This window comes from Phaethon aethereus (genome assembly GCF_964289735.1).
Source record: "Phaethon aethereus genome assembly, chromosome: 4".
Lineage (NCBI taxonomy): Eukaryota > Metazoa > Chordata > Aves > Phaethontiformes > Phaethontidae > Phaethon > Phaethon aethereus.
Window position 1 is genome coordinate 75971586 of NC_138578.1, and position 72089 is coordinate 76043674.

At 42.4% G+C, this 72089-nt stretch overlaps 2 protein-coding genes across 2 annotated transcripts in view; one reads left to right on the top strand and one right to left on the bottom strand.

The window, feature by feature from the left end:
- LOC309404969 (NELL2-interacting cell ontogeny regulator 1-like) overlaps positions 1 to 940 on the bottom strand; it is a 7282-nt gene extending 6342 nt beyond the window's left edge. The window contains exon 1 of the mRNA XM_081999626.1: positions 622 to 940. Coding sequence (XP_081855752.1) covers positions 622 to 745 — 124 coding nt within the window. The 5' untranslated portion in view covers positions 746 to 940. The remainder of the gene's footprint in view (positions 1 to 621) is intronic.
- Positions 941 to 32029: 31089 nt separating this feature from the next.
- On the top strand, positions 32030 to 53458 carry NELFA (negative elongation factor complex member A; the record flags this gene model as incomplete). The annotated part of the gene is made up of 11 exons (XM_081999039.1): positions 32030 to 32281; positions 39772 to 39943; positions 41138 to 41299; positions 42238 to 42327; positions 44202 to 44332; positions 44519 to 44588; positions 45437 to 45525; positions 47804 to 47915; positions 50263 to 50519; positions 51604 to 51703; positions 53274 to 53458. The coding sequence occupies 11 exons, from the start codon at positions 32030 to 32032 to the stop codon at positions 53456 to 53458; spliced, it is 1620 nt and encodes a 539-aa protein (XP_081855165.1).
- Positions 53459 to 72089: the final 18631 nt, after the last annotated feature.

The window sequence follows — 72089 nt, forward strand, 5'->3', positions numbered from 1 at the left end:
GCTTAGCATTATTATATATGCACCAGACATAAGGAGAGGACAGCATTTTCCACATCAACAACTTTATGCGAGGACCTGCCATTACATTTATGATGTAAATTAAACACAACACAGAACAGCAAAGGCGAATTAGGTGGTTGAAGGCTGCAAGACTAAGTGTTGACAAAGTGTGCTTTCTTGGCATCTTCACTGTGAATTTTTAAAATAAAAACTACTGACTTTAATATAGTAGACATTAGCAAGAATGAAAGATCTAATGAATAGTCAATGTCAGTTGAAAAAAGCAAGTCTCAAGAATGTCTCTGAAAAGCAGACAGGGTGACTCCTGGCGTAGAAAGGGCTAACACAAGGAAAGGGCTGTAGAAAAGAAAAGGTACAGAACAGTGGCAGATTTCAGGTACAAGCAAGACAACAATAGGAAGGAGATAAGGATAAAAGAGTGGAACACCTTGCACACAGGAAGAAAACAGCACTGGTATGCTATCAAGTTGTGATTTTAAAACATAAGCAAGACATGTCCAAAATAGCTTGAATTACTTGGACAAGCTTCAATGATATGAAGTCCTGCAACATTAAAACTACAGTATGAACTACATGAGAGGACTGTAGGGTAGTACATACTTTCCGCTGGTATGGCTGTTCCCGCATCTTGATCAGATCGAACAGGCTCCGTGAGAAGCAGTGCAACCACAAAAACTAAAGGAACTGTAAGGACCACTCTTCTCAGAAGGCAGGGTGCCAGCATCTTGGGAATGGGTGCTTCCCTGTTTATCAAGAGACACAAACAAGTCAGTGAGGAACATTACAGATACAAGGTTTTGTTACAAAGAACTTAATGTTCCTGACAGCTAAAGCATTGGCAGTCTTCCTTTAAAAGAAAAAAAATATAAATCAGAACATCTAGAGCATGGACAGAAGTTCTCTGTACTATTCCAGCAGCACACATAAAACCCAACTGGAAGAGAATGTCCCTAGACAGGAAGGAGAAGATCAGAACTCCCTAGATAGTTTTTAGTTTCATTTGCAAGCCAGGACACCAGCAAATTTGCCTTCTCTGTGACTCCAATCTTTTTTCTAACTACACAGTCCCAGACTAGCATGTGAATCTGGACAGCTGGTTCACTGTTATGTTAGACTTTGAGATCAAAACTGCAGGGATTATAGAGCAGGCTGAAACAGACCTGAACCTGGAAATGAAGTTTTTACGCACTCGCTTGCTTTACTGATGCACCATATTTTCACAAGTATAACTAAAGCTAACCATTATAATTAACTACGCACACAATGATCATAAAAAACTTACTCCTTCATGAAAGTAGCTGAAGGAAGACTTTTGTTAAACCTCCACAAATTCATAGGTAGAATTTCTAAACAGTAAATGCATCAGAACTCTTTGACCTTCTGCTTCCCCTCCTAATCTGGGCTTCAGACCTGTATTTGCAGCCATCCATTTGTTCCTGAACATCACAGCCAGGTCACACCATGCCCTGAAGACAGGTACAGTCCAGTCCAGCAACACCTCCCTTTCACACAGAGGTAAAACTTTTGATAAGTACACAGGTTTCAAATGAAGTATTTTCTTGATCCAACAGGTAAACTGTTCAGATCAAGAGGAAACATGGGAAACTTGGACTGGCTCAAGCCGCAAGTTCCTATTACAGATTTCTATCCAAGCTTCAAGGATCTTGGCAAACTGCTAGGGTGGTCCTTAGTTCAGCCAACTTTACCTCTGTTCCTGTATGTTCAAATGAAGAAAGAATCAAATAGTTGTAGCAACACAATAAAATCCACATGAAAATTCTCTTTAGCTGAACCCAGGAAAGCATTCTGTCCTTTCCTGATTTTTAAGTCAGTGATACTAAACTAAAGATGTTGCACAAGAACATCAAATCTGCATGTGCTGAATGCAAGAGTGCAGCACTCCCCAAACCAGCTCATATTTCACATTTGGAAGGGCAATAGAAGGAGGCAGGAAAGGGAAGGTTTTTCCCCTTCTTGCCACAAACACAGAATGGAACAAGCTTGCTCTTCGATATATGCACTCTACCATTTCAGACACAGCTAATTTGAAGCTGCAAACTTGGCACAAACACTTGCAGCACATGCAAACCAGCAATACATCCAAGAAAGGAGCAGCATTATACACATCCCCTTCCTGTGCACCTCAACCTAAACAGGAGTAGGAGATGGTTCAGAAGCAAGAGAAACACATATACATGTAGAGTCACAGATATATTTGGGCCCACACCAAAATAGATCTGGTAATGTAATTCCTATAACCCCAGAACTGGGCTTCCTATCCCTCCCACTATTTAGAAGTGATCTGATGTGATCCTTTTTCTTATTTCTACAATCCTTAAAATAAAGGGATTAAAATCATAACAAGTGGCATGGGTTTTCTGTTTTAATTAATGGTGATCTGCAATCAAAGCAAGTACAATCAAAGACACCAGGCTTTGCAACAGTATGCAGCAGTGTCTCCAAGTAACAGTAAATTAGGATAATAGCAGCCTCCTTTGAAAGTATCTAACACAGAAGCCTCCTGGTCAGTACGAGCAGAGGCTATTCTCATAGCTGACTACGAGTGATATAAAGGTTCAACAGAACAAAGCAGATACGCTGTTAAACTTTTTCAGAGTACCTTACACATCACCCACCCCAGGATCAGCTCAGCTTTGTATGGGAGCCCCACTGCAAAATAATTGCTCCCCAAGTGCAGCAGTCACCTCAGGCCACACCTACCTACTGCCTCTTAGTTATTCTGTGGGAATTTGCTATTTGTGAGGAATAATCACAACAGGCTTCATGGATGGTCTCTCTCTGCAGTGCAACTGGGAACCGAGACAGATCTGTGCATGGACTTCTGTGAAAGAGAAAAGTCATCCCCTCTAACAAAGGAAAAAAATATCAGTACCTGATCTCTCGTCTTTGTGATGGTCTCTTTGAAATGGCCGCTGCAAACCGCTAACAGAACAAGTGCAGCATTTCTGAGCATGTGCACTGTCTCTTTTTAACCTTCCCTGAAAGAGGTTATTACTATGGGGAGATTTCTGCCATGGCAACAATGCAGAGCACTGCAGCACACAGCACAGATTTAAAGAGGAACAGGCTGTGTCTCCCAGGTCTGGGGAAGGATGCTCTGCTTTGACATGTGAGTTCCAGCAGTGACTTACCTGCTCCGGGTAAGGTTTTTAAAGCTGGGCCATTTGATTCATCTCTCTTGAAGTCCACTGAATGGTTTTCCTGAAGTCTGCTCAGCTGGATGTGGTGCCTGATTCAAGCAATTTTCTTCCCTAGTGCCTGAAAATAACCATGACAGTTTACACCTGCTTTATGGGAAAACAGGAAAAACCATAGGATTACACTAAGGAACTGCAGGGCACATTGCAGCTGAAACTTTGGTGAAGGCCAGGAATTGTTCAGCCCACAGTCTTCCATTTGAACAGAGTTACAGGGGTCATTACCACCCATGCCTGCTTTCCTGGGTGTTTCGGTAATCCTAGTCTTAGGGTTGCCAGGAAGAGCTGCAAGGGTGCAGACACTTAAAGTCTGAGTGGGAACTTGAGTCCAAATTCAGAGTAAACTTCAGCCCACTTTTCCAGCATGCACCTCTGTTCCCCTTTCAACACCCCACCAGCTATACTCCAGAACACCACCGATGACGCTTGTGCTGAATGCAATACAATAATGGAACGCAGACGACGAAAGTGCTTTTGTCAAAGCAAAGCTAAGTTCAGGGGTCACATCTCCCCACCAAAACACATTTCCCATCACAAATTAGACACTAGCAGTTCTTGTTCCAGAAAGAATGCGCACAGCTGAGGGCAGGCACAGCACTGAGAAGCATGCACAGAACTTCAAAGGGTCCATGCTCCATGTTTGCTTTTAGTCGGTTCAATAGTGACTCAATCTTAAATGCTTTCATGATGAAAGCTGGAGACAGTCAGTGTCCAGGAAGGTCAGGCACACACCTTTTTTTTTTTTTCATGAGCAGAAACTCCTTCTCAGAATTATTACTAAATTGCTGGGTAACATTTTTCTTTTCAACATGCTCTGTAACCTGTCTCTCTTGTACAGACCTCGGTGAATGGTTTGATGCCATTTATTCAACTTTTTAAGTAAGATACTAAAATTTCAGGTTGTTCAGTGTGTAACAATGCTGCCGTATGAAGTTACAGCATCCATGGGCAGAGTTCCTTATATATCACAAAAACAGAAAGAAGGGGAAAATCATTTTTAGAGACCATTCTTTTGGGCTAACAAGATTTAGCTTTTCTTGCAAAGATAACCATACAGGATTTGGTCTGATAATTATCTGCCTATACACAAATCACAAATGCAGAGCTTTATTCATGATCATTCTCACCCATCTAATCTCACACTTTGGCCTCTCTTCCTGGTAAATAACATAGACATTCACATACACACACATCCATCCATCCATCCATCCATCTATCTATCTATCTATCTATCTATCTATCTATCTATCTATCTATCTATCTATCTATCTATTGCCTTTTCTTAACCTGTGCTCTTGATCATTCCCAGTAAATCTTACCCATTTCTCCCAAATCCTGTCCTTTCTCTATCACAACAGTAACACCAAGCAGACAGCCCCACTAGCTTGAGTGTTATCACTGATTCATTCTTCTAGACCCATGCAATGGGCTTCTGACTCCATTAAATACAATTTTTTAAATCTGTTTCTGCCATTCTCAGCTGCCAAATTCTTTGTTCTAAGCACCTCATACTAGCTACTGTGTCTTCCCTTCTTTAGCCTTGTCCTAAATCTACTTGTCCTGCAAGGAACAACTTCCCGTTTAGCATTTTAACCACATTTCCTCTTTATTCACTTCTCCCCACTCTGTACTGTGTTAAGCACGAGCTTTTCTCTTCACTGAAGCTAATATTTTCTGAACTGGAAAATACCAGTTCACCAAGGAGGCGATTTTCCACAGAGGAGGTAAAGACCCCATTTTAGGATAGTTTTATTTGAAAATTGTTTTGAAAAAAATTATTTTTACAATTTTAAAATGGATCATTTCTGGCTTTCTGCTTCAAAATTATTTCCTTTTTAAACCTAAGTTTAACGGAGTAAAAATACACTTCATACTCAGTTCATGGAATTGCAGAGTGGGAACCGCTCTTATCTTAAGGGGATTGGGGCACATTTCCACCAGAAGATTACAACCCCAATATAATCTTTCCTACTCTTTATTTTCCTCATGTATGAAATGTGGCTGGTACAGATGCTAGCCCTAGGGCACCCCAAAACTGGAAGTACAGACCAGAACTGGGACTACACAGCACCTGCACAACAGCCCTCGGTGGCGATATCACTGGTGTGCCCAAAGTTGCGGCAGTGGTCATGCGGTACCTCAGGCTGAGCATGAAAAGTGACATTCAAGTGAAAGCTGGAATGTCCTCGCTCCCCAGCTGCCCAGTGGGATCATTCATGAGGTAAGCAGAGAGAATTTATAGTTTCTTTCTATAATGAAGTCAAACACAATGGACTTTTTTCAAGTTACCCTCCAGCTAAAAAGCATCAAAGCACTGTTTCTGAGATCTCAATTTTTCATCTTGATAGCACATGTTTTGATACCATAAATATTTCTGTGGGATTGGGAGAAAAGCTCAAGCCTTTACCTCTAAGCCTCTTCACTGCTTGGTCTCTCCTTAGCTCTTAAATCTAATACTCTGTCACAGCAGAAAACTTTCTTCCCTCACTAAAGATAACAGATTCTGTCACTTATCCTGCAGACACTTTTATGCTTTCTCACAGCCTGCCCTCTAAATCATGGTAAAAATCTCCCCACAAGGCACCATCTTGTCTTCCATCAAACCTTCTTTTAAGCTTTACTTCTGCCACGAACCCTACAAAGCCCTGCTGCCTGGCAGAGCCTGGGGAGGAAGCTGGCTGTGACTGCTGATGGTATGCAAATGTACTCGTTATACCAAAATCTCACTGCCTCACACCTCTCGCTGATTCCTCCCCTTGCCATCCCACCGTAATCCCACGCTGTGAACGCTCGAGGGCAGGGGCTGTGTTAGCACTTGTTGGCGCAGCACCACAAGGCTGGGGTGTTGATTGAGGCCTTCAGGCAGATGTGATGAATAATAATGTCAAACCACCTAAAGCTGATCGCATTGTCCCACACTCTGATATATGAGCTATTCATAGAGCAAGCCTCTTATTCTTTTTCTTCCAATTTAAAGCTCTTAGGAAGTGTCAGAGTGACCAGATTAAGAAATGAAGCCTTCCTTTGTTCCCTGAACAGGTCTCGCATATCTTGGTAGCAGCAAATAATTGAAATTGTTCCTCCTTCCATTTTCACCACCAGTAATTTTAGGAATAATTTCCTTGTCAGTAACTCTGATTCCTGCAGCCCTATCTGTCAGAGTATGGCTCATCTGAAATCATTCTAGGCTCCAAAAGTCTTGAGTTTCAGTGCAACACTAAGGCTGGGCTCATGTCCAAGTCTGAATTTTCCGCACAGCACTCAGGGAGACCTGCACTGTCAGAACTACTTACTACTTTTTGGATGAGATGCTAAAGTGAGGTCAAATCTTTCAGCACCTCTCTGGGACTTCAGAAGCATTCAAAAATCCTATGGCAATACTCAGAAAGGGTTAGCGTTAGCTGAGCAACCCTTGGCTTGCACTGTCCCTATCCACCCTCCTGCACACACGTCTTTGGGGAAATAAGCTGTGTTCCAAGATGTGCTTGAGTTATTTCTAGATACATATTAGTTGCAACTTTAACTAGTTTGCTAAGTCCACAGGGAATTCTTGAGTACTTTGCAGTCACTATACAAATACGCATGAATGGGCTTTGAACTGGGGAGGAACAAACTGCTATCTTTCCAGGCTTCCCATTCTAGAATGAGACTACAGAGTCCAGCAGCCTCTTCTAACATGGGGGGGCTAGAAAGTTAAAAAGAAGATCTCTTAGCTGAGAAGCAGTGCACCATTAGCCAGTTTCCTTGTAAAGGTTGCCTTGAAAAACAGCAGCTGAGGAAACTAGAGGGAATGAGATTGCTAAAATTGGAAGCTTATCAAAGACCCTTTACCCCCAAAAGATGTTTATTATCCAAAGTCTGCCTGAGGACTCTCCAGCTTCAGAATCAAGAAAACCTACAGTCAGGGGGCTCCAGATGCATTCCCTGCTCTAGGAATCAACTCCTTTGCAGACCGTCACCTGAGATTGATCTAGGATGACTTTATGACATGAATACTTGGATGTCATTAATAACCAATAATTCTGACATTAAGATCTCTGTGATTTAATGGCTTAAAGATGGATGCACCTTCATACACTTATGTTTGAAAACATCCTCTTTAACCTGAGTTCATGTTTACAAGATATTTGCAAGCTGACAGGTATGGCTTCTCCTTTTTACAACTTTTTTATCCTCTCTACAATCACAGTGCTACAAATTGCAAGCTGCTTAGTGCAGTACTATTCTGATGTTGCATTAACTGTGAATGCACAAGTTCCAGCTAAGAGCTGACTCACGTCTGCCTTTCAAAATGTCTTGTGAATTAATTCCTCATTTGTGATCCAGGGATGTTTTTAGACAGTGGCCAGTGACAAATAAGCAATTAATATTCCTTAAGTATCAGTATAGTGGTCACAATCTTGGCTGAGATGCTGGAGAACAGACCAGAACCACCACTGCTAAAAGCACGGCTAGTTACAGCATAAGCAACTGAGTCAAGAATCAATGGTCAGAGCTGGGAGAGACTCCCATCTTCAGGAGGTCTAGAACTAGATCTAGTACTAACACACACAATTGACAGATTACATTCCCCAAGTTCTCAAGATCACCTAGTTATCGTTCTAGAGTGGAGACACAGTGACCACTACGGCAGAATGGGTTATTTGTTCATTGGAGAACTTTCTCTAACTGTTGGCAAAAAAAAGTGTAACTCTACAATTCTCAAACCAACAGACTGGGTTCTTCTTCTGGAGGAAAAAGCATGAAGAATCCTATGTTAGTCTTCTCATTTACTAAGTTACAGTTAGTAGTAGTAACTACTGTCAACCTGTGTTAGCACCCCCAAATGCCAGGTGTGCTGTCCAAATGCACTGTAGGGCACTTCCCACGCTGCAGGCGACTGCCTTCCTATGCTCTGACATCCAGTCTCAGTTTCTAAATAACGCCTTCTTTCATTTCTAGCATCCTGGGAAGTATCTTTGCTTTCTTCCGTACTTGTCCTCCTGGTTATGTGATTGTCTTTCAATATGCACACTGTTGTAAATCACATGAGTGTATGCAGAAAGAGAGCATGTAGACTTTAGCTAATACAAGATCCCCATCCAATTTTAGGCAGACAAATGCATGGCAGCTCTGCTTTAAGACTGTTTATTCGCTGTCCACTTCCAACACCTGTTAGAATATGCAAGGCAGTGAAGTATCTCATGCCCCAGCAATATCAAACTCATCTTACAAAACACAACGGCAGTTCTGCAGCTCTGAGAGTGTGCAGGATGCACTTTAAGAGAGCTGAGAAGAAATCAATCTTCTTGAGGGCATTTGCCTGCACAAGGTAGCTTCAGAAGAAATACGGTGAATCCAGAGTCTGACCAGAATTAGAAAATGCTGCAAAATCTTCTCCTCAGTAAAAGTCTTTCAATAACCAGCAACCTCCTAGGAGGTTGAAATGCTGAAATACTCCACCGAAATGCTTCTTTTTTACTTGAACTCTTTCTAATCTTCACGGCTACTCATTTAAAAAGCAGCAAAAACCCCTACCATGGGCAAAAAAATGTATTCTAAGGGGACAAGGTTGTTGAAGAGAAACAAATATGCCATGATGATAGGCATATTAAAAAACTCTAAAACAGATGGATATTTATTATTTTAAGGTCAGGCTGGATTTGGCTTTGAGCAACCTCATCTAGGGAGAGACATCCCTGCCCATGGCAGTGGGGCTGGACTAGATGATCTTTAAAGGTCCCTTCCAACCCAAACCATCCTATGATTCTGAAAACTGAAAAGCCTGAAAAAGGAGTATTTTCCTCTTATAAACAAAAAATAAGCAGCTGCCCATCCATACAAAGAAAACTCCTTGTACTCCCATCCCTCTCCATGGAAGGGCAAAGATTCATCTATAACTCATTTACTGATATGAGGAGATAATGATAAATTTAATTTTGTCAAGTAGACTCAAGGACAGATTGAGTCAAGTTTGATTGAGATACAAGTCAGATTGAAGTGAGATTTCCTTTTGTGGAGAAAAGAGCAAGCACGGTCATGCAGGATGCGGACAAAAGTGGGGAGCTGAAGTTAACATAGCTGCAAAGCAAAAGTGGTATGAGATAAGAAAGTAGGCTGAGTAGGGGAGAGAAAAAGGAGGGCTAGTTTAGCTGGAAAAGTGGAGGAAATATCCATTTTCTTAAACCTTTGAAGTCCTCAGATGAGATTGGTATAATTGCAGTAGAAAAGAATGCTTTATACTTGGAGGTGAAAAACAAATAATTTTTTTCTAGACTCTCTCAAAAATGTCCGTAGTGATACACTGCACTCTGAGGAAGAAACAGATATCCTGACTTTGAAGGTCTAGAACTGATCCATGAAACACAAAGTGTGACAAAGGGTGACACATCGTAAGGAATGGGATGCCATCACGCAACTTTGTTGTATGGTGTACTCTCTAGATATGTCCTGTTACCATGAATTCTGTGGATTACGGTTTTTAAAAATGTGAACCTCAGGAAATCAAGAAAAACAGGATTTTTACTGTTATTCTGGAACCCGGAACTGTCAGAAAGGTGTAAGCATGCCTGTCTGATAGGTGAATCTGCCTGCCAAAAGAGCTGAACACTTCTTCCAAAACTCAACACTGCCTGAGTGGGAGTTGGACAGTTGCTTATACGATTTTAATAGCTTGAAACAGTGCTTATGTTTAAAAGCAGGAGCAGGTTGTTTACAGTACAGACAAATTTTCAAGGTGAGGAGGAAGAGAAATCACAGAAGGTATTTTACTGGGTGCTTAGAGATGTGCACAGGACAGTATGGCAGTTGAGAGAAAAGGAAAAGGTGTCTGCCAACTAGCTCTTCCCTTTCTTACTTTGCCTCTGCTCCTTTCATATATTCCTCTTGTCTCTTATACAACTTCTACTGTAATTATTCATTCTCTCTATCTCTGTCTTAGATCTTTGTCCCCCATTTGACATCCTTTGTTCTCTCAGCCCCTGATATTCTCCCGCAATCCAATGCTCAGCTACGGAGTGTAAACGTTGACCCGTGGCTTGGGCCCTCAGCTGCCTGAGTGCCCTTTAGTGACCCTCCAAAGGTGGGTCTGCCAAAATGCTGTTGTTCTCTAGAAAGATAGCTGGAGCAAACACATTGGCTTCTCACCCCCTTGTAGTTGACAGTCTGGCATGCTATGCCACAATGGATCATACAACTGCTTTGTAAAGGGCGGTGTGGGGTGTCACTGAATGACTACACGCTTGTCCCACCTGCCAGAATTAGCATCAGCTCAGCTGGCTTTCTGCTCCTAACCCAGCTAGCTCTAAGCAGGGCAGACTGTAAACAAAGAACGTAAACCAAAGAGAGACTCTCGTTTTTAAAAATAGTTTTTAAAAAATGTGAGAACTTCAAGCCTGCATGGAAGTCTCTCAAAATACTGCAGAGATAGTCAGTGACATAGGTTCCGCGAGATCAGTCAATAAATCAGTACGGGTACTGGGACTGTGCTGAATCAGTGTATACCAGCTACCTGGGGACAGTGAGACACAAACATATACTCTTTTAAAAAGGAATGTTATAGGCAGGGGAGGGCTGGGAGAAAAATCTGCCCAATCCATCTCCCAAAAAATAACAGCTGGCTCCAAGTTGAACCCTCAGCCATTAGCAGGAGGCCCTAGGGTGCTGAAAAGGCCCTCACTAGAGGTTCTCCACCTTTTCCACACTAAGGCCCATTTTGCCTTTTCTAGGAGTTTCTACTTATTTTTAGGGATATGGGAAAGGCAAGTCAGTAACCACCTGGTTATTCCTGTTCGTTGCTTCTGGATGAGGAGTCTGCAACAGGGAGGACCACCCTGTCCCCAGGAACGTGGGCAGCGCGCAGCACCATCCTGCATTATTTTAAGTGCTCTGTTTGAATCTGTGATAATGTGCAAACTACTTCTCATTTCCACATCTCAAAGAAGGAAAGAAAAGAGCAAGGCAGAGCTCTCAGTTGCATAAATAATTTTCTCTTGCCAAGGAATCTTCTCTGGGCAAGCATCCTGCGTTTTTATCCTGGAGAGCAGCATCCTCTCCTCAGAAAGCAGGTATCTTTTAACTTAGTCTCCCACTACATTCTGGAAATTGCATCAGGAGGGAGAGAAGAGAAATTATGTGAGGGTTAAAAGATCCTATTTTTCAAAGCATAAATTCCTGCAATGTCTATGCTAAGGGTACACTTCTGATATGCTCATTTTGCTAACATGGGCAGCCACCCCTCAAGAGTTACTGTCTAATCTCACATGACCCTGAGTCACTATGGGGCAATGGGTTCACATCTAGGGTGTGTAGCTGTCATATGGGGAGATTTTTTAATAAGCAATTTGAAGTAAATATTTTTCAAGATTGAAAAAAAAATACATTCTAGTGGATTTATGTCAACTTTACAATATAGTTGAAGCAAAGAAAGGTTTTCAAGTAACAGTAGATGAAGTATACTTTTGACAGAGATACCAGGGCTCTCTACAGTGATTGAAAAAGCATGCACTATACATGGCAGATAAACGTGGCTAGAGTGTACTGGGTTGTTAAAGCTGAATTACAACTTTTATCATGATCCAAACTTAACCTCTCCAGTTGCTAATTTTTTCATACACTGTCCCAGAACAGAAGTTAATTTAGGGAAAGAACTTTAAACAGAATTGATGCGCTCGTGTGAGAACAAAACAAGCTTACCATTCCTCATTGGTTCCAGTGGGGTTTTTGAGCCTGAAACACTCCCACTTGGCTCAGCTGTTTTTGTATTTAAACTTGAAAGGTTTTGAGTCAAAAACAAAGAACAGCTGTTCAGCAATTTTAAAGCTAGAAGTATTTAACATTTTTCCCTTGATGTGCACGATTTGATTCACTGCCCTGGTGTATTGATATTACTGGAGGGGCTTTGCACATGATTTAGAAGACAGATCAGCAATGCAGGACACCCAAGATGGCAAGTGGGCAGCCAGCATGCTGTTGGGCTGGTGCAGGGCCAGGAGCCGCAGCTTCTTTAGAGAGGCATTTGTGAGAGGCGGTAGCCATCAGCTCCTGGTTCAAACAGAGTTCTGAGCCCAGCAAGAGCTGCTGCCTTCCAGAGAGGCAAAGAACCTCCCATTAGCCAACCAGCTGCAGGACCTTGTTTCCTTCAGAGGCAGGATCGCCTGGTTCCAGCCAAGTTTTTGCAGGAATACATAACCTCTTTTTGAGGAGAGAACAATGAAGCACCTCCAGACCAGCAGCGTAGCCCTTTTTATCCTGAACCTCAGGAGCACCTCTCCTCATTATTGTCACTTAGATGTGCAAAGCTGCTTTTCGGCTCCAGGCTTGCCGAAAAAAAATTAAATAAAAGCATACACGTATTCTGAAATTTAAAAACTCTTCAAGACAGGAAAATATTTGCTGTTTTACTATCACTTATTTTATTAGTTGGATATTTTTTACTCTAGTCAACTATTTTATTTATTGGAGAAAGTGTCAAATGTATTTTTTTTATTAAAGCCTGTAATTAAGCACAGTCAGGAGTCATTAGCTTATTCAACATGCCTGCTGCTTCCTATTAACTAATAGCAACTACCAAAACAAGGCTGTGTTTATGGATTGGGCCTAGCTCTAAGTGTAAAAGTATCTTGGAGGGCAAAGGCACACACTGTACTTAGAAATCGCATCTTCATGTTATAGAATGAGCTGGCCATGTGCGCTCACAGCCCAGAAGGCCACCCGTGTCCTGGGCTGCACCCAAAGCCGCGTGGCCAGCAGGGCCAGGGAGGGGATTCTGCCCCTCTGCCCCGCTCTGGGGAGACCCCCCTGCAGTGCTGCGTCCAGCTCTGGAGCCCTCAGCACAGGAGAGACATGGACCTGTTGGAGCGGGGCCAGAGGAGGCCACAGCAACGCTCTGAGGGCTGGAACAGCTCTGCTGGGAGGACAGGCTGAGGGAGTTGGGGTTGTTCAGCCTGGAGGAGAGAAGGCTCCGAGGAGACCTTATTGCAGCCTGCCAGGACTTCAGGAGGGCTTGTAAGAAAGATGGGGACAGACCTTTTAGCAAGGCCTGTTGCAAATCTAAGGAAGAAATATTTCACACTGAGGGTGGTGAAACACTGGCCCAGGTTGCCCAGAGAGGTGGTAGATGCCCCATCCCTGGGAACATTCCAGGTCAGGTTGGACGGGGCTCTGAGAAACCTGATCTAGTTGAAGATATACTTGCTCATTGCAGGGGGGTTGGACTAAATGACCTGTAAAGGCCCCTTCCAACCCAAACCATTCCATAATTCTATGAGTCTATGAATGCTGTACTTGGCAATTAGTTCCTTCCAAGCTGGAGTTGAAAATTGCCCCTTTCCAAACACCAAAATTAACAAAGGATTAAACTGTCACTTTTTGCATAAAAATGGGCTTTGAAGATTGATTATGCCATGAGTCACCTTTTATCTTGAGATCAGCCATTTAAATCTGATGTAGGTTGCACTTTTTTGCTAGCATTTTTTATCTAGGTGGAAAAGAGACCGGATATTGTGGTGTGGGGTGTTTCTGAATCAGTGAATTCTGCCTTTTCTATCTAACCAGTGTTAAACTGCAAGTGCCATTGGAGAAAAAGAGGAGGGTATAAAGGCAGCAGAAATGGTAACTCTCCAGAATAAAAAAAATAGTCTTAAGACTGCACCTTCATCTGAGATAGACAAATGTTAAAAAATACCTTTGTTGCACCAGCAAAAAAAAGCCATAAGAAAATGTTTGGGCGCTGTTCATGTCACACCATATTATGTTGGCATTTCCATTTGACACGTAGACTTGTCAGTTTTGAGCGTAGCTGTGAGCTACAGATGCTTTTAAAATAAGGGATAGAGGAAAATAGATTCCCATTCAAAGTAGAACCTGTGCTGAATTCCAGGTCTAAGAAAGTCTGAGATTTACTGGTCATACAGATGATTTTCCAGCTGCAGTAACACTGAGGGAGGGAGAGAACATACTGAGATGTCCTCTGTCCTTTGTATTTCAAGCTGGTTTTGAAATCTCCGAACAGAAATACTTCCTCTGTTTCTAGAGACCAGATGTTCAACAAGAGGTCGGAAATGGAGGAAGCAACAGACAAGCAGCTTTGAAATCTGCTCATACTGGCATTGGCTGAATTGTATTAACTCATCCCTTGGCTGACAGCATGTAAAATATAAGACAATTCACAGAGGATTTTCCCACCTGTGCATTTGTAAGTACTTAGAGAAAATTGGTTATAGTCTCTTTTTGCTGTCTCTCCAATGCTAGACGTTAAACCAAATGTGACTGGCGAGGGGCATCCTTCACTGAGTAACAGGCTTGCAGTGGCTGTGGCTCACCATGTGTGCCACCTTTTGTTGGTTATCATCTCCTTCAGGAGCCAACACTGACATCGCGGAAAGGTGACTGAACTGAGGCCAGACTAAATAGGAATGCAAGGCGCAGGCACTGAGAGGCCAGGCACAGCTGCTCACACAACTGAGAGCAACAGGAATACTGCACAGCAAACCATCCACCCCGTGCTGTCCTGCTGAGGAGCATCTTGAGACAACCATCACATCAAAATCCTCCAGCCTCCCTCTACTCATGACAAACCCAGGCTAGCCTAGAAATCTTCCTCCATATGTGCTTTTACATGGCCTCATTGCTATGTATGTTTTAGTACTTTGCATTCATGTGCTGGGCTAACATCATGTATAATTTTCATATAAGCATTTTTGTTCCTCTTCTACTCTTATGAGGGAGAATGTGATGTTTGGGGAGCTTTTTTAGTTAAGTGTATGATGCTTCTGTGTGAGACACAGCAGGCCAAAAACTTGCTCTTCCATTTGGAGGGATGAATAATAATCTAAGATGATCTTTAATATCTAGAAGAGTTGTGTCTTCAGTCTGAGAGCTATTCTTCAAAAGTGCATCTACACTGGCAGTTATAACTGAGACGAGGGATCTCAACCACGTAAGCAACCTTCCCTGCATCTGCATCTTGCTTGTCAGCACCAGCTTCCACATTGTTCTCCCTAATCCTCCACCCAGCCCTGCCTATGAATTGACTTTCTCCATTAAGTCTTCTCTCTCATTGCGGACAGCAAAGACAGGAGGTATAGCGTCATGTGGGATTGCCGCTCACCGCTACCCATATTTGCAAGCTGCAGCAGCCAGATGAACTAAGTATATCACATAACTTCAGAAAAGCTTCTAGACTCAGACTGGATGAGTGCTGAGGCTTGTACTCAGGGCATTTCTTCATAGGCATCTACTCAGTTGGGGCTTGAAAGTGATCCTAAAGTTTTCTGTAATTATCAGACACATTTTTATCCTTTCTGTACATCTATTCTCCAGCTGGCAAATGGGGATAACTGAAGTTCTCAACTCTCTCAAGTTGAAAGGCTTTATCTACCCTTGTGGTAAAAAGCTTCATAGTGCCTCAGGAACAGTACTGTTACTCCAGCCAACATCCCAGAGCAGCATCATTTACAGTTTCCAGGCCAGGCCATGGAGCAGCTGAGAAATCATGACTGAGACTCTGAGTTTGAGTATGGGAAGCCAGTGTAGAGAGCAGGAATCAGTTTAATATGCATGTGGGTGTTTTGAATTATTAAGGACAGAACACTGCAGTGTCGAGATTCCTGAGCACTTGTGGCATTGTGCCAAGCATACAGTACCCCTGCAGATCTGAGAGCAGGTTATATTTCCGAATGCTTTCCTCCACCTCCAGATCTCTTTACCAGCCAAAATGGAAAATGGGTGTCTCTGGGCATCTTTCCAGACAATTCTGAACTGATGCAGTCATGCAGCAAAACTCAACTGGTACATTGATGTCCTTTCCACCTTGGTATTTGCACTGCATAAAGTATTTGCCCTACCTTTGCCGCTCCTTTGGATGCCCACTGGCCTTTTGTCTAGTTACCAAAGCAGGAAGTAGCTAAGCAGGAACAAAACTGAGTTAAAGTCTGACAGATCAGTAGTATCTGTCAGATACTATTGGCTCAGGCTTCTTAACAATCATTACTGTTAACAAAGGTGTTAAGCTCTATAGGTAAGTGTCCCTTCTGAAGTTACACTGAAATTTAACGCTTCTTTGCATTTCCAAAAGTCAATCAGTCTGTCATTGAAACAATGGAATAACATCACCAGTCCTTGATCTATTCCTGTTTCTATTTAAAGGTGATAACAGTTGATTTCATGTAAGATTCATCAGCATTCCTTAGTCAGCATGATTGTTCTGGACTTCCTGGCATTCCGACAAACTGAGCAAGTAAGGTTATTTTGGAGCTTAGAGATAGGATGGATGGAAAGGGAAAGTAGACAATATGCTGCCACCTTTTGGTCATAGAAATGAGAACAGGTATTATCTGGAAACATCTATCTAGTGGAAATTAAAAGACATCTATGCTTGTTTTCTGTAATAAATCAGTCTGAAAGTCCATATAGTGTGACATGCATACCTTCATGTTCTAAACTGTTACTATAAGGTTTGCTCACATATTTCACATTTGTTTACTCTTGTTTGGACTAACTAAAAATTATCAATCGTTAATTCATAACTTCTCTCATTTAAAACATATAGAGTTGAGTTCATTCACCTAAAACTAAGGTTTTACATTACTAAACTGATTTGAGGAACATAGCTGCAGAAATAGAAGGTACAAGATCTCATGAACTAGTAGCTCGTAAAAGAAAGTTACTGCATGTCATAACTCCCCTTTGGCTATTTATATGGACACACATAGTTAAAGCAGCCTGATGCTTTCATTACTGGGTTCATTATCAGCATGATCAGCATGTCACAACTTTTAACCTTAACTGTTTGAGACAGATTTTCTGTGCTGGCTGACTGCTGAAGACCTGAAGGGTATTTTGTTTGCTTGTTTATTAAAACATTGGTTTAGCATCTATGAGAATAGAAGATGGAAGAATGCCCATCTTAATAAAAGAAATGCAAGATTGTTTTGTTAAAGTTTATGTACCTTCTTGTTTGATTGCAGAGCCTTGAAATTTAACAGAGGAGCTATCTGTATCAGGGATATGCTTCTCACTGCTCCTACGAGTCACTGCACAAATTTGGGCCAAACAATAAGTCTTTGAAAATCTCTGTTCAAATATGTTCTGTAAAGACTTATGGGAGCTTGTGAGTTCAAGTCCATGAATGTTCTGACACTCTCAGCTCCCATGTGCCCAGAGGCTCTTTACATTTACTGTGCATAGAGATTCACTGAGCATGCCCCATCCCAGAGCACAAAAATCCATCAAACACTCGATCTTCTGTTTCTCAACGCTGGCACTGAGTTCTCAGTCTCTTCTGCTGGCATATAGGTAATGTAAAGAGGGATACTGTCTGCCTGTACTGCAGAAGGGACAGGAATTCTCCAAGCACCATAGAAGCAGCATTGGTAGGTCTGTACTGCCCTATACCAGTGACACGTTGGTCCTTGAGACCTGAAGCCCTTGGCAGTCTGCAAGATCTAGCTCTAGGAGTACTTAGCAGTTTGCTGAGGGTCCCTCAGGTGGAACACCAGGACAATATACCCTAAGGATGTCTGGCTGTGAGATCACCTTACAGGATACTGCTCATGCAACCTGTACAGACTGCACTTCGGTGCACTTCCCACCTGGAGTAGCCCCAGTCACTCAACCATGAGCAAAGCTGTGCAGCAGACCTGAACTAGGCCCATATGCCACATCATGCCGTTGTTACATTTTACACATGGGTGCTTATGCAAAATGTCCCTGTCTCAGGAAAGAGTTGCAGACCTTTCATATACTAACAGTGCCACCCTACGCTGTCTGCTGCATCACACTTCAAAAGCTGGGAGTTAGAGAACACCGTTGTACCTTGAGGAGTTTTAGTCTCTCCTGCTATTTGGAATAGTATACAGAGGACCACAGACATGAGAAAACCACTAGGAATTATCTTGTTTATGCACTGATCACTCACTGACAGTCTCAGCAGAGGCACTCAACAGCTTCACAGACACTGTCATACAAAGGTCAAGAAGCTAAAGGAGACCTACAAGAAGACTCTTGGTAGGAATTTTGAGGCAAAACAACCCCCACCTATGTGTTACCACTTCTTCAGGGGGTTAAGCTCCATCATCCATCAGGAAAAGGAAGGGAGGAACTGATTTTATCTTGCTCTTTTTAAGGAGGGAAGTGGTGCATTGATTTGCAGTGCAGTGTCATGCTTAACCTCTCAGGGTTGAGGGTATCCTGTTATCTTTCACAGGTCAGGATCATGCCATTAGCAATCTGGGTCAGTGGTGGGAAACAGCAAGGCACATCCTTCCAGATGTAAATGAGGCCTCCTTTTCCTACCAGTAAATCTCCCTAAGCCTCTTGGCAAACAGAATTCCTTCTCTCCATCCTAGCACTCATCTTCCACGCACCTCATGAACTGTTTTTTACTCATCTTCCAAGGGTAGGATTTTTAACCATTTACCCTACATGCCTAGCACCAGCACAGACACGAAGTTGTCCAAAGCAGTGACTGAAGCCACATCAGGTTAGAGTGGCAGGGAAATACCTGGAATATCAGGCCTGCTAGAAATACTCACAGGGATGGGCTTTTTTGTTTTCTATTCTCTCCCTCCGCACCTTGTCTGTCATTTTTAGGGAAGCATATCTAGCTTGTTGGTATAGAGCTGTATATAGCTATTCGATGCACAGAATGGACTGTGATATGGAGATGAGTCAGGATTGTGTAATGAATCAGATCTTGTCCAAAGGATCCTGGCTCTTCTGTTGCAGAAGGCGAACACAATGACTGCAGGAAGACAAAAAAGTGGTTGCTGGCTAAGGTGCTTGTACGCTGCTCAGAAGGACTGGATTCTATTTCTGTCTTTCACACAGGCTACTAAATTAGCCACTTAAAACCCCATTTTTCATGGGTGGCAATGAACTGGGTGCAGGGTTTTGCTGAAAGCCTAAAGTCTAACCTTATGCTTTTAGGGCTAAAAATGTAGCTGCAATATAATGTAATTAGCTGTAAGACTATCTTTTCCTTACTTTATGAGGATATTATCAAAATACATTGACTTCTATTTGTGAAACTCTCATCTCCCGCACTGTTGCATACCACTGAAAAGTCCGTAACAAAATTACTCTGTCTTCAGAACAGGATTTGAACAGTAAGTAGTAAAGCATAAAGTCCCACATTAAGCATCAAAAAAAGAAAAAAATATTGAATAGTTGCTCATTAAGAGACTACCATCCTTTCTGTCCACTGAATGGGCTCAAGTTATTAATGACTACCTTGCAAACACAAGGGGAGGCAAATTAAAATTCTGCAACGAACACGAATTCTGGCATTCTCTAACTTCAGAATGCTCAATTTTGAAGCCTTAAAAGCTTTCATATGATTTTTGTGAAGAATTTAAAGATACATTATGTAAAACATAAGCATTAAGAACCATAAAAGGAAATCCCTGTAGATAAAAAGTGCATTAAGACTGATATTTCTGAGACTTTAACCTTGATTATTATGGATTAGTTTAAACCTATACATTATCAGAGCAAGCTTTATCATAATATTAGAATTGTAAAAGGGTCCACAGAGTTTTGAACTAGTTGAACTAAGCTACTGTCAAACAGTAATGAGGCAGTGCAACTCTGTGTATAAACAGAATTAAGATATTAATATGAAAGACATTTAAAGAGACAGGGAAAGTGCAAGTACTCTTTGCTATGTAAAAACCTGGCTGGATGGCCAGGCCCAAAGAGCTGTGGTGAGTGGAGTTAAATCCAGTTGGTGCCGTCACAAGTGGTGTTCCCCAGTGCTCAGTATTGGGGCCAGTTCTCTTTAATATATTTATCAATGATCTGGATGAGGGGATTGAGTGCACCCTCAGTAAGTTTGCAGATGACACCAAGTTGGGTGGCAGTGTTGGTCTGCTTGAGGGTAGGAAGGCTCTACAGAGGGATCTGGACAGGATGGATTGATGGGCTGAGGCAAATTGTATGAGGTTCAGCAAGGCCAAGTGCCAGGTCCTGCACTTCGGTCACAACAACCCCATGCAACGCTACAGGCTTGGGGAAGACTGGTTGGAAAACTGCATGGTGGAAAAGGACCTGGGCGTGTTGGTCAACAGCTGGCTTAACATGAGCCAGCAGTGTGCCCAGGTGGCCACGAAGGCCAAGAGCATCCTGGCTTGTATCACAAATAGCGTGGCCAGCAGGAGTAGGGAAGTGATCGTCCCTCTGTACTCAGCCCTGGTGAGGCTGCACCTCGAATATTGTGCTCAGTTTTGGGCCTCTCACTACAAGAAAGACATTGAGGCACTGGAGCATGTCCAAAGAAGAGCAACAAAGCTGGTGAAGAGTCTAGAGCACAAGTCTGATGAGGAGCAGCTGAGGAAACTAGGATTATTTAGTATGGAGAAGAGGAGGCTGAGGGAAGACCTTTTATTGCTCTCTACAACTACTTGAAAGGGGGTCGTACTGAGGTGGGTGTCAATCTCTTCTCCTAAGTAATAAGCAATACAACGAGAGGAAATGGCCTCAAGTTGCATCAGGGGAGGTTTAGACTGGATATTAGGAAAAGTTTCTTCACTGAAAGGATTGTCAAGCATTGGAACAGGCTGCCCAGGGAAGTGATTGAGTCACCATCCCTTCGGGTATTTAAAAGACATATAGATGTGGTGCTTAGGGACATGGTTTAGTGGTGGACTTGGCAGTGCTAGATTAAAGGATGGACATGATTCGAGGATTCTATGAAATTAATATAAAGCGTTTTGCTGTTTTAGCTAATTATTCCATTTGGAACACTACCCTGGTGAAATTACACCCGTAGCTAACACATTTGAGCATGTGTGTCCCATGCTTCAGTGCGTAAAGTTGACACATTTGGTCCTGGGTATGTGGCATTGCAGTGGATTGGTCTTTAAGCTCCTTCTCTGTATTCATCAGGATATGGGTTGTTTGAGCTGTCAGTAACAGATCCTGCCTCTTAAATTCAAGGTGTAGGAGGCAAAACACAATCTCAAAACATCAGCCAAGACGACAAGATCGCACTTGTAAATCAGCTATTAGAACACTAAGGATTTTCATGTTTATGGTTTTACACAGAAGACCTCTCTCTATACTCACCTTCATCTGTCCTTGCACCTCACATAGCTGCCAGAAATATGTTTTCCAAAGACCTTTAACTGAATTTACTCAAAGATGCAACAATCCTCTCATCTCTGCACGTGTGACTGAACTGCCCTCCTCTGAGCTTCCTCCCTGGATTCCTACAAGCTCTTCTGAAAACCTGGTTCTGGAATCAATTTTGTAAAGGTTTGTATGTGAATCATCAGGACCTTCAGCATTTCATCTGTGAACATTTTAACAGTGAAAAGGCAAATGACAGTAAAACAAAAAAACCTTAAATCCACCATTGTTGTTGTGTGCACCACCACCCCATGCTTGGCTGGGATCAGCTTTCCCTTTGCTTGCTCATTCCCTGTTCTGCATTTTCCTGCCATGTTGTCAAATGTGCAAAGAACTGGTTTATCCCTGCCCCACGAGCATCAGCATTTTACCACGTTATTCCTCCAACTATCATGGAAAGGTTCTGTGTAGCCTGCAGGTTAGGACTGTGATATTTCTATTTCAGTTTCAAGGTTTGCATTTTAAGTGCTAGGATTAAACAGAGATCTTTACAAGGTATCTGGCAGCTTTGCATTTGGCAGTTTGCAAAGAAGCTGGGTACCTTGTTCAACGGTGGGGTTACTTTCCTTGTTCTATATTACTTGATATGTAATTAAGATACGATTGCACTACCGGGCTTTCCACATGTCAGTGTACAATCTATTCCATCTAGTCACAGTAAATTACACACTCATCATTATCCTGTGAAACAGCATAGTACCAGTGACTCAATTGTACCTGACAGTCAGACTGCTCCGTGTTCAGTGTCTTTCTGTTATGCCTGATCTTCTTGGCATTAAACTCAATGATGGTCTCCTATTGATTTAAAAAAAGGAGAATTTGAAGAGATTTTAAGAAATAATGTGAAAATTACTATCATTAACTTTTTCCAAAACATTTACAGAAATAACAATTTTTTTTTTTTAATTACTGGGGTTTTTTAATTTCCTCCTTCTTTTCTCTTCTGTCTTTTGTTCTTCTCACTCCTCTCCTCCATCAGTTTGAAAACTTAGGTCCATAATGTCACCTTTGAAAAGGGCTTTGAGAGCTGCAGATCAAAAACTCTTCTATGTAAGTGTCAATACAATCCATTTCAAAACATCTTTCTTCAAGCTAATTTACATCACCCAAGAGTAAAAAAGGGATTAAGAGATTAAGATGGATTTAAACAACCCGCTCATTAATACAACTGAAAATTGGGAAGAGTACAACTTTATTTTTAATTCCAGCTTTCTCTTTCTTGGTTTAGCCCAGTTAAATTTCAGAAGGGGAAAAATGTAGAGTAAAAAAAAAAATCACTCAATTCTCTACCATCTGATTGGTTAAAGACCTGCCTCATCTAGTTTTCTTACCTGGCCCTAAGCGTATAATTTCATCTATCTTAGATCGTAGCTGCCTCTTTATTAAACAGGGCAACATGTGTAAGAATCTCATAAAACTGTGAGAAACCTTTTTATCAGGGATTGAGTCAGTAAAATCCAATAGCAAGTAGAACCATACCAACAGATACAAATAGTACATGTAAACCAAATATATGTCTTCTGAAGCTCCCTGTAAATGTGTCCATCTGGACATCATCTCCGTTACTAGACTACAACAAAAGTCTTGCTAAAGTTATAATAATAATTTTAAAAAGCAAGAAAAATCTCAGCACATCAGAGTGAAACAAATAATATGAATTCAAAATCTATGGAAAAGTCAAATTGTTTAAAAAGTTAATTTACTGGATCTATAATGGACATACAATATCAGTTTGTACCGAGAGTAGCAATGTCTCAATAATTCATAAACAATCACATACTAAATACTCTAAGTTTGCCTGTAAAAACTGTGACCTTGTAAGTTATTATTACAGTTCTGGAGAAAATCCAGCCATGCTGAGAAAATCTGTGTTGATTCATAGGGAAAGGTAATATGTTTTATTAGACGAAATCAGACCAAATATAAGGACTGTAAGTCTGAAAGCTTGTTTAATTTTTCCAATTATATCTGATAAAATATAATGATGTCTTCCTACAAGCCAAACCTTTCTTATAGACTACAAAAGTATTACTTTAAAAGTAAAGCATTTACAAGAAACCCTTTACTATGGTTCATAAATATTAACAAACAAATGGATATATGAAGTGACATAATAAAACATGTCCATTTGGAACCCTTCCTTCACCAATAAAGACTAAGATAACTTATAACTGAAAAAGATTAGAAGACATAATAATTTTCACTGTTCTCTACATAGCTCTAAAACTGTGTAAAGCTAGTAATTTTCCCCTGCTTATCTGGATTTTTCTCATAGCAATGAAAAGAACAGAAACAAAAAAAACCTTTAAAGAGTCATTCTAAAAACATAAAAATGGGTGGAGAAAATTCACTGGCATGAAAAAGCTTGAAAAGCTTTTCGTTCATTTTATCTTTAAGTGACTATAGTTCAAGTTCACAGTATCCCTTCAATTATAAGAAATGTTTTGATTTCAGCCAGACTCTTCAGTTATGCATATCTTGTCATGCTCTTTGGAGGTCTCCGCAATTGTTTCCACTATAATCTCTGTTTTTCAAAAAGACTCCAGATCTCAAAGCAGTATCTGAACTAAAGCTAGAGACTTTCGTTGCCAGGCACTAACCGACATATTCAGACAAGCTGGAAAACGCATAAGCATTTGAAATTTATTGTAGGTGAATATATATACTTCTATGATTAATGACTTGCATCAAATGATATTTTTGGGTCTGTGTGAATCCTCTGGCTTTATATGCACTACTATTAGAACTTCTTTAGAAAAAGTATTACTCAAACAACACCCACTAGCCCAAGCATGTCTTACTGACACACTATCCTGAAGCCATCGTTCTGCAACTGTTAAGTAGTTCCACTGATAAAAAAACATGATTTTGCTGGCTACCCGGATTGTCCTTTCTATCACACTTACCGGTTGCCTCTACAGCCTGAACTACTGGTGTTCCAGCTTCTGACGCATTCCCATTCCAGCAGACCTGTGTCTGTATAGCCAAGTATCAAGCGTCAGTGTGGTCTGGTACTCAGCTCCTGATTTCATTGTCCTCAGAAAAGGAGTACATGCCGTCCCACTGGAATTCTGCCCAACAAGCTGCACAAATACAGAAGCAAGTATCAACAAATGAAGGAAACAACTGAAACATAACCAAATACTGCCATAAGGAATCTCTCTTTTAATTATAAGAGTAAGAAATACATCAGCAGTAACTCTGGAAAGCTCACTGGGTCCGCAGCCACCATTAAAAGCAGGAAATTTTGCCTGTAGGAGTTAGCAGCTTGTAAATTCAAGTACTTATATCCCGTGTCGCTACCAATATTGATACTGACCAGGAATCAGAGCAAGCAGAGACGGACTGTGAAATCCAGGTTCTCCACTGACTCATAAATATGGAGACAGTTTCAGGCCCAAATACCTACATCTCATAAATCATACCTAGAACATCCAGCTGTATCACATACAGGGTCTCTCAAACAGTGGAATAAGGTATGTACAATACAATACAACTTTATGGTAAGTCTTAGGTACCATTACTCCTGTCTGGTTATTTTAGTCTGTCCTTTCTATGCCTCCTGGGCTTTTAAATCTTCTCCAAGTGCTCAGTGTGGGCTCTATGCCAAAAAAAATTAAAAAATTTTCAGTTCTCTTCTACTTTAATTTATACAGTGACAGAAAAAATAGGGGTTTTGAGACAGCATGGGCTAGTCCCCCAGTCTGTCAGATGGTTTGAAAATTGGCTGGACCACCAGGCTCAACTGGTAAAGACATATGGTTGACATGTAGCTAGTGAAGAACAGAGTGTTCAGCATCTTGATCAGAGGCCCAGATGATGACACAGAATGCACCTTGATCAAATTTATGAACACCAAATTAAGGAGTGGCTGACATGAGGACTGGCAGAACTTAATCCAGAGAGATCTTGATAAATTTGAGGATTATGCCAACAGATACCTCAAGCTCAATAGAGCAGAATAACCCCAAGCATCAGGACTGGCTGAGCATCAGCCCACAAAAAGGACCAGGGAATCATGGTGATGTCAGGCTGAGCATGAGCCCATTTAAGCCAACAGTGCACTCTCACTGCAAATAAAGCAAACTGCACGCTGGACTCCATCAAGAGAAGTGTGGCAGGGAAGGTATTATCCCACAGTCATTACAACAGAAAAATTTGGAGCAAAAAATTTCACAGAGGCTGACAAATTCTACTTTAAGTGCTTATCCAGTATGCATAGAGAAAGAGCACCTTTTCATAAAAATGAGCATAATCTAGCAGGGAAATTAGAAGGTAGCAATCCTTGCCAGAGCAGTGGGTTTCTCGAACAGTTTTCTGCCTTCAGTAGCAGGGTAAAACAATCAAGCTAGCTGCAAAATCGAGTTTAATAGTTTATAAAAAGACCGACATAATAATGTTGCATGTGACAGCAAGTGGTGATGTAGGAGGTCTCATCTACTTCTACATTCCTGAATTTTGCATGCAGAGAGAGTGATAAAAAAAGAAAGAAGATAAAGAATAGTTTCTGGAACATAATCAAGAGGGAGAGAAAAGGGGAGAGAAACTCCAGAGTCCCCAGAGGTAATGAAGAGAGAAGCAATCTTCCTTGAAAATCTGGTGACTTTCTTGTCAGAGACCACAACATTGTCTCAATGTGGCCTGATGCCACCTGCCTTTAATATCCCTCGTTTTGGAGCTCAATTTCATTGTGATGGCTGCTAGAAGCAGTAATGCAGGAATACCACGTTTTATACAGCATATGCTGTGGGATGTCAAGTAACAGATGATCCTGAATGAGTCCCTTGAATCCCTTATCTACAAAACAAGGCCTTTCTAACATTTGGTCATATCATCATAAGCAGAGACGATCTGAGGCACCATGCATGCACAAATATATGACTTTGAAAGAGCATGTTTATTTGTGTGCAGCACTTTGCATTTTAGGTCCTAGTGGTTTTTTAAAACCCCTAACGGTTTTTAACTGCACGTCGTTATGCCTGATTAATGATATTTGTACAGCTCACAGTGATTGTGTTCTTGTTTATTAAAAAGTAATTGAGAAGGCAATCGAGCTCTGCATTCAGTTTTATTTTTTAAATAACTATTTAAATGCCTCCTTTTGCGACAATAATACATTAAAAACTCACTAAAATCAAGAGCGAAAGAAAAACCTACGAAAATCAAGAGTGAAAGAAAAGCAGCAAAGGCAAGTGAGCTGCCCTGCTACGTCAGTGGAAGCAGCAGCAATGGCTGTAGGCAGAGATGTCCAGAAAAAGCTAAAGGAATACTCTTCAGCCAGGGCCACCAGTCCCAAGAACAAACACCCGTTTGATGACCTCTGAGGTCAAACGTGGGAAGCAAATAAGACACTAGTGAAATCTGGAAGTCCCATTAATCACTCCATACGCCCTGCTAGCTAGGAGGGCCGCACCAAGCAGTGTATACTAATGAAGTCAGGGCAACCCTAACGATGACGCACCACCACACTGGTTAGTTGCTGCTGAGGGACACATGGAGATGGGGGAAAGGTGAGTTTCCAAACTGATGGCTGTTTCCTCAAGGATAGGACCTGTCACATAGGTATGCTGCTCTGCCAAGACTTGAAGGAAACTGTTTCATCACTGCTGATAACCTTCAATTTTCAGGCCCCATTAGCCACTCCTAGATATCAGAGCCCAAGAGTGGCAATGTATCAAATGAAACTGCTCTAGAGCAAGATAGAAGGGAAATGACTGTTTCGAGTTCTACCTCCCACTCTTCATGGGCCTTTATCATCTTAGGTCTGAAGTCACTATACCATTTTGAAGTTTATTTGGGGAAAAAAATAATCACAGAATCATGTGGCAAGTCGTAAGAGGGTGTGATGGCAATGTAAGTATACTCTTGGTCACAGACAGCCAGACAGAGCACCACTGCAATAATTACTGCCCACCATGCTGTGCCAATTCACAAGAGAAGATGTATCCAGGACACTTTTCATAACTTTTGTCTTTCTTTATCTGTATTTCTGCCAGAATAGCATTACATTGGTTTCAAGAGAATTTGCCTGCCAGGGAGGGTAGCTGGCTGTGTCACAGCTGACACAAGAGGTTACCATGAGTAAGCTTCCCATTTGACTTGAGGAAGTCAGATAATCCAGTTTGGTTTGAGTAAATTCTCAGACAGTGCTTCCTTTCAGATCCCATCGCTACAGCAGTTCTAAGATGGGTCAAACTCCCACACAAAATGAAAATGCATAAACTCATAATAAGCACTATTTTATGAACTGAATCAGTATAAAAATGTATTGACAGGTATTACAACTGACCATAAATACCATTTTATAAAAACAACTACTGCTTAATGATAATTTAATTGTATATGTAATGAAATGTATTTTCCTTAAGATTATGTGCCCCTTAGACCTGACAAACCTCTGTTGCCAGTTACATAAAAGATATTAGCCTGTTACTACTACCAGTTACTCCATTAGTGCCCCCAACAGCTCTAAAGGTTTAACTGCACAGACAGCTTATGTGTCAACCCAATATCACAGGATAAAATTTGTCATCTTATTGTGCTTCAAAAACCTAGGGAACTGCACTTTGATACTGAAATATTTAATGTACTAAAAAGTTGCAGTGTTTATAACTCCAGTTACAAACATGAAAGTAAAAATAAAACTGCAGAAAAACTCAGTTATTAAACCTTAATGAAAATGTTGGGGGGGGGGGCGGGAGGGTGTATTATATGCTAATACACAACCTCTGTGTATTAATACTGCTTTAATTAATACAACACTACTTTGTCTACCTCCTTGGGCTGGTCCCTGTCACCATGGCATAAATCACAGCCTAAAGCCTTGTTGGCTCAGAAACGCCATACTTGCCATTGCAGGATGGGATGCCAGTGGGAAGTTAGTGCCACTGCTAATGCTAATGTTGTGTTTATTGCACATGCCTCAGTGCTTCCTAAAACACAGTAAAAGCAGGTTCTTGTTCACTCAGAGCTCAATGCCAACACCAGTCCGAAACCTCTGTCTATCCGTGTACCGCTCCTTGACTTGGGTGCCCAGTGAGATACCTTGCTGCTTCCCCTGAACAGGGAAAACTCCAGGCTTTATCCCTGTAACATTCTTCTGAGCATACACAATTATTCTGGAATGAGTCTGATTGATAGGGAACACAGCACTCTGCTCCCACTAGTGCAGCCCTAGATCCCCTTAGCATATATGTATTTTTCAACGAGTAGTGAGACAAACAGCAGGTTTGGAAATTTGTGGAGTGCTGGTTTCGGTATGAGATAAAGTCAATTATAAAAAAATTATAAAGTGGATTCAAAGAGATGAATCCTTGCCTATGACTGTTTTTTATTTGAACACTGTCACAACTGAGCAAGTGAATCTAGGGTGTCTCCCCCCAGTCTATCTTGCAGCATGCTCCAGCTCTTCTCAACAATTTGATATTCAACATCACCAACTTTGAAAAAGGGACTTGCAACTTAGAGAAGACATCTGCAGGCAGTTAGCTGTGTAATGCAACATCATGTGTGATATAAAGCACTTCTGGAGAAATCAAGTAGACCCTTCTAGCTCCGGGAATCCCTGAGGAATGAGCACTTTTATATTTGCCATATTGCTCTGAAAATCATTACTCAAACTAAACAAAATTTAAGTAAAACATAAATAAAGCTTTATTAAGTTAAGGTACTAGTAACTAGACAGGAGAAAAGCATGCTCTTACAGCTAGCTGGCACTTTGCCTTAATCTCCTCAGCGTCTGCATGCCCATTCCGTTAACAGCTGATAGGGATGAATCTGCAGGCGATAGGACTGGAACCAAATTGACTATATACCTTATATTCCAGATACATATCACAGAATAGGGTCCCTTTTCAAGTCACACTTCAGATAAGCACATAGAAGTGATTACAGTAGCTCAGACTAGTCGGCCATGCAGCTCCGTGCCTTAACACCTGACAATGTCCAAAAATAGATGCCTCGAGGAAAGCATAGGCACAAAGTACATAATAATACTCCCTTAGCTTCCATCAGCATGCAGTTTGGCATTGCCTGAGAAAGCCAGTACCTAATACCACACAAAGTTTACCGGAACAAAGTTACCCTTTCAAAAAACAATTAGTCCATGTGAACTGGTAGAGTGAGGCTGTACAACTGCACGCTTTGCACTATGGAGTTATAGAGCATTTATCAGGTCTGATGCTTAAAAACCATCCGTGCTATCTCATGGAAACAGGTTAACCTCCGTGTTAGCTACTGCTTGAAGACAACCCGCTGCGCAAACCATTGCACGTTCTCTGATATACTTCCTCCAACCCCTCTTTAAGAGGAGTTGGCTGAGAACACTGCTAGCTTTCCTTGCTTAACTAGGGTGGGTTTTTTGTAATTACACGATCTCATGGATTAAACATTTTCAAAAGTAGCTGGCAGCAGAAAGCAAGGTCAAGGGTGAGATATTAAGCCATGCCTCACTAACAAGTTTGGGAAATTTTGTCACAGTTGTGCCACTTGGCACTTTTTATTTTCAGAACACTTTCTCACAACAGAGACAGTACCTTTAAGTAAAACCAGACCTAAATTATGAGGGGATATGTAAGGTACAGGAACCCACGCTCTCTACCCCAGCTCACCTGCAATCCAAAACTCACCCTTTTGCCATGAGACAAATAGTTCCAGTAATCTCAATGGGATTTTGCACTACAGTTAAGCATGTACCTAAGTCTTAACCAATATTGGTGTCTACTTTAAACAGCTGGGTATAGTTAATGAGGGTAAAGGTTATTAGTGATAGTGTGATGTTAATTATATGTCTAAACTAATACCATTCCTTTACATCTGTTTTTTAAACCTTTTCCTTTAATTTCCTAGCCTGTTTTCAATTTAATCGTTTATCCCAGTCTCTCACAATTTTTTTCTGTACAAACTAACAGATAAATAGTTACTCATGGATAAATAATTCTCTCACAACTATGTACTGAACTAACATACTGAGAGAGAGGTCAGCTGAAATACTGAACAGAACAATTTATGTGCTAGACAACCTGTCTCAGCTTCGATTTTGCTGTTCTAAAATGTCAGCTGACTGTAAACAAGAGTTTTGTTTTCATCACATTGTTTTGAGTATACATCAATAGTACCAACAAAATGCATGTGTGTGCATTTGCACAGGCATTTTAAATTATTAGCTGTAGGGAAAAAAATCCAAATGCACTAATATATAATTTATTCATATAGAAACTCTTTGCTCTAAAACACTTCCACACTGATAAAAGTCTGTTTCACAGCACCCAAGAGTTGCAGACACTCAACATTTCGGGTATTAGTAAAAGCTGGGAACAAGAATTAAGTATAACACTCCACAATACCATATTGAGGCAATATAAAGCACCTCAGCAACAATTGCTCTGCTCTCCTAGAGAGAAATCCGGGTGTAAACAATCTCCTTTAAAGGAAGAATGTTGTACATAAAACGTTTTCATTCAAAAACTTATAGAGGTGAATTTGCTACGCACTCCTACAACTCCTGTGCTTTAATTTCAGTTATGAAGACACTGAAACGAACCTTTTATGCCACACTTGAAAAACTCTTGAGTCTTCTGGGATTTTGGCAATTGATTTTCGTATTTAAATAACAATGAGCTGAATCACGAGGTAATACGAATGTATGCATACCAACCCCCAACTTCTGAGTACCCACCGCCAGTGTTACAGGCACTGAGGTGACCTCCTACATCTCTGAAGCACCCAACACAAAAATCTCTGCGGAAAACGATGAAAAAGACACTCAACTCTACTTGTGTCAAATCGTAGCACCACCTGAGGGGGAAGGTTCACCATCTAGCATCGCGTCGGCAAGCTGCCCGAGCTGCTTTGAAGAGAGCCAAGGTCTAGCAAGACCTGAGGAAACCACGGAGGTGGGTACCCTTTAGAGTGCTATTAGCTGTAATAAGCTCCCTATGGTGCTGGATGGAGAAAACGGATTGCCTTTTCAACGCAGGCCAACCAGAGCGAGCAAAAGGGGTGCTGGCAGGGGCCTGCCGTGCCCGAGCTGGCGCTGCTGAGGAACCGCGTTACCCGCCCCCTCAGGAACACGGGGGCTGGAGGGAGACGTGGTGTTCTGCTAAGCGCTGTGTCGGGAGGCCGAGCCCAGTTACGGGGAGGCAGGGCGCGCTGGCAGCGGGGCCCTCGGCCCTTCTCCCGCCTTTTCAGTGGCAGCCGCTCGGCGCGCCGAGCCAGTGAGGCGGCTCCCGGGCAGGAAAAGGAAGGCGGGAGCCGCTGGCTGGGGGAGGCCAGCGTCCTGGGAGGGGCGGGCTCCAGCCTGCCTCCGAGCTGTGCCGGCCGGCCCCGCGGTGGCTTGCCACCCCACTGCGGGTTCTCAGCCCTTTTCTGCCCAGCAGAGCCTCGGAGAAGTTAGGGCGGACTGTGAGGAATAATGAGGCGGGACTGATAAAGAAACCTCTCTGTGGTGAGGCGGCGCCATCTTTAAATACGGAAGAAAAACTGTGGCGGCCGCCATTTTGCATTTGAACGAGAAATGAGAGCCTCGCTATTTTTTGCCGTTTGGGCGCCGCCATTTTAGATTACGGAAGAATCTCCGCCTTCCCTAGCGCAAACTCCTTGGGCGCCGCCATTTTGGCTTACGAACAAGACGGCGACCCGCAGGGGTCCTCACCCCCTCCCTTCCTCCCCTTAGGTGTCTTCATAAAATGCCCGTGGAGAATCCCCTCTTTTTTCGCCCCGCTCCCAAGATGGCGTCGATGCGGGAGAGCGACACTGGCCTGTGGCTTCACAACAAACTGGGCTCCACAGACGAGCTGTGGGCGCCACCGAGCATTGCCTCGCTGCTCACGGCTTCGGTGATCGACAACATCCGCCTCTGTTTCCACGGCCTCTCCTCGGCCGTCAAGCTCAAGCTACTCCTGGGGATGCTGCACCTGCCCCGCCGGGCGGTGGATGAGGTGAGAACCGGGTAGGAGCTTGCGCGGGAAGCTTAACCGAAGCGGGGTGCGTCTGTATGAGGGGGAGAGGTCGGTGGGAGACGGCGTGAGGGGAGAAGGGGGGGGGCAGCGCCAGCACCAAACACCCACCCGCCCTTTTCTGCCCACACGGAGTCTCTGGGGAGGGGAGACCGCGGAGCCGCCCCGCGCTGCCCCCCTCCCGGGCGGCGGGTGGCTGGGGCGGGCAACTGCCCGGAGCAGCCCTGCGGGGGGAAGCTGAACGGCGACGGCTCCTCACAGGCAGGAGCCCGCCCGCAGTCGGAGGGGGGACGTATAGTGAGGCTGATCCCCACAGGCATCCCCGCGTCTCCCTTGCAGCCCCTCTTGGCGGGGAGGGCGAGGAAGGAGGTCTCGGCTGGCAGAGCGGTCCGTTGAGGCCCAGCTCGGAGGACTCAGTCCTTGGTGTCAGAAGAAACGCTCAGGTTCCCCGTGATAAGGGAGTGAGTGGAGTGGAAGCTTTGCTGCTGCTCCTCCTCCTGCTATTCGGGGAATCCGTGGTTGGCACTAGTCTTTAGAAAGCAGTTTTGACCTGTGACCTATCTTACGCTTCCACCTGGACTCGTAGTTGTGGGGCTGTGTTTTGATACAGTTTGGGTGCCTTTGGGGAGGAGGGCTTTTCTGAGGCAATGGTTGTTCTAGGATTAGGACAGAGCAGCATGATTATTTAGGAACAGCAGTGTGTGTTAGGCTTGCTTCACTCTCGTTCCTTAATGCTGGCAGCTGTGTAAGTGTCCCAAGTCGAACCCCTCAGGTTTAGGAAGGACAGCAGCAAGTGCTGAAGCATTGTGAATGGAAGATCTGGGGTCTACAATGAACAGTGTTTTTTTTCCCCCTTCTTCTAGTCAGGTCTTGCTTGAGGAAAATTGCCGCTTTTTTTTGTTTTGTTTTGTTTCTTTACCTTTCTGGGAATAGCTGGTGCTTTCCTCTACTGTCCTACCCCAGCTAATAAGCTGGCTGGCTCGAGTCTGAGCTGGCTGTGCAAGCAGTCATCATAGATCCAGAAAAGCTTATTCATTTGGCCCTGGACCATACCTCATGTGCAGCTGGCTTATTCTTACCAGTAGGCAGATACTGATGGTTGGAGAATGATTGGGAAACATTTAGGTTTCTTCAGCCAGGTTCGAGGGATTCCTCTCCTACTTCCACCATGTATGGTATTGGTTCCTGGTAACAATCATGGAGGTGGTGCATAGTTAATCCTCACCTCATCCTCAGCTGTGCTTGCAGCAGTCTCTTCCTTGGCTAGGACACAGCTACTGCTTAGGCTTAATATACATATATACTAGGCAGGGTATGGGGAGACAGTATGTGACTTGGGTTGTTGTATGCTCAGCTTTTGTGTACTTCTAAGCTGAAAATGCACAAGCATCATCTTTAAGCAGTAGTTTAGTGTATGTTGGTGTCTGTCTTGCCACGTGCATCTATATGATTGTTTACTGTGTTACATGTAATTGGTGTCACTTCAGAAAAAATAATTCTTGTTCAGCATGTTTGCTCTAATTTTTATAACATTATGGTCATGCTTAGTGCAGTGCACAAGCTGTCTTCCTGGTGTGTGACAAATGCAGTTTTGTTTTGGACAAACAAAATAACCAAGGCCAGACAGGGGGATGGGGAGCTATGCATAAGCTCACGTGAACCCTGAGTGTACAAAATTCTTCTGAAGTACTGTGAAAATCCAAGCAGCTGAGAAGAAATGAGTATTGCACTATTTAGAAAAAGCTAATAAATTACTGATGTTTTTGATTGAAGAGAGCTGAAAAAAGCTTAGGTACCTTCATAAATAACACATGCCAACTTTTTGAGGGAGCAGCATTCAAGCGAACTGAAATAATTTGTTGAAATGCTGCAAGAGTACTCACTGGGTGGGTAAAAGAACTTTTTAAACTGGTTCTGGGGAAGATGGTTGTAAGCAACTTTACTTGATCGGGGCTTTTGTTAGCCATGGAGATAAAGTGTATGTAAAGAAGAGCAAGTCAGTTGCTGTGCCTTTCAGTGTATTGTTAAACTGATCAGTTGTGTTCCCAATATAAAGCTCTTTTTACTGCTGTAACAAAAAATATTGTGTGATTTTTCAACTTCTTTGATAGAACTTGTGAATTCAACCATAACTTTAATCTTTCATTATAAACAGAGCATGCTTGGTCAAGAGCTAGGGATTTAGCATATTTTCAGTTCTTTGCAAAGTACCTGTAACATTTTAATTATTTCAGGGACATCTGATTTTATTTCTTTTTTTATCTGAGAGGAAGGGCTTAAAAAATGGTTACAAATGGAAAAACTCATGAGGCAGAACCCCTTAACGTTGCTAGTAGGTCTACTATTATTGTTATAGGCTTCCTTCTACAAATGGTAAAAATAGCTGGTGTTAACCAAACTGCTGACAGAAAGTGATATTGTCTTAGCAGATACTCATCATTTGTGGTGAATTTGCTAAAATGGGTTATATTTGTGAAGATTTCTTAACTTACTGTCAAGATTTTGGATACTTTAACTGGCATTACTCAGAACATATATATGTTTGTGTTCAGTATATGTGCATTACTCAGAACATATATATGTTTGTGTTCAGTATATGTGCACTGTGCTGTGTACTTCTCTATAGTATTCTCTGCTCAGTGTATTGTGGAGTGCTGAAAATGGTGTCTCTTTGCTAGCAGAAATACACTAGTATAGGATACCTGTAGCTGCCTGGAAGTAAAATTTGTCATTTGGAAATCACTCCAGTATCTGAAAACAATTAAAGTTAACTGTGAGAGTACATTATGAGTCTCTTTGGAAAGTCGTATGTGTGTTTTCCATGCTATGTGCCAGTCTCTATCGATCATGTGTGAGAAGCACTGAGCTGGCATTTGGAAACTTAATAGTATTGGAAAATATATTGCATCAGCTTTTGTGAAGCTTTGGGAATCTCGATAGTAGATGCAGGATATGTTACTGGCTTGTTAAGTAACATATTAAATGATATTCCCCTCTCTAGATAACAGATTGGACTTAGTTATTTTATTTTCAAAAAACTTTTTTGGCTTGTTTTCTCTATAATAGCATTTTCACTGAGACATAGAATAGCATGGAAACCATTTGGGAGCAGACATCAGAGTAAAGAGTTATGAATCAAGAAAAATGTGGTGGTATTTGGGTTTAATTCGCCGCTGGTCCTTTCGAAGTCTCTGGGAAAGCTTCAGTCTAGACAAGTGAATCTTCAATGAGGTCTCTTGAAAGCTCAGTCCTTTGCTTAAGTATTTTTTTCTCACATGTAATATCCTTCAATTTTCATAATGTTTTCATTCAACACTCCAAATATTGTATAGATATAAGTGACTTAATCTTTATAATACTCCTGTGGGATAGGTAATAAATCTAATTTTTTATCATGCTGTGACCCTCGTTACTGCTTGTTTGTTCCCAGTGACTAATAAGAATAATTGTCTCCCATTTTCATTTTAAGTTAAGTGTGTTTTATAGGCAGTTATCAAATATCCTTTCCTGCTGCAGTTCTCTGGGAAGGACTTGTTAACTCTTCAATGTCCCTACCCGCCCCCCGCAGTGTTTCATCTGCTAAATTTTTTCAAGGTAATAGTGCTTGTTTGAAACAAGTGTTTCAAGCGTAGTGCTGACCAGGGTTTCAGTTGTGAATTTGGCAGAAGAGTTACTTCTGTTTATTTTGCGTATTGTATTCTTGTTAACCTAGTTCACAATGGCAAGTGGAAGTTTTCTTTTTGTGCCAGCATTTCATTTATTTGTTCGGGGTTAGACTGATGTTATAACCAAGTCTAGAATGAGGACTCTGTGCTTCTCTGCTCTCTGAATTATCTTGAGAGGAAGATGCTGCCTATCCTGGCAGTGTCCTGCTTTTTTATTACAGTAGCTGCAAGAGAGCAAGAGTTGAGATTGTTTCTTCTTGCTTGCTTGTGTGAATCGGGAGTCCTCTATTCATGCAGGTGGGAACTGTGGAGTGCGAGTGCAAAGGAATGAGGGTGCCTAACACACTTGCCTTTCCCTCTGTGTTCCAAACAGGCAGGCTGCTATGTATCTTTCTGGCCTGCATTTAGTGTTCTTAATTTTTCTGTGATAGAGTATGGTATATTTTAATCTAATATTACTTTTGGCCACTTCTACACTATTTCATTATTTTAATACAAAATATATACAACAGTGGTATTTGATGCATCCTAGTTTTGTATCACATAAATATTAATACTGTACTTGCCATCCAGTGCTTTTAGCTTAATGAAAATGCTCTGTAGTAATACAGATACCTATTTAATATTGCCTTCTCTGTGGCCCGTGAAAGACTAAAACTTGATTTATTAGCCAGCTGTGGATGTAGCTGTCTAAAGGTATAGTCATGTATACTAATTTCAGCATAATATAAAGCAAATGAATGGGAATTCTTTGCAAGAAGTCATCTTGGAGCTATCACTTTACATGTTTCTAGTAACATTTCCTTTTTTACCCCTTCCCACGGTACTGTTTGTGTATTCTTCCTGCAGAGCCATTATTAATCTCTCTTTGTCTCTGTTCCCAGACTTTTTCCATCCTGCCTGATCCTTTCTTCTTAAACGTTTCTAGTCATGCCCTATTGCTTTTTCTGTGCCAGCAAACTGAGAAAAGTACTTAAGATCCTTAAGTTTTAGATGAGAGAAAGGCCAGAACATGTTGCATCAGATGTTGACATTCATGCTTAACAAGATGCTGTCAGGAGCTGATGGGACTCTTACGGACCTGGTGTTGCAATCTTGTACAATTAAGAGTTTGGGATTATGGCTGTCCTCTGTAAAGTAGCAGGAAAACTGTATGTAGGATTCTCTGTTATTTTGAGTTGCATTTCATGCATTCTCAAACCACAAATAAAATTTTTTTCAGCTGCTACCAGTTCAACAGTGAACTGGGAACATATTTAAATTGCTATTTGAAGACCAACCTGAGTCAAAACTCAATACCAGGCTTGTTAAAAGCAACCCCATATTCAGGCGTGGTCTTTGGTTAGCTCACAGTGTTAGTGTGCTTCGCTTCCCTGTGTGTGACAGTGACTGTTCTTTCACCATGCTGTTTCCGCCATGAGGCCTTGTGCTAATGCTGTTTCCCAGTGCTAGGCAAACAAGTTGTTTCTGGGCTCCTTTCTTGAAGGAACCAAAGTCATGCAAAGCGGTGGGTTGTGGCATAAGTAGGTTGCCTGAACTTTAGCTTCCCTGAGAGCAGTGTGGATGTAGTATGCGCAGACAAGAGCTCTATAGGAATGTACGTAGTATAGGTATTAGCTCTGAATTTTTGGTACAAACAGGAATTCTGTGGAGCAGATATGAAGGGTAAAGTGGGAGGATACAGGAGACATCTTTCTTCCAACTATTGCCCGAGTTTGCTTTGATGAAGGAAATTACATTCTATACACTTACCCTGCATTAGTGGTATCCAGATAAAAGCTTGTAAAAGAGTTATAAATAAACCATGGTTTCATCAGCTTTCATGGCATGTTTTAATTTTTTCCCGTGTTTTGCATAATAAAGTACTGTAATTCCTATAGGATAATAAAGGACTTTGTTTTGATAGTATTCACACTCGTCCTCATCCACTGTAGAAGTGACTTGGATGAGCAGTTTAGGGTTAGAAGAGAGAGATTGATAAGTTTCTGTGGAGACTGGGTGAGATTTTTTTCTTTACTGAGAAAGAAATGAGCAGTAGATGACAACAAAGACGAGAACCTTAGAAATTGATTCTTTCCATTGGCTAAGTGTCAGATAAATTTGACAACATGTTAAACAGTGTGTGGCCATGGTTATGTGGTCAGTTTAATCCAAAGCCAATCAGTTCTGCTGCTGAAGATGGTAACTGACTGTTGTAGTGGCTCCTGCTCCACTCTCTTCATGGTTCTAGTGTTTGTGTGACTGTAATCTGCCACACCAAGGGGCTGATCAAACTTAAAGCTGTAGGGAGATGCTAGTTTTCAGTCAGATGAACTGATCTGGTTCATTTCACAAGCCCATTCATATGAGTGCGAAAACATGCAATGAGTAAAGGACAAATTGCCCCTATATTGCACTTGTAAACTTTTCTGAAGTGAGAGGGCAGTAACATTGTGTGGGTGAAAGGAATTGAGAAATGTCAATATGTTTGTCTGACTGCTGAGGTTTAGAAGTGCTTGGGAGGAAAAAATGGAGGAAAGAAATATAACTTTTATTTCTTATAATTGCATAAGTAGAATAAGCTTATTTTATGAAACTTTTTCATGTAAGAAAAGACTGGCTCTAAATAAAGGGGAAGAAATACAGCACGCAAGCAAATATGAATCTCTTGCTTGTCTACATGTGTTCAGAAACTTGTAGGCTGTAACTAAGCTATATGTGCCACAATTGATTGTGAAAAGTCAAAATTAAAGTATTATATTTGCTTGTAAATACTTCAATGTTAATAGCATACAGATAGAGTATGTCTAAATGTGTTATGTGGTTTTTACTTTGTTACGTGTTGTGGCATCTCAAACATCTTAGTTTTGTGAAGCTAATACTTCTAATGCTTATGTAAAAGCTTACTTACTAGAAAAACAAGCAAACATGCAGTTTTTATTTGGGGGGTTTAAGTTTACCTGTGTATGAGGTAAAACAACTAATTTAAAAGATTTACTGTGTAAAACCATGAATGTAGTCACCTTGCCATTTATGACATTTCATGGTGCCAACAGACATTTTGATCAGTAATTTAAAAACAAAAAAATGACTGTGACAGTGATTTTTTTTTTTTAAATTGTTATGCATTGTATCACCTTTTCCAAGATAGGTGCTTAAAGAAAAATAATTTTTTTCTGACTACAAAAACTTTGGGTAGATGGAAAATCTTGTTGCTTGTGGCATATTAGAGGGCTGGGTGTATTTTTGTAATACATAGTTTTTGTCAAATAATACAGAAACACATTATTTTGGCCTAAGCTTAAGTACAATTTTGAGGACTTAGTTTGTGTTCATATGATGCAGATATGGTCTGTCTGCTATATTATCCTGTAGCCCAGAAAGGGGCGCATCTTAGTTTAGATGCCTGTTCTAAATAACCTACTATATTCTAGTTGTATATTCTTATCACTGAATATAAGGTGTGGGTACACTGGGAGTGTAAGTGTAGAACAGAAGGGGAAAGTAATGTAAGAATCTGGCCTGTTACTTTTAGTAAAAATGTTCAGTGCTAAACAAAGCTTCAGGCTGCCAGAAGCACAAAACAAATGTGGGTTAGATTGACCGAAAGCAATATAAAAAAAAAAATTCTCCTGGTTCATTCTTTACTTAGTTCTAGAGTTAATGTGTAACTGTGCTGAAGCAGTCTCCCTCTTCCCTTCCCCGGTAGTAAAACATTGTGCATGTTTATGCTAGTGTATTTTTTATATAATAAAAAAAAAAAAATCCAAGTATAATCTGTTTAAAACTGTTTCAAATTGGCTGATTTTCTTTTTCTTTTTTTGTTAGATGAAAGGGGCACTGACTGAAATTATCCAGCTCGCTACCTTGGATTCAGACCCCTGGGTCTTAATGGTAGCTGATATTTTAAAATCCTTTCCAGATACTGGCTCCCTTAACCTTGATCTTGAAGAACAGAATCCCAATGTTCAAGATATTTTAGGAGAGCTTAGAGAAAAAGGTAAGCCTTTTCTGTCAGTGAAAATTTCTGAAAAAAGGCATCACATTTCTGTAATAACCTGTTGTTTCACTTGCAGTCTTGCTATCTTAACAGTATTGGTATCAGGACAAGCAGTATGTCTTTGTCTCTTAACTGCCACAGTTCATGACCTGGCATGTTACTGTGCTGGGAACTGTGATATTTGAGGAATGGTAACTTCTTAAATTATCTTTTCACACATCGTTGGAAGTTGCATGTCAGGTATTATCCTGAGTGTTTGTGAAGGGCAACATGCAAGTTAATGTGGATTCATTAGTATTGTAGACAGGCTTTATGCACACTGATGTGTAGTAACTGACTTACTGCAGCTTAGTAAGTTGAGCTTTTTCATATATTTACTCTGTCTTGTATGTTGTAGTACCAAAGACGACAGTAATGCTCAACTTCTGCAGTGCTAGTGCGGACAGCCTTATGTGTGTGGAAGCACCACTGTTGTATTGGGCAGGTGGGGTGCATCTCTGCTGGAAGTCTTCCTCTAGCCAACAAATGGCAGGTGCTGTGGGGAGACTGATCACAGGAAGGGTTATGCTGCTGATGTCCAACTAGCTACAGATTGCCCAGCAGCTGAAAATATTGGCTCAGGCACTTGCACAGTTACTGCTTCAGACAGTGTAGTAAATGGTGATGCAAAGCTACACCTATTTCAGTGGGTTTGATTTAGCACATTGCCTAGAAAAAGCCCTCAGGCATCGACGGACAGACATGGTCTTGTAGTTAGGATTGCAGAAGACCAATAATGAAATGACTTGGAGGTGGAAGCTTTTGTTCTCTCACTATGAACAAATTATCATTTGTCTGTTCACACTTTTGGTTTGGTCTTTTTAGTAGTTTCCTCTTTATGTGTAATTTTTAAGGAATATGATAATTCAATCATTTTTGCTTTCTTTTGCTCTCTGAAAATAGTAGCATATTTAAGATTCCTGTAACTTGGCTAGGTGTGATTAACATGGAAGCTTTTACGAAGCTAATGTAAAAAACCAAACATCCTAATAACTGGTTATATACTGTGTAATAATTAGAAGTAAATTACTCTTGGTGTTTAAACAAGTAATCTAAAATCTAAAGACACCTGTACAGTCTAGTTGTAAAATGTTTTGTAATTAGCTATCAAAGAGGTGCTAATACCCTTGTGTACTATGTTAACTCTTTATGCAGTAAGTGAATGTGAAACTTCAGCTATGTTGCCGTTGGAATGCCAATACTTAAACAAAAATGCCTTGACAACACTAGCTGGGCCACTTACTCCCCCAGTGAAACACTTCCAGCTGAAAAGGAAACCTAAAAGTGCCACTCTCAGAGCTGAACTCTTGCAGAAGTGTAAGTAGTGTTATGGCTAGTTGACAAGATTGAGTAACAAATTAAATGGTGAAAGAAAAAAATTTATATTCAGTCTTATTGTCCAGTATGGGGATATACGTTACAATTTTCTGTTATAAGAGCTTTGCTGGCTGATATTTTTCTTTGATAGGCTGATATGTGTGGAAGAGCAGGTGCAAGTCATTCTGGCCATGATTACATTAAAATGCTAATCTTGATTTAAATGCTGTTCAGATTTTAAGGCATACAAAAAGCTGTAGCTTTTTAAAGCACAGATAATCTCTCATGGGTATATTTAACAGTTGTGAAGACTTGTGAGGGACAGCTTTGGTTAAAGCTCCCGAAACAAAACTGAAATGAGAAGCTAGTTTTATTTTGCCACATGTTTTTGCAACAGGGAGCAAGGGTTGCTAATTAATGCTTGCTTTTGCTCAGTATGGCTATATAGGGTGTGAAAGCCAAGAGGATTTTTGCTAACAAAAGGCAACACATGTATACGTACATCTAGCTGCTTGAACTAAGTGATCTTAAAATAGTTTACTGTACTTGCTGTTCTGTTGCAGCAAGTTGCTTCTTTCTTGCATGTGACTTGAGCAGGTGGTCTGGTTAAGTACAAAGTTTGTAACTTTTAATGATGTTGTATAGAATTTTCTTTAATTATTCCAATCGCGAGTACATTCTCTACTCTGATAATTTCTTCTAGCTTAGACCATCTTGTCAGTTGCATAGTCATATTGATTATGCATTTTCTACAAATACTGTGCTTACAAGCACAGTATTTAATTTAGTATAAATGGTCTGGTTTTAATTGCAGTATAATTCTTTCTTTGTTGCTGTTCCTATCTTTTTTATCAGTTAATAACACTTTATATAACAAGCAATGTATTGTATTTTTTTATCAGAGATTCTGTAGTAACTAAAGCCCTTTTTCTTTTTAGCAACAGAAACTGCACAACAGCTCAAGAAGACTGCAGGAGTGCCTTTCCATGCTAAAGGCAGGGGACTGGTCAAAAAGATAGATACAACAAGTATGGCTCACTTTCATCACTTCCCACAAAGACAATCTGATAAAATAGCCTTCATGAAAAATAAAATTACAGTCTAATTTTTACAAAAAACTTAATTCTTTTTAAAGCGAAGGATTTTTCCCTTTCTGCCTCCCTTTCTCCTGCTATTTAAATGTTTGTCATGTCTTGTCAGAAAGAACAAGTGTGTGGGGTTTTTCTTAAATGGCAAGTATGTCCGCCATGCTTCTAAAATGTACACAGCTAGATCATGCCTGTAGACTTCAGTAAGAATTTAATTTGCATCACTCCAGGAATAACTTTAAGCCGTGTTGCTCCAAAAGGGAGCAGAGTAAGTGGATCACAGTAATTTGCTGTGCTCTTTGAAATGCAGTGAAGTAGACTGAAAAGTAAACTGAAACTATCTTATATTTGTATAATTCTGTGTGGAAAAAGATGATGGGACAGCGTGCTCTCTGCAGCTGAGGCTGTGCAATGGCTTCTATTTAATGGACATGACAAAGATGTATAATCACTCCTCAACTTTGCATTAATGGATTTCAGCTCTTTGCTGAAGTTCCTGAACTGCTTGAATTTTTCAAATAAGTTTTTGATTAGGAGCAAGAAGAGGGCTCAAAATGAGTTACATACTTTAAATCACTGCACAGCTATAACTTTTCTGACCACCAATATGATGCTGAGGTGTAAAGGTTGAGTGATTTCTTGGTGTGGTGGCTAGAAGCTATGAAGTACTTGGGTCAATGGTATTTAAGATGTGGTTTTGAGCACCTAAGTTTAGCTGCATGTTAATGCAGGAAATGCAAAAAGTTGTAATTTGAACTAAAAATTGTCCCAGTATATAAATTGACCATTAGTTCTTCTTGGCATTCTTTTTAGTCATTGAACTAATAAAGCTAATTTTTAGACTTGGCATTTAGAGCCAAATGGCCTCTAGAAGTATGAATTATGGAACTTGCTGGGGTTTACTCTGCTGAAACTTTACTCGCATTGGTCAGAGAGGATTGTCCTGTGCTGAAAACGTTTTCAGTACAACGTAAAGAGGAATACAGAATATCCAACCTCAAACTGAAATTCTGTGTTTATCTTCAAATTGTAGGGTATGATGAGATTGTCAGGGGGCTCAAAGTCCTGATAGATATGTATGTGTCCCTACTTTTTTAGCAGTTGATGAAAGAATGCTGTCTTCAGCACTTAACGTTAAGTGTGAGGTATAGAAGGGTAACAGTGTAAAGTTGGAGGAAAACAGCTTCTTATAGGTGTAACAGTTTCTACTGAGTATTCAGACAGCAGGTTTTCTGTTTATGATATAGACCCAAGTTGGATCCTCCTCCTTGTGTAAACAGCAGCTCCAGAATTTCAGACCCCTGTGTGAAGCAGTAATTTACCTTTCCAGTAGCTTACGAGCCCTTAGCGCTGCAGAAGCTTAGTTAAGAATCTTTGATTAAATACAGTTTTACCAAGTTACTAGCTCTTAAAGTTCAAAGAGCAACTTTGGCAATAATTGGATTCAGAACATTCATGCTTAATACCTTTTTATGTGTTCAAAGTTCTTATGTTATACATAAGGAAAGCATCAATGTGTGTAGGAAGAGTGTGTTTTGATAGCAGTGGACCTGTTTGGTTACTTCACATAGAATGGGGTTGCAAGCATTAGCCTAGAGATTGGCTCTTACTACTTGTTTGAAGGGTAAAACCTAACCTGACCTTTGAGGAACATTTAGTGTATTATAGACAGTTCCACACTATAAACCTTTGAAGTTAAAGGGGATAGGGATGTATGTGTTAAGAATGGGAAAAGCTGAAGGACTCCTCATTATTATTTTTCATAACTAATTAAACATACATTACAATTGTTGCCTTTTTTGATCTTCCCTAAGCACCGCTCAAAGGAATACCAAAACAAGCTCCGTTCAGGAGTACTTCAGCACCTAGTGTTTTTAGTCCTTCTGGAAACAGAACTCCTATTCCTCCTTCACGAACACCTTTGCGCAAAGAAAGAGGAGTAAAGGTAGGTGCGCTTTTTCTTCATCTCTTGCTTTCCTGCTCAGTCCTCCTCCCTGACCTAAAGTAAATTTCTGATGCTGTTTTGAATCAAGTATCAATATAATAAAGGAAAAAAATAAGGTCAATATTTAAATATCAACCACATAAATTTAACAGTCACTATTGAGTACTCTACGGTCTTTCCTTTTAGCTTCTAGATATCTCTGAGCTGGATATGGTAGGTGCTGGCCGTGAAGCAAAGAGAAGAAGGAAGACATTAGGTTGGTATAGCATGCTGCCTACAAAGGCTATTAATATACCTGCAAATAGGATCTAGATTTGTGGTGCCATTTTGTTCTTTTGTTAAAACTCATCTTCAGCTGAACTTTAAAAAAAGGAGAAGGGGGGTGGGAGGTGGATAAAGAAAGAAAACCCCAAAACAAAAGTGCCTTAAGGGAGGATTTTAACTTTTTTTCCAGTGCTCCTAATCATATTGCCATGTGCCTAGATAATAACTTGAATCATTTGAATGGAAGGAGTGAACTAGTCAGTTGTGCTTTGGGCAGCCCATAGGTGTGTGAGTGGATTCAGTGCTGAAATTGTTCTGAGATATTTTGGTACACTTATTTCTACTGAAAAAATTGATACTACTCTCCAAAGTTTTGTCTGAGAGATCTTAACAAGTGAATAGTATCTGATATACTGCTCTTAACTGAAGTGATAGTGCAGTGCTCTACTTAACCATATCAGGAAGATACACTAGGCAGCATATTTGCCCCAAAACAGCCTTTCGGTATTTGTCATCAAAAAAAGATACCATCTTGGAAGAAAATTATAATTGCAATTAAATTTTTGCTTGGGTTTTGATGCTTTCTAACATCACAAAATTAGCCAGTTCTGCACAGTTACTCAGTTACTGTATCTTGATGGTTATACTTTGTGGTTCATTTCACAATTGGGTTGATTATAAAATTATGTGAAGACTATAGTATCTACCAGCCTTTCAGTATATACCTTTAAGTGTGTTTTAGCAGACTGAGAAATAAATTTTTATCTTTGTTTAAAAAAAGTATATCTAATTCAATATTTCAGAAGATTTCCTTGAACTGACTTCTGTTTTCTGCAATAGATACAGAAGTTGTGGAAAAGCAAGCCAAAGAAGAAACAGTAGTAGAAAATGCTACCCCAGATTATGCTGCTGGCCTTGTCTCTACACAGGTAAGATCAAACAAAACAAACAAAGATGAGGAGATGATGATGCATGTTACTCTAAAACACTTAAACACTGTAATGGTATTTCACTAACTTGTTGAAACATGCCTTTTATGTAAAGATTTTTACATTAATTATTTCAAAATTCCCTTACATTTTCACCAAACTAGATAAAAAAAATTCAAAGCAGGATGAAGGTAATTTTTTTTTTGTTTGTTTCCTTGTTGCTACTTTGAGTTTGTGGTGGGGTATGGCATTTCTGTAACTCAGGATTGTAGCCTTCTGTCAGAGGTGAAAGGGATTGGAGGCCTTTCTGATGCGGGAGAGGTGGAGTCATTGTCAGGAGTTCCTGCAGGCTTCACTCTGTGCCTGTGCATCCTTTGTGACCCTGGTGGAATAGTATCCACAGAAGTCTCGATGAGGAGCACTTTGTCATTTGCCTATGCCCAGAAGAGATAGCTGAATATAAGCAGCCAAGTAAGAAAGAAGTCTTTACAACTCATCTGTGTCCTGGCTTGAGAAAAGAACATACATGCTAGTACCTGTCTGTGGTTCTTTTCTCCATTTTTAGCTTGTAACCTTGGAGAATTGATGCTTAATCCAGAAGGCAGCTTTTTCTGAGGTCTCCAAAGCTGTCTGTAACTAGGCTTACCCAGTCCCATTACTACTGAAAGGGGAGGAGAAATACAGTGGAATTCATCTCTGTTGAAATTACCCGTGGCTTACAAATTTGTTCTTCTTAAAACCCATAAAGTTCAGAGGTGTCCACTCTTTTTCTTAACAGTCTCTTTTTTTTAATGCGAAAGTTGTTTAGCATCTACTGAAAAAGCTAACCTGTTGCTAGAGGTAGTTCAGTTGGGGGGTGGGAGGAGGAGCTGTGTATAGGGTATGTGTGGTTGGTGTTTTTTTTCCTATCCTTTCAGATACGATGCATTGGAAAAACTGTCATGCAGTTTTATGTTTTCTCACTCAGGACATAACTTTTAAAAAAATGTTAGGTCCTCCCACCACTTCAGAGTTAAGAAACTGTCTGTTTTATTCCAGCAAGCCTTGGCCTGGAATTAATTTGGACAACTGCATTCTTCAGATAATAATAGATAATTTGAGACTGCTGCACCCAGTGTTTGCAAGCCTCTCAGGATGATAGAAATCCATCTCAAATCTTAAGTGTCTTCTCTTGTTCCAAATTTAAAGTGGTTACGATTACCTCTGCCTCTTAAAGTCCACATGTTGACATGCAGTATATGCATTTGGAGAGCACTCTATTTAGAAGACCTGTGGCTTTGTTGGTGAGCTGGGCGTTTTTTCCTCTAGAGCTTAATAGTAAGCACGTGCAACATTGGTTCCATGGTTATGGGGGTAGCTATCTATGGAACACATGCCAAAAGTAACATATAGGCAGATATTGGTAGGCCTGTGTCAAGAGTGGAGGTCATAGCATTCTGCAGAAAGGTGAAGAGGTGTGGTGTGGTTTGTTGGTTTGTTTTTTTTTTTTTTTTTGCAAGCTTCATATTTTACAGAATATCCATCTTTTGTCTAGTAAAGGTACCTTAAATGATTTGGCTGATAGACTTACTCCTCCAAAACTTCCTTCCTCTGTTAACCCCTTATGTTTATAAAGCTGGATGGGACTAAAGTGAAGATCTTCATAGACATACCATGCTGTGTGTGCAATATCATGTATATCATGGTGGTGTTGACTGCCTGTTTCAGTGGAAACGGGGTTTTACTTGTGCTTTTACTGCTGGCTTCTGCTTGCTTGTGTCTCAGAGCTCTTTGCATGCTCCTGGGTGATATTTTAGTAGGCCTTTTGCCGATGGATGAACATAGGTTTCTGCTTACTAATAATGAAAAGCATGTTTGCTCAGGCAGAAGATCGCTTATTTCTATAATGTAATTCTTCAGAGAGTACCATCTGCACAAATTTCATCATCTGGTTTTCACACTACCAGCCGAGTAATAGGACAAAGGAACAGCAGCTTGACTGTCTTTGCAGAAGTACGTCCTCCATAGTAGTATTTTTTCCCCTGGCTCAGATTGTGCCTTCAGAAGCAACTTTGATCAGAATTGGAGGAAATAAGTTGCTTTTTCTCTCTTAAGGTAATTTTAATGTCTGAAGTTTGCATAGGGAATTCGGGCTGAAAGGGCAAACTTGCCCTAACAGTCTCGTCCATAAATAAGTTCCCAAAAGGAGTATCGTAGCAGAACTAATGTTGAAACTGTATTTAAAACACAGAAACAGTGCATGAATATATGCAGTATGACTTACTTTTGTGTTTTACAGAAACTTGGCTCATTGAACAATGAGCCTGCACTACCTTCTACAAGTTACTTACCTGCTACCCCCAGTGTGGTGCCATCTTCCTCATATATCCCAAGCTCTGAAACACAGCCAGGTAAAAGATCTGTTTTTTGCTTTTGGGACCTAATACTTCCAACACTATACAGTTTTACTATCAAGCTCTTATTTTATTTACAAACCTGCTATCTCTCAACTCCAGTGAAACTTAACCTTAGCAGTCTAAAAATCATTGCAGGAACCCAGCCTTTGGGTTTTGGGTAGCCAGATGTGTCGTTCAACCTAAATAAGGAAAATGCTTGTTATTTTTAAGTCTTAAAATGACTGCTAGTTAAGTCAAGCAAGGAAAGCAATTTACTGTTTGGTTTATTTTTCTTACTCTGTAATAGAAAATCCAGCATTTTTTTAATCCCTAAAGGGACACCAGTAATACACATAGGTCTAGAGTATATACTCCATACACACATCCATATGCATGCATTTACAAAACAGTTGCTTTCAAGAGTCGGGTCAGTTTCTAGAGGCAAGTACATACTAGCTTTCGTGCAGGCTGGGATCAAGCCATCCATTTTCCTTTTACTTTTTTGGAACAGTCTGATAGACAGTAGCTGAGCTCCTGCATAGTTTGAAAAGTGCTACATTATTTTAAAATCTAGAAAATTACCTATAGTAAAAATTAGCATTCGTACAAATCCTTTATTTCTACACCTGTTGTTTTAACGCATTTGGTTTTACCTTTCCTTCCCTGCTGCATGTAAAGTCTTAAAGGAATGTATCACTCTGCACTAACAGATGTGCATGACTAGGATTCATTACCAGACCTTGCAGTTAGGAGAACCAACATTTCAGTTTAATGCATTATTTTTACTCTTCCTTGTTGCAATTTGGTACTGTAAAGTTTGTCTTCATATATGTGAGCTGTGGCACGTTGGTCATTAGAGAAAAATGTATATGCAAAACCTGATCGCTTTGCTTGGCCCTGAAACACTTCAGAATCTCTTCTGAAGGTCCATGCAAATCTTTCTCTGGCAGAAACTTGGCATCTCCAGAAGGAACGCAGCCAAGAGCATATCAATGTTGTCAGCAGCTAGTATTATTTTCCAGAGCCTTGGCATTGTATTCAACAGCAGGAAAAGCCTAGCTTAAAATTCTCTATTGTCTTTGTTCTCTATTTTTTCTGACTTATTTTTTCCGACTTATTTTTTCCTTCTGGAATATTGGGTATCGAGCTTTCCTTATGGACAAGAAATATAAAACTGTTTCCTTGGTAGAAGGGTGCACACAGAAGATCCACAGATTTGGTGTCATATAATCTGAGGTTGCAAAATTAAGACATGTTACTTTATGCAAGTCAGTTACTCTGACATGAGAGGAAGCCAATAATAAAACCTAAGAGATTTGTACAAAATTAAAGGGTAACTAATTGTTACAAGTGTTTGTCCTCTCAAGTGTTCACTGTCCTCTTCCACATATTACTGGATAATAGCCATATTGTTAAAACTAATGCTGTATCTGTGCCTCGATGGAGAGTGGTAGACCTCTCATTCTCTAAAATCTAGTCTGAAAGTCATCAGTATAGCTCAGGTCTGTATCACCTGCCTTTTAGTCTCCTGTGAACACAGTGTGAATAGGTCAGCTTAAACCTCATGAGATTCGTTAAAGGCACTTAAGCAGCTGTGTCTAAGAGTTGCAAAAGAATGCAACTGGCTAGAGTGTGCACTGGGTAGTTGCTGTTTGCTGGACAGATGCTAACTTATGAAATCACAGTAACTTGGTCATATACGTAACCTCCACCTGCAGCCAGGTTTGGAATAATAACTCCTTTAAGTGCAGGTGAATGGATCAACTTTGACAAGTCCTAATTCAGTTATTTCTCAATACTATGGTGTTTTAACCCTCTTAGCAGTTAGTGTTTACATAATGAGTGACTTGTGAAGACTACATTTAATTCTGTCATCTGTTTAAGTATTTGTATATTTGTCAGTATTTGTTACTGGCAGAGATTTAATTACCATTTCCTTTGGAAGCTGCTGCTACATTAGGTAAAAACTGATGAAATATTTGTATGGTTTTTGCTTCTACATAACAGTACAGCAATAATCCTAGTAGGGTCAGAGTACAGTTGTTACAGCAATATAAGCTAAAAAATAAAGCCGTTTCAGTTTAATAAATCTGATATCCATTAAACGTAAAATTTGATGCTAAATATAGTGAGTGCAATCCATATTGGAGAGCTAGTCACTCAGTTGTCTAATTATTGCTAAAGGTAATTGAGTGGAAAGAGCATTAGCTCTTCAATTTTTCATATGGATATGAGATGGCATATTGAATCAAGGTACTAAAATGGAATAATCAGAATTTTTAGTTTTCTTAAATGCCATTGGTGATGCTAATCCCTCTTTGTGGTTTATAATGTTTTTAATTATCCTGATTGTTTTTTGCAGCTGGCTCTGCACGAGAGGCCTTGCAGACTAATAGACAGACTGAAGAGCCTGCAGCTCCAAACGCTACCACAACTCTTCCTGCACAATTCAAACAAAGAACACCCATGTACAATAGTAACTCTAATCCACCTGCAGCTACACCTACCTCACCCCTAACACCTACCACACCTCCTGCCATTTCCCCTGCGGCACAAGCACCACAAGTGGCCCCCCAAACTCAGCAACAGCCACCACCGAAAAAAAGCCTCTCTCTCACAGTAAGTAAAACCAGGTTCTTTGACTGCTGCTTTTGATGTAGATTGGAAAACGTAAAATTTTTATTACATATCTCATTTAGTATGTTGGCAGTTCCTGGTCTTTGGATCATGGAGTGGTTGAGGCTGCTTTTTGATAACCAAAGATAATGAAAGTGTTTTGTGGCTTTGTTAGCACTGCCATCTTAATGTTAATCACAACACTTTTAACTGTGCAGTATATTATAGTAAGATGTCTTTATTTACTGCTATTCAGTGTGCAAAATAATGTTGTGTTACTCTTTATAAAAAGAAATTTGGGAGAAGGTTGAATTTCCAGCAGAGCTGTTGTCCAGCCAATTGCATATAATCTAAGCTGCTAAAAAGAATCCTGTCCTTGTGGTGGTAGGAGAAAAGACATCAATAGATCATTCTAAGGCAAAAGCCTTTATTTCTTGATCGCATCACACCCTGCCCCCATTATACATCTTTTAAAGCCTGAGAGTGGGGAGGAGACTAAACTCAATAGCAATTACTTATGTCCTGAAGCTTCTTATTGCTGTTACATTGGTATATATTATGTACATGCTTGAAGTTAAGCAGATAACTAATTCAAGATGCAGCTGATTTGGAGACTTTGCTAAGTACATCTGGAAGCCTGACTTGCAAGACCTGAATTTTAAGAAGCTGGGTGACTTTTTCTTTTCAGTACTTCTACTTCATTTATTAAAGGGAAAAAAAAAAAATCCCTCTGAAATTATTGCAAGCCTGGGTTTGTTGGACTGTAGAGGAAGCACTGGGTTTTTTCTCCTTTTTCCCTAATGTCATAAAGAACCCAAATTTATTATGTAAACATTAAGTCTCTTAGCACATGTTTCTGTAACTATTTAAAGATTTTTTTTTTCCAGTTTCAGAAATCAGTTGTCACTGCACTTAAGTGTTAGATGTAAGCATTAAAGAGGGAAAGCCTTGAGCTTAAGCCTTTTTTTGTTTGCTTTTTGTAGGTCTACAGACTTCCACCATACTCTTACGCTTGTCTGTAGGTATTAACGCAGTACCTGTTGTCAGTGTTTTATGCACTGGAACTCATTTGTTGTATCTGTTGCAGAGGGAGCAAATGTATGCTGCACAGGAAATGTTCAAGACTGCGAACAAAGTTACAAGGCCAGAAAAGGCTCTTATACTTGGATTCATGGCAGGATCCAGAGGCATGTATTGAGGCTAATTCAGTTTGCTTTAGAATACCCAAATCTGAAATACATCCTAGCATTTCTAAAAGTGTGTATATGAGTGCAAGACTCTTGTTTTAGCTTTGCTCTGTATGTACTGGACTCTGCTCTACTCTGGACTGTATGTAGTTTTATGAATTGCAATTTTAACTACTTCAGTTGTAACTACCTGGAAATGGGCTTTTAGGGCCATTTCCAATAAGTCAAACAGTCTGTCAGAGCAGCTGCTAAACACAATATATACATAATTGAACACACGTAATATCACAGCTTAGGGGTTGAGAAAACACAAGGCAGCTGATCAGAACAGTGAACAGACTCATTAGGTTGTAGTAGTCTGTCCAGAAGACCAGTGAATGTAAGTTCTTTCGTGGCATTTCGAGGTACAAGTTGGGTAGTACAGAGCCTCTTTGCTAATTCCTTAGTATTAGAAATGTAGCAGCTCTTGTCTTGGGAGACTTTAGGTAACCACAGGTGCTGTGAATAACAGGGAGATAAGCTGTCTCATAGCTAGATCTTGCCATATATTGGCCTTGATAGACCAAGGCTGTTTTACCCAGATTATCAGATGTAAAATGAGGAGGGGCTTAAGAGTCCTTAAGTGAACTCTATCATCTGCACTAACTCTGGTTTCTGATTTGGTATTTGAGGGCACTTATCACTGGAGTGCTGGAACCTAAATGTGGCTCATGCATTTAGATTAATGCAATACATTATTGAAGATGACCAGGGTAGAGTTACTGTGATGATCCCTGGGCTTTAAGAAAGTTTTGTGTATCTTGCATTAATGATGGTGCTGTTAGTACTAGATGCTACTTCAAATTGCAGTAGGAGGGTGTACTTTAATATCTACATGGACAGTTTTTTGTAATGCAAGGTAAAATATTATTTTGGAAGTATGTGTGTTATATATATTCACATATGCATATATAGATGAGTATATAACAATGTGAATTCCTTCAGTAATAATGTCAGAACCTTCTGAACGTTGGGTAAATAACTGTCAGCTATGACATTCTTGAGCTTCCCGAGTGTCAATTCCAGTACCTTGAAATGTAACATTCAATACTTCTACTGGAATGGAGCTGAGCCTTGGACGAGTGATTTCAGTGAAGCTGTTTAGGCTTCCAAAACAGCTGAAAATTCTTGAGGCTTTTAACTACAAAATATATCCCAAATAAAGTAACTGGTAGTTCAAGTTTACCAACACCCATTTAAATATAACCTTCTCTTACGGTTCTTGAGGCAGACAGAATTGCCACTGGCATGCTTTACTCCCCCTTCTGTTGTTCTTCCAGTGACTTTAGACTTGGGGTTCATCTTTCGGGTTTTGTTATGCTCAAAACTCAGTCTGTGATGTATGGAGGGAGGATGATCTTTGTGTGCCTATGTGTATTAGTGACATTACTTGCTCAGTTTTGGGTTTGGGATTTATTTGTTAGGTTTGGAGGGGGTTTTTTCAGCATAAGGTTTAGAATCTCCATCAAGTGCTCTTTACTTTTTCTAATACAGTGCTGAAATGTGTAATTTCCTATTCTTGTTTTCACAGAGAATCCTTGCCAAGAGCAAGGTGACATCATCCAAATTAAACTTAGTGAGCATACAGAAGATTTACCAAAGGCAGATGGCACTGGCAGCACCACTATGTTGGTTGACACGGTCTTTGAAATGAACTATGCTACTGGTGAATGGACCAGATTCAAGAAGTACAAACCTATAACTAATGTTTCCTAAGAGATGCAGCAACAGCAGACTGGACCAAATCAAGCTTAGAGTCAACCAGCTCATAGAGTATGTCAACTGTACAAAATGGCATTCATGTGTACATTTCTTCTTACCCTCCAGAGTAAAAGTTGTGGCTCTTCAATCTTAACCAGGCTCAGTGAACACAGAAGAAGTGTCAAACTTGTGGGGTTTTTTGGTTTGTTGTTTTGGTTTTTTTTTCCTTTCTGATCTTGGGAGAGGGAAAGGTGATCTTAGGTGGGGGGAGGAGAAAGTTGTTGGTGTGTTTTTGTTTTCCTGCAGTTCAAGATGCTGGAAAAAAGATCACAACTGAAAGATTGCAGATGGGAGCAGTTTACTTCTGAGTACCAGAGACTACTGTGCAGTCATTCACCATTTACCATTAAACAAGGGCACAGATCTTTATTGTAAAAAATATTTTCTTTGGTTGTGTGGGTTCTATTGTAAGAATGGACATTTAAAGCACCACAGGTCGGTGCTTGATTATTTTGTAATTCAGCTGCAGTATAACTAAATATTGCAGGTGGTAGATGTCCTGCGTCTAATGGTACCTACTGTATGTTTAGCTTATTTATGCTTGGGTCATAGGATGGGATTGAGTAGCTTTGTTAACTTGCTATGTTGTCCATACCCAGCATGAGTTAATCTATATTTGGCATTATTTGAGACTGAGAGAAACTGACTATTATAACTTCCTGAAGAAAAAAACCCAAAACAACAAACATCAACATTAAGAAAAAAGAAAAGTAGTGCTAGCTTGTCACTGCCTCAAAGTGATAGCTCTTTGCCATGTAAGTCTTAGGGTAGAAGTTGATCTATGGCTCTTGCACAGCGAGCCCTTTGAACAGCATAACTTACCTGGAAGGAAGTAAAACTATTACATCTCAAGACCAATTGCAGCTTAACTTAAAAATGGCCCTAGAAATGGTTGGGTGACATGTATCTGAATATAGATGGTAGAGAAGATTTTTTTTTTTCTTTTTTTTTTTTTTGTCTTGAGGCAATGTTGATTTATGTTCGGTCATAACATGTTTGATTGCCAAGCCCTGATCCAAAAAGTTTTGCGTGACTGTAGCTGTGGTTCTTTCCAGTGTAGTTAGATCAGTATAGTCACTAATGTGGCCACAATTATACTGGCATATAAATGTGCCTTATACTTGTCCCGTTCTAGTAGAAGCACATTTTCATCTTTATAACTGTGTTCACACCACTGGTATAATCTGGCTGTGATAGTACAAATAAAGGTTATGTTTACTGAGAGGGCTTCTGTACATGGTTCAAGTTTCATCAGTTGGAGACTTGGTTTCATCATTTGGAGGAGTCTTGGCTTCAACATCTGGGTTCTGCCAGTACTTGTAAGTGGAGCTGTGCTTGGTTGGGAACGCTGCTTAGAATGAAGAAATACAAATATGGGTAGCACAATGGTTGGTTGGTGCTGAGGAGGTACCTTGGGCTGACTAGAGGTTCATGTTACAGTGGAACTCTTAGGACAAAATGAGGCTTTTTTTCTGGTGTGTTGGTTTTTTTTTTTCCTGAAAAGAAAGCAGACCAAATCCCGTAAGTACACTTATACTAATAAAGTTGTTTAGATGATTGGAGTCTTTTTGTATTGGGGAATTTTTATTGCATTCTATTTCTAGTTTTTCAAACAAATTATCGAACAGGACAGGGCAAGTATAAATACTAAGAAAAATCTATATTCTACAGGGTTTTAAGATGTGACCAAAAGTATAGATTTCTTAACTTTATTTAAGCAATCATACAGAATGTTCTAGCTCCTGTAGTAGGTAAGTTATTTGATGGTATCTGCTACCATTACGGAGTGTTATGCATGTATTAGTGTGAAAGTTACTCGCATATAACTGTCACACTGGGGCTCTCCTCCATGTAATTACCCCATTTCAGAAGCAGTGTAGATTGTGATTCTGATTGCGATTTTTTTTTTTTTTTTTTTTTTTTTTTTTTTTTATTCTTCAAACACTAGAAACCAGCCTGACATGTGAGGATGAGTAGTGGGTTTTAGTTTTTAGGAGATCAGTAGAATGCATTTTCATGGTTATAACTTATTTGATTATAGTATGTTATACAACAAGGGCTAACAACGGAATATGAAAGTATTAATCTTTTAAAAGAAAGGTTTAAAGAAAAGTGACATTCCTTGTCTGTGTTCAGATTTTTAAAATTTCCTTGTGATGACCAGTTTTCTGTAAACATGTATGATAGTTCTGTCTTAACTGTTCCTGCTTGCTAGATAAGCTGCAAGTACCAAATACATTTTTTTCATGAAAGAACTTTTTAGAAAACTGGCTGACTTGAGGAGTGTGTACTGTCATTGTAAATTGTTGATGCAAGACTCTGCAATTCAGTAGCGATCAGGAGCTGCTGTGTGGTGGCTCTTCCAGCTTACTTGAGGTTAATGGGAGTCCCGTGCTAACCTTGTAGTCTGCAGAAGTCTGCATTTGAGATCTGTGCTGTTTGGATGGAGACAGCTGTCCCTCCCCTCTTCAAGAAACCCTTCTAGAATGCAGTGGAGTCATTTGAGTGCAGTAGTGTGTAGGAGGCTTAACTGTGCTGCTACATATTTGTATTTGCTGCATTAATAAAGCTGGTCTCCAGGCCTGTTTGTCTAAAGTCAGTCATATGCAATAAATTGCAAATTTAAATAGAAGCGTAGTATATTTTTAATTCTGTTAAGTCATTAGACTGAGACAAGTTAACACTGAAAAAATAACTTTTAAAAATAAGTTACATTATGACCCTCAATACCAGAGCATTACTTCAACTTGATCTGTGAATCTAGAAAAATGTTTTTTATGCCTAAATAAAGGGAAGCTTTTGCAACATTGTTAGAAATGATACAGTAAGAAGTAAAACTACACAGAGCTCTTCAGTGGCCTGAAAGTAGGGATAATGCCAGACAATTCAAAAAGGGCAACATCAACATTTATATTCCAATATAATGGAATTGTTGCATACAGAACAAATTTGGCCCTGGAACTTAATATTTTTTGTCTTGAATATTCAGTCACTTGGATGTTAGCTGGTTTCTATTCAGTGATGCTCAGTGTGTGCTGTAAGATTAAACAAAAACATTTGTTGGCTCTAGAATGACTTGCAGATGTACTGACAAATTGACCAGAGAAGTAGTTCAGAGTTTTCTTAAAGCTTTGCTTGTGTCCATTCCTCTTGCCCTTTATCCAAGTGTAAAGTTTTAGGGAATAGCATGCCCAAACTTCCAAAGTGTATTACTGCACCTCAGCAAGGCAGGATGTCCCAGCTTCTCTTCCCTTTGCTTGTAAAGAAGCACCTGTCTGTGCAAGCCTAGGCATGAGATGAATAAGCTTGTTTGATTTTTAGAGTATGGAATACTAGAGAAAGAAGGAATGGAAGTGGCTTGTGTTTTCCCTGTCCAAACTTTATATTCTTGGGAGAGAAGGAACACATACATGCATACCCAGGGTTCTTTAACAGCTTGCCCTACAGCAGAGTGCTGGGTTTTTCAGGCTCCATTTCCTTTCATGAGAGAAAGAGTGAAATGAGTGTAATGAAGATGAGCCCAAGGAGGATGCTAAGCGAGAGTTCTGATCATAGAACATTTTTTCCTACTCCAGTGCTCTGTAGTTCTCTCCATACAAAACAGTTTAGGCTTAGGATGGTTAACAGTCTAGTATTGGGCCAGTATTTTGTGGGTTAACGTGATTTTTCACTGGTAGCTTTGCCATTTAATCTTTCTGTTAAATACCATAGGATGCTGGATGCAATGGGGAGGAGGCTTTGGTAGTTGCTTGACATCTCCATGTGAAATTGGTCATTTCTCTCACTAAGTTGTGTCAGGGTGCAGACTACCTGTCTAGGTAAAAGAAGCTTGAGACTTTGACACCGTACAGTTTAAGAGTGAATCACATTTTCATAGTAAGATCTGACCGGAAAAAAAAAAGACTAAAAAATGTTAAGCCAGAGCCCTCTGGGAATCTGGTGCCTTTAACAAGAACTGTCATTTTGTAAAATGTTAACATCTACAGCATAGCCCGTATGTTTTCTATTGTTTTTTTTGTACAGTTGTAAATTCAAAATACTCTGTCTTTGGGTACGTATTTTCAGTGTAATACAGTATGTATAATAAAAATTTAGATTTTCTAAGGAAATGGACCAATACTCTTTTTAATAATAAAGTTGTGTATTGTACTAACAGTTGAATAGGTGATGAGTACCACTAGCCTGAGACCAAAGAGCCAAATTGCATGGTAATGTGTAGCCATTCTAGATTTATGTCACGTTGCTTCTGTAGATGCATTTCAAAGTTGACGTATGCTCGTTTTGCTAGTTAGGATATTTGCGAGTAGGAGGTGTTACCAAAATACCCGCTTTTGCTTTCTAGGTGGGTTTGCTGAAACCTGATTAACCTTGGGCGATGCATCTCTGCAATGTGTGGGTGTGGATATACTGAAGCACTCGAGCCATGGCGTACACCTGATGATGGGAGAAAGGTGTGCCATGCCTGGGTTCTGTGGGTGGCCCACGTGGTATGAAGTGTGGAATAAACCCTGGGGTTTTTTTAATGCCGCTTTTAGCTGAATTACAGCAATGGTTTCCCTCAATTTTAGCATGCTGCAGAAGGTGGATGCTTTTTTGCTGTGAGGATGGTGTTAGGGGGGTGGGTTTTTTTCCAAATTGTTTTATGCTCAGATACCATTTCTAAGGTCTAGTTTATCCTGTGATAAACATGAAGGCTTATATTACAATGTTGAGTTAATGGACGTGCGTGGCCTGCCTCATTCCAATTTTCTGATGTACAGCTCTGTGACATGGCTCTGTTATCTGTGCCTGTGCTGGTGCAGTGCCAAACATAGTCTGAGGTTTTTCTTTTCTGTGTCGGATCGACCTTATCAAATAGCTGGGAAGGGAATTCTGTTCCAGGTCAACTGCTCTGTTAGAATGCCTGGGACAAAGCTTTGAGAATAGGTTGAGGTGCACATTCTGTTTGTTATTTCATATGGCACTTTTGCCCTGTCAAAGAGATTTCCTGGTGCCCAAATGAGTGACTCACCGATCCATTTTATATGAATAGGTACGTGCCAGTTTGCCTGTCAGAATTCTGCGTATGGCCTGTGCAGAATCAGACCCATCTATTTTTAGTGATCTCTGTGTCACTAGACATTTTGGACAGGCTTAGCTGGTACAAGCACATAAGGTTTTTAATGTTTAGTATACTGCTCTAATGCTAACTCTTGTGACTCATGGTTGACCAAATATTGACCTCTTTAAGAACCAGACAAACTAGTGTCAGATGCTTGTCCTGTATTCCTAATGCCTTTAGACAGAACCTAAAACATCTCAGACTTCACTCTTTTTCCCCACCCCTGTGTGTGTGCAGGTACAGGTTCTCCTGAGAGCAGGAAAGGAAAAATATGGCAAGAAGCACGAAAGTGATCTAACTTTTGTTTTTAGAACCTGCCGTATTTCAAGATGCTTGCATAGTACCAGACCTTCTCCTGAGGAACTTGGGGGGGGGATTCCTTCATCTGACTCTCAGAATGTGGTTCATGAGTAGCATTTGGTATTAAAATACACTTACTCCTTTCTGGTAGAAATTTCATGAACAACAGAAAACAATTTGTTTCTCTAGGAGTAGTTGATTCAAGCCCTCAGTAGCATGTAAGTTTGGTTTTAGGGTCTGGTCCATCATTTGGGGTCATTAAAGTCCATAGTCTCTCTTCTTTTTCTCTTCATCTTTCAGTAAAAATTATTTTATTATTGGCTGTTTCTTCATGTAGGAAAGTGGGAGACACAAGCTCTCATGACTGATTTTCCTTGTGCTAAAATTTTGTGGTCACTTGCACTGATACAGAGCTGTTGGCTAGATGGTACCCAAGTTATACCTAAATTGAAGATCAACCTTGTTTCCTTCCCATGAATGCTACAGGCACTGACAGCAGAAGCAGCACTACCTGCACTGGATTTTAAATGTCTTTCTCATCTTCTGGGTAGAACACAGCTCTTTTGGAAAACGCTTCAGTCTTTTGGAAAACATTTTGGTCTCTTCTGCAAAGACCTTGATGATGTCTATTAAAAGCTGTCCTACTGAGCTATAAACAGATTCTGTTTTCTGTGTCTTCTATGATAACAGTGTCTGTGCAATCCTCTCCTTGAAGTATTTTGGTTTACTCTCTTACAGACCACAAGCTACCCTTTCGGTGTCATTAAAGTCTGAGATTAGGGGAAGTAATAGTTGGAGTTGTAGACATGCTAGGTGATCTGTCATACCTGAGCTGCCCAGGTAAGAAGCATTGCCTGAGCTGTTCTCCATGCCTGTTTTTTTGATGTCTGAAAGCTGCCTACAGAATGAATGTGTATATATGAGCAATGCCTTAAAGGAAAATGCAAGGCACCTTACTTTGAGATTCTTTTAGCTATGTATTGACCAGTGCATCTCCCCTTCTACAGTGTCCTTTGTTCTGGATCATGTTTTGAATCCCGTAGAGCTGGAGCACTGCAGGAATGCCCCATCCTTTTATACATGCTGTTTTTCTGCGAAGGAGGCAGGTTGTTGGCATGCCCTGGGAGCTGCTGCTAGAAAATCTGACACCTTCCACAGGTTGGATGTTCAGGGGTTTAAATCCCCACAGGACCTACAAGAATATGGGCAATGTGTTGGAGAATCTCCAGTTGCTGATGAGTGACCTTCCTGACTTGGTAATGCTCTTAGCATCAGCTGTGTCTGATCCTAGAGAGTTGCATTTCGGATAACCACACTTATTCCCTGTTACCTTTATTTCATGAAACCACTCTTCTGTGTATTCTGCTCTAAGGCAGCTGACCAATTCATATAATTTTTCTTTTTTGCTAGAGCACTAGATCGGTTCGACCTGCATCCTTAACACTGATTACACCCAGGACACGCTGGTGTCCATTTTGGAGTTCTTCCCATTTTAAGACCCTCTTTTTAACTGATGGGGACCGATTAAGAATTAAGTATTCCATGCTGCTTCTGAGAACTTCTGGATTCAGTTCACATATTATGCCTTTGATTGGATAAACTATCAGATCTCTGCTGCAGTACCACACCTTTCCTTTGGCTATCTCTACTTTTTTTTTATTATTATTCCTTCTAAATCTAAGTCCAGAAGAAAAAACATGGTTGTTTTTTTTTAATGTTTAAAAACACATTTTTAAAGAGTTTTGAGTTGTTTCAAGGTGACTGTAATAACTCTCTTGATTTGCTTCAATTCTTTCAGCTCCCTTTTCTGGGTTGTATTATTACACCTACACAACACTGATGGAGGTTTCTGCTGGTGCAGTTTGAGAACACCACCACTACTTTCTTGGTTAAGAGGGTTTTAGTCTTGACTGAAGTGTAGTGATGTGTCCTCGGCCTCAAAGCTGTGGTGCCATCATGTGGCCATTTGGTCTGGTACAGGCCTTAATGTCTGTTCAGCACAAAAACCACTTGTGTATATTGCTTCAGGAGTGCTGACAGCGTTGCCTTGCTTTTCTTTCTCATCTGTGTAGAAGAGCCTCCTCTTGAGCACAAAGCTGGTTTCAGTATCGTGTGTGAGCACCACAGTATGGCAGAACTTCTCTCCTTACCTCAAAAGAAGGAAACTCCTGGTGGCCTCCTTGCTGCCCATCGAGTTCAAGATCTACCTAGAACTGTTCATAATTCTGTAGCAAAGGTCGTCCTGACTGGGAGGCCCATCCACTGCATACGCTCGGAACGGTTTTGCAGGTAAGCCGCTGAAGAGCCTCCAGCTGAATTTACATTGCTGACTTGCCCACTGTTGCCTGATGGTTGAACTCTGAACTCCTGTGCCTGTTTCTGAGAGTCAGTTAATATACTAGGGCCTGTAAGAGCCTTGCATCTGAAAGGGGGTTCCGGATTCCCAGTTGCTTCCCAACACAGCCCCTGGGCCAGGCTGTGGTATGACTTGCAAGCTGCATTGCTGGCAGAAGTCATTTTCCAAGAAGGGTGCCTGTCAGAAGCCAGCTAGCAGCGTGTCTCTTGCATCTTCCCAGGCAGCAGATGCAGCCTAGGTGCAGCCCAGCCCCCAGGTGCCCCCTCAGCAATAGGGTGCTGATGGGGAATACGCTGCCGCAGGCCATCGCCTGGTCTGGATGCGATACACCAAGGACCATAATTTCCCCCAGCACAGTGGGAACAAGATAGGTTTGCAGTAGTTTGCTCAGCTTTGAGCATGACAGTCACTTGGCACTGGAACAAGTGTCTGCTAAGCCTAGGACCCCAGCCGTGACAGGAGTGGTGGATAATGATGGGAAGAGCCAACGGATACAAAAATGATCTCTCTGTTCTCAGCTGCTGGCAGCCAAAAGGGACTTTCTGACCTTAGAGGTTCACCCAGTGACAGTTACCATTTTCAGGCTGATGGCTATGTCTGTTCCCTCTCAGTCATGCATTCCTCTCTTTTTTTCATGAACGTCACCGTAGGTGGGGCCTCACCTGGGCATTTTCACCCCCCCCAGCACCTACCATCACATCCCAGTTAATAAAAGCTGGGGTGGTGGCAGCTCACACTTGACATTGCAGACAGGGCTGGTGTTTGAGAGACTCTTCTTGCTTGGGGTTTTTTATTAGGTAGGTAGCTCTCCTTGCAAGCAGACAGGTTGCTTGGATGTTTAACACCCAGGTGATGTGCAGCCACTTGGTACACGGTCCTGGGCTGGCCCTCAGGTTTGTAATGCCTGCTTAGCTCAGAAATCCACGTCTGCCCTCAGCAAGTGAGATCTCTTAAGTGTACTTTCTTTACTTGCCCAGTTTGGGTGGACGTGTGGTTCCAGGTGGCTTTGAACAGCAGCTCTCCTCTCCAGGCTAGGCAACAGGTGAGAGTGGACACAAACTGCTGGTGTGTTTGAGCAGAATGCCATGTTCTTGGGAGAAATACCACCAAGGAGCCAACCAAGTTTTGAGAGCCCCCAGGGTAGAAGGCAGTGTCTGCTTTATTTGGGGACACGAGGTTCACAGCCCATGGAAGAGTAACCAAACTGACAAGGGAAGGGCCCTGTGCCAGCCTAGGAAGTCACTTTTGATAAGCCATGATGCTGCGTTTTATTCTCTGGGAACCAACTAGCAAAAACATTTAATCTCACCAGAGATGAGCCAGGGCAGGTCAGGAGCTTATAAATTAACTTACTTGCACTTCTCTGCCCTGGAGTGGCATCACACTTTTCCTGTCAGAAGAGTATTTTCAACTTGCACAGTTGCTAGGACAAGTGAGAGGAAAGCAGCCTGCCTCATCTCCCAGCTGGGCTCTGGTAGCTCATCCAAAAAGCGGGCTTTGAGGGTGCAGAAAGGGGTGTAAGTTGCAATTTCCCTTTTTCTTCCCACGTGTCAGGCTGAGACTTGCAAGCGAACGTGTTGTCACAGTGGTGAGCATTGGCAGCCAGTTCTTCAGTGCTTTTCCAGTGCGTGTGTGTGTTCGGGTGCGCTGCAGCTCCTCGGGAGACGGGTGACTTGCTCCTGGGCCTCGGGGGTGTGGGGAGGGCGCGTGAACGAGGGGTGCAGTGTGGTATGGAGGGGACTGATCTGCCATTAGCGCCTCTAACGGAATAGATCTCACTGGGTAGTTGCTGGCAGTGTTTTATCGGCACACAGAGCTGCTTCATCCTGCAGTGATGCTTACACAGAAGTTGTCCACCATCGCAGAGCCCCAGCCCACCGCCCGGGCTGCTGAGCGGATGGCCCCATGCGGGTCTGGTTGGGGCCATCCAGGACCAGGTCGTTGTGTTATTTACACAGACTGAGATCAAACATCCTGTGCGGAGGCTTGTAAAACCTCTAGGGCCAAGGTGAGGAACCTCACGTTAAGCGCTTGCCCTCCTGGAGGGGAAGGGCAGACCACCATCACGGCCGTGCCCCAAGCAGCTGGGCAGCATCTCTGCAAGGGGCTGCTCGTGCAGAGCTGCGAAGCTGCAGGGGCTGAGTGCTGGGCCTGGGGCTGTGTCCTTAGGTCTGGTGTTTCGCTTGCTAGCAGTGAGTAATTCCGGTTAAGGTTGTATTTGACAGTGGGCAGCCAGCTGCCCGCCGACCGACCTATACCCCCAAGCTGGTTATAGCAGAGGAGGATGCCCCGTCTCCCGGCAGCTACCATGAGGCACCTAAGCATCAACAGGCTGTTGGTGCTGGAGGCAAGAGAGCGTCCCCAGCAGAGCTGTGGCTACCAGAGAAGGTCCTTGGGCAGGGACTCGCATCTCCCAGTGCAGGGGCTGTGTCTCTCCATGCAGCTCGCGCAGGAAGCGCTGCTGGGCCATGCAGGCAGGGATTGCGTGAGAAACCTTCCCTTGCACAACCTCCCGGCCCGTGTGGCAGCTGTGCAACGTAGGCGAGCAACCAACACGGTGCTGCCCGGGAACTACGTGCAATGCCAAACCGAGCCTACCTGGACCACTGCGAGGAAAGCTTTGGGGGCGTGGGTTAGAGCACCCTAACTGCTGGCTCACCTGTGCCAAGCCCTGTGGAGGATTTTGGAGTGCAAAAGACATGGGCAGTAAGTGACCGTGCCCAATGTGCTCATCGAACATGTGGCTGGGGAGGTTCTGCATGGTGAGCATCCACAATCCTGCACAAGTAGCCAGCTGTTCCCTGACTTTGGGGGAAGGTGTGACGTACGTGAGATGTGGCATTTGGCAAAAGGAAATCTCAATCACAGCAGAGGCTCAGCAATGCTGATTACTAACCGGTGGGGGCAGAGGGAAATGGGGAGGATCTTTCAAAGCAGGGCTGCAAGGTGAAGAAACCATGGGAACATCTGTGTCCTTAGGCAGCATGGGCACAGGCAGGATGACCTGGCCTCAGGGCATGGACCACAAGCAGGATAGCCACTGGATAATACATGGAAAAGGGGATGGGGCCTTGCTCAACTTAATGGTCTCACCTCAAAATCATCATTGTCAGGATTGCTGAGTTTGATCCTGATTGCAACAGCTCGATGCATCAAGTTTGATACCTCGGGGGCAATGAGGGGGGAGTTAAATGAAATTGGGAAAGCTCTACACTCACCAGAGGGTGAATTTTGCTTATGGCATGGTTGGTCTCAGTTAAAATGGGAGCTGCTTTGAACTGTGGGCTCTTCTGGGGTTATTTTTCTTACTGCTTTTCTTGCAGGAAATCCTGGGTGTTTAAAAAATGAAATCCTTTCACTTGACGAGGTCATGGGGGGCTGGCCAGCAGCCAGGCACAGGGCTCCTGCGCAGCTCTGCCCGTTCCTCATTACGAGCCCATCCCTTCCTCCAGGACACTTCTCTTGCGTGTATTTCTGCATGCCACGAGAAGAGGCTTAGATTTGCTCTTCTGCTCCATATTTAATTTGCACTACGCTTTGAGAAGCCTAGTAACGCCTTATGACCCGTTGCAGCCTCCGAATATAAAACCCCGCTTTGATGGGGGGAGGTTGACTTGACTGAGCCACATGATCGCAGTCAGGTGACGATATTTGGCACAAAACCGGAGGAGAAGAAACAGTTGGGTGTAGGACTTAGCTGCTGCTCTTGCCTTTTGACAAGCTGTGTTACTCCTCAGGGAAAAATGAGTGCCTGGCCCTCTCCTCTGCTTTGGAGCTTAACCGCAGCATGTTTAACAGGTAAGTTCTACAGTGGCGTTTCCCCTCGCTGGCTGAGGACGGAGGTGGGTGAAGCCGTAAGGGGCTTGTGAAAGCACCGGGCTTCACCACCTCGGGGTGCTGCAGAAGGGCAGGGCAAGAGAGGAGGAGGGAAGGCAGGAAGTGTTGAAAGAGATGCAGTGTTGGAAGCGGGGCTGAACATCGTAAGCATGAAATCTTGTCAAAAAAAAAAAAAAGGGAGGAAAAATAGAGCATTATTTCTCTGCATATGGAGGAGTTGCAGTGGCCTCTTCATTGCTTAACTGTAAACCTCAAGGAACAGGATGTTTACTTCTCAGGGTGTTTTGGTAACTGGGTCTTTGTAAGAGACCCTATATAAAAATGCCTGAATATTTTTGTAATCATGCCTTTCTCTGCTCCTCTCCTTGTTTTTTTTCTCATCCTTTTGTACTGCTTAGCTATTTAAAAAAAAAAAGTATTCTTATAATTAATATTTTTACTATGTGGGATCTGCAAAACTTGTTGCACTTCAAGTCATGTACTTTCCAGGGCAAGTCTGGCCATGTGCAACTGGATGGTGAATTTGGGGTGAGGTGCTGCCCTGCTCCCTTCTCACTGCCACCCACCGGCATCTGGGGGGTTGGAGGCTGCCAGGGGCCCTGCGGCCGCCTCCCTTGTTGAAGTACGAACCCATCAGCCCTATTAGAACAATTTGCATTTTATAGAGTTCCTTGGCAAGGGGTAAAACTGCTCAGAGCAACTACCTGGCGAGCCTCACCTTAGCTGCGTGCATCCAGAGCAGCCTGAGCACGTAACAGGGTACGAGCTGTAGTCTGGCACTCTCCTGATACTAAACAACTTGGGGAAACTCTCCATTTCCGGAGCCAATTATTCACCTGTTGAATTCACCAAAGATTGTTATTCTCTTCCCCTAGACCTGTAACCATTGCCTTGGTTGTGTTTTGTTGGGCTCGAAGGATTGCTTTTTCAGAATGGCAGGCTGTACAGCCGTGCAAGACAGAGGGAAGAAAAAAATAGGGAGTGTCCACCCTATTTCTGCATTTTTGTGAGTTCCCGGCTGGTGTCCTTGTGCCTCGCAAGTCAGCAGGGTTGCCTGCCTTATAAACCCGCGGGATTAGCTCTGCAGTTAATTCAGTAACCTTTCCTGACATCCTCAAGGCTCTCGGAGTGAAACGTCGTGCCAAGGTGTCGCGCAAAGACCTGTCCTTGAAGGGTCCCTGGAGATACTTTTGTTGATTCACAGTGCCCCTAAAAAAAATAGTCTCTAGAAAGCGAAATCACTGCTCCTGGCATAGACAGTGTAAGTGCAGGACAGAAAATGGTCTGATGCAGCTAAGGTTGTTTGAGTATTGTTTTTTCACACCTGTGATACTATAACTGGTAAAACAAAACCACCCATTTTCACTAGATGTTCAAACCTATTTTTTTCCAGCCTGCCACCTTCTTTTTTTCTCCAGAAGTTGTTTAAATTAATTTGTGAAGTACTGGCTACCGAAAGCTATTGATGGCTACTGAAGTTTTGCAAGTGACTCATTAGTGACCGTTTTAGTAACATGTTATGAAAAGACATTTTCCATTTAAAAAAAAAAAAATCCATCTTATCAGTACCACCATTTAACATGAGAACCAACCAGCCAGTGAAAGCTTACAAAGAGTCAATATTCAAGTAAAAAAAAAATTGTTTAAAAAACAAGCAAACAACAAAATTCAGCCAGCTGTGTGCGGTCCCAGGTGTTTAAACCCACTGCAGGGTCTCTGGCTGGCGGAGCTGAGCAGACGTTGGGGACCGGCTGCGCTGGGAGATCAGGCTTTGATCCCGGTGGTCCTTCTGAGAGCTCTTCCTGGGAGAAGCTGATGGTGCCCGTGACTTTACTGCTAGTGTTTACTTTGAGATTTGCTTAATAAAAAGCAAGACTTACTCGGCTCGTTGCCAGACATGAGGAAAGAGCAGCAGACTGACTTCAGCCCTGCCGGCAGGTGAGTCAGACCCGGGAATGGGACCTCCATCCGGGGTCGAGGCATGGCTGAGGTACCAGTATCCTCTGGGTCCCGCTCTCCCTGCCGAGGGCCGGCGCCGGCATCTCCAGGTCACCTGGATTTGGGCCTGGGGCCAACAAATATGCCACGAAATGATGACTGTTAAATTCAGCGTCTCTATTTCGGGGGCTACGGCAAGAAAACGCGGGCGGCGGCCCAGATGGCAGTTACCGGAGGGCGGGGGGCAGAGGGCTCTGCCTGCCACGGCAGCTTGGTAAGGCCTCCTTCGTTCCGCGGCCTGACCTGGCGGCGGAAGTTTAACCGGAGTCGTTCGTCAGCTTGGTCCGCGCGGCGGCGGTGGTGTCTGGGCCGTGGCGGTGCTGGGCGCTGGTACCCGCGGCATCCGGCCCTGCGGGGTGTAGCCCAAGTTGAGAGAGAAATTAAGAGGCTGGGGGAGAAGCCTGCAGGCCCCCGTGGGTGCTGCCACCGCTCACGGTGTGGCCCCTCTGAGGCTCCAGCTTCTCATCCTGCTCGTGTCCTTCCTTGCCCACACCTTGCTGGCGGGTGTCAGCTCTGCTCTCTGGGCTTCTTGAAACCCGTAAAGCAATTTCTTAAAATAGTCCTTTTAGTCTCCCTGCCAGTGGCCACCTGACTTCAGCAGGGCCTCTTGCTGCGCTGGCTTAGCAGGTGTGTGCTGGTTGGGAGCGTGCAAACGCCACGGCATCAGCCAGCGTCGCGGACGGATGCTGTGTGAAGTTGGATGTGTTCAGAAGCTGCAGTTATTTCGGACTCAATCCCTGCCCCGAGTTTCCGACCCAAGCCGCTGTGGCAGGAGCTGGCAATTTTGGTTTTGCTTTGCCCCGTTTGTTTAGTACCACGCTGCTCAATTAAAACCAACTTGCTACTTTTCATGTTTAGTTTTATGGGTATCGTCTCCCTCGGGACGTCCCCCGTGGCTGTGTGCCGAGAGATGGCTTTCACCAGCGTTTCAGTCCGCTACGTACCGCAGCAAAACCACTTGAACTGCGTAACACCCCTTTTCTCTGGGGATCACAGCCGTCCCCACTCTGATGAGGGGACTGCAGAATCAAAGCAAGTCTTGGCCTGCAGGTTCCCTTCTGGTTACTGGTTGTGTCTCCAGAACAGTTTTTAAAAAAACAATAATCCTGAACCCATGACTTTTCTTTGTTGATCCCTTTAATGGAGATGGGATAAACCAGCCAGCTACTTGACAAGCATCTTAAATCAGATTATCGTGGGATCCCAGGGTAAACTGTCTCAAGGAGCTGCTGCTAACAAAATTGTTTCGGGCAATTCTCACACCCTTTTATCTAGGAGAGTCAGACCTCCTGGAGATCAGTAGCTACTGAGTTGTGGCCTCCTGGACCCTCTAATTTATTTCCTTGAGAAGTCTCTTGTGTGCCAGGGATGCTCAGATGCTGCCGCTGCCTTTGGCTTCCTTGTCTCTGTGTTATTCTGTAATGGAACGTAGCAGAAGGGAGTTTCTGGACATCAAGCAAGGATACACGGGTTAAGCAGTTAGTTCATAAAGACCTAACTGGAAAGCCTCCATTAAAGGGACAACAGTAATTTGGCCGCTAACGATGTTTTTTCTTCTCTTAGGTATTGCTTTAGGCCAGACAACCAACACCCAGGTCCCCGTTACATCAACACCAGTGCCTCCCGATGCAACCACCACCCAGGTCCCCATTGCATCAACCCCAGCACCTCCTCGTGCAACCACCACCCAGGTCGCCAGTACATCAACCCCAGTACTTCCCAGTGCAACCACTACTGTGGCCTCTGCTCCCCCAACCGCCTCTGCAACGCTCTCGGCCGGAGTGGCATCAACCACTGCAAACCTTGTCCTGTCCACAGTGGCACAGTCTGCTGACCCAAGCACAAAAAAGCCTGCTCAGACTCTGCCTGCCACCACGGATGCCACCGTCCTCACCTCTGGCAGCACAACCACCTCTCAAGCACCTACCGGACCAGTGGCCGTGTCCACCACCACCACAGCATCCCCTCCATCACCTCCAGGCGTGACCGCATCTCCTGGGGTCCCATCAGCAGCTCCGTTCCTCACCACCGCCAAGCCCTCGAACTGCAGCAGAGTGAACGTGACAGCCTGTGCTCGCTGCTCCCCAGGGACATTTCCCAATGAAGGTAAGGGTCCCTGCTTGCCCCAGCTGTCATGTTGGGTGGGAAAGTGTCTTTTGAAGGGAGGTGAAACCAGCGCGCGTTCTCGTGTTGAAGGCTTGGGCAGGCAGCAGGAGTGGGAGTTAGTTCGTTGCACCTTTCTGAAGTTAAAGACTTGGCCTTTGCTGGCCTTGTGCTGCGTATTGGTCTTCCCGAGGCTTCCCCAGGAGGTAGGGTTGTGCCTGCAATGGGTAACACAACGGCAACCTGGTTTATTGGCAGAAGAATGTTGTTCCAAGGTGCAGTGCCAAACATAAGGACAGCTTCCAACTATCAGTCTCAAACGTTTGAAAGAGAATCTCTGCCTTTTCACCTGGGCTTGAGAAACTGCCCAGTCAACCTCTGTTGTGGTCAGGACTGCATAATACTACCTTTCCCAGAAGTTCAGGACATGGTTTAGGGAACATGGTGGTGCTGGATTAATGGTTGGACTTGATGATCTTGAAGGTCCTTTCCAACCTAGTGATTCTGTGATTCTGTAATGTGGGTTTTTTGTTTTGGTTTTTTTTTTCCCCACAAATAAAAGAAAAAATCCCTAAAACACAAGCCACGTACTTTTTGCTTATTTCTCCCACTGTAAGGCACTTTTAAAAAGAGGAATAAGCAGCCCTGATGTGTTAGGGTAAATCTGCAGAGGACAGGAGATAATTCCCACCACCCTCGTGTGCAGGATGTTCATCCACAGAATCTTCTCCTCTTGCCCATGCTTGGCTGCCACAGCAGCAAGGCCTGGGTCCCGCGAGCAGTGGGATGGCAGGTTGGACGTGTGCAGCTACAACGAATCCATCCGATCGCTCAGTTTAGCCTGGGTTTGTTTTGCGGAGCAGAGAGGGCTGGAGCTTGTGGCTGGTGGGAATGCCGTGGCACCTCTGCTCAAAGAAAAGCTGTGGCTGCTTAAGGCAGATCCTCTGCTCGGGGGTTTTACTCTTCAGTTCTGCTTCCCGCAAGCCTAAATTATCAGCAACCCAAAGGAGTATGTTGAGGTTAGGGTTTTTTTTCTTTTTTGTTTGTGTGTTGGAAGGAAAACAAGGAAAACCCTCCTGGCGCCTCAAATCAAAAGAGAAAAAAGTCATCTTGATTACCAGAAATCCACATTGGTAGACTTGAGACCTTGGACCACCTTATGGCTGTCATTCAGCTTGCTAACGAGGCACAGCAGCATCGTTAGCATTAATATTGCAGTTTCTACCCTCTAAGACTGTCTTGCTGGAGGGGTTGCAGCCGAACACTTCTGCATTCATGGCAGTGACCCATCCTGGCAAGCAACGGGGTTTCAGTCGAGTCCCACGGTCCTGATCCTGACCTTTTCGTTCCGATTTAGGCACCTTGAGCTGCTCATGCTGTGCTGGAGGCTGGTGCACAGACCCCGGTGCCTGCACCTCCTGCCCGCCGGGCCACTACCAACCCGAAAGTGGGCAACCGTCGTGCCGGCCTTGCCCGCAGGGGCGTTACGCCAAGTAAGTGACTGAGCCCCTGAGCACGGGGTGGTGGATGTTCTCCATCAAAACACTTCCCAGCCAGCAAAATCCCCTCCCTTCAGCTAAGGGAAAAGCGCTGCCAGGGTGGTTTCGCAGTGGGAAGCACGGGGTTTTGCTTCCCCCAGAGAAAGAGGAGCTCCGGGCTCGCGGCCCCAGCACCCACCATGGTGCAAAACACTCGGGGGTGGCAGCGGGAGCCGTGTGCTCTCCTGCTTCTCGCAGGGCTTTGCAGCCAACTGGGCCAGTGAGCTCTGGGCCGCAAAGCTGCGATAGCTGCGTGCCTGTTAAGCTGATCTACAGACAGTCCACACCCTGGGAAAGCTGCTTTACATGAGGTCCCTGTGGCGCAGGTGGAGGTGCAAAGGGGTGCACCTCTTCAGCACCGCTAAATTGTGCCGAGGGCTTCCCAGCAGCCGGCTCCAGTCCTCTGCAGGTTGCACTTTTCTTCTTCCATGGTCTTTTGTATGTATCGGGAGAGAATACGTTTTTTTGTGATGGAGGGACGCTTGGAAGTGAAGTGTGGGTTCATCTCCTCGGCTTTCCTCTGGGATACCTCTGGCCAACTGGCTTAATCTCAGTCCTTTGCCCAAGTACTTTCTCAATCACTTTTTTTGTTGCCTCCAAGGGCTCTCATGACATTTAAGTCACTGGCAACTAAAGCAACATCCTTAGCTGGTACAGCGTGGAAAAGCTAAGGAGACATGCCAGGCAGAAGCCCAGCCTTGCAATTTCACCAGACTGCCCGGTCCTGGAGACACTGCGCCAGCGTCCTCCGGCTGCGCGTGCTGCTCTCACCATCGCCCACTGGGCTTTCCCTTGGTGCATCTGATGCCTTCCGCAAGCAACCGGCGGGGTTTGGCCCTCGGTCGGCTGCAAGGGCGGGAGGGGCAGCGAGAGCCTCCCGGGAGCCTGTCCCCGGCGGAGCGCTCCGTTCAGGTCAGGCCTGGGGCGAGGGGACAAAACCTGCCCGCGGGGATGGGCGACCCTGCTGCGTTTGCAGCAGCCTCCGAGCCTGAGGGGCTACCAGCTTCCTCCTCCGTGCTCCCCCCTTGCTGTTTGTGCTGTGAGGTCCTGCCTTACCTTGTTTAGCCCCCACCTTCCAAAAAAAAAAAAAAAAAATCAGGACCAGTCTCCAGGGCACCACAGAAATGCTGCTGTTGGGATGTCGGCGAGGGCAACGCAGAGCCAGGGATCAGAAAGGAAGGGTCCGCGAAGAGCGGCCGGGTTTGCGCGTGCCGGAGGGGGGACCAGAAGAAGGGGGATGCGGGGAAGCAGAGGGGAGGGGGCCCGGCGGAGCCAGCGTGTGCGTGGCCACCTCCATGGCAGCTGCCCGAGCCTCAGGGCTCCGATGGGATTGTTGAATGTTTTTGTGGTATT